This window comes from Octopus bimaculoides, chromosome 1 (genome assembly GCF_046866305.1).
Source record: "Octopus bimaculoides isolate indiv1 chromosome 1, ASM4686630v1, whole genome shotgun sequence".
NCBI classification, from domain to species: Eukaryota; Metazoa; Mollusca; class Cephalopoda; order Octopoda; family Octopodidae; genus Octopus; species Octopus bimaculoides.
Genome location: NC_142928.1, coordinates 145,716,554 through 145,788,642, shown reverse-complemented (window position 1 = coordinate 145,788,642; position 72,089 = coordinate 145,716,554). Strand labels below are relative to the sequence as shown.

The 72,089-nt window shown below is 36.4% G+C and overlaps 3 protein-coding genes across 7 annotated transcripts in view; 1 reads left to right on the top strand and 2 right to left on the bottom strand.

The window, feature by feature from the left end:
• The window catches only part of LOC106868088 (putative ubiquitin carboxyl-terminal hydrolase MINDY-4), a 106,084-nt gene extending 89,529 nt beyond the window's left edge, over nt 1–16,555 (bottom strand). For all 3 annotated transcript variants that reach the window (XR_008265054.2, XM_014913206.3, XM_014913214.3), the window contains exon 1: nt 14,836–16,555. Coding sequence is in view for 2 of the 3 variants with exons in the window: in XM_014913206.3 (XP_014768692.1) it covers nt 14,836–14,901 (66 nt within the window). In the remaining variant the exon portion in view is untranslated. The remainder of the gene's footprint in view (nt 1–14,835) is intronic.
• A 5,888-nt stretch (nt 16,556–22,443) lies between these two features.
• LOC106868108 (10 kDa heat shock protein, mitochondrial) lies at nt 22,444–32,749 on the bottom strand. Its single transcript, XM_014913234.3, has 4 exons — nt 31,489–32,749; nt 26,230–26,391; nt 24,687–24,776; nt 22,444–23,145 (listed from the first exon to the last, which is right to left on the bottom strand). Exons 1-4 carry the CDS (start codon nt 31,489–31,491, stop codon nt 23,095–23,097), a joined length of 306 nt encoding a protein of 101 aa, XP_014768720.1. The 5' UTR covers nt 31,492–32,749; the 3' UTR covers nt 22,444–23,094.
• LOC106868146 (60 kDa heat shock protein, mitochondrial) lies at nt 32,119–54,036 on the top strand. Of its 3 annotated transcripts, none has more exons than XM_014913280.3 (12): nt 32,119–32,164; nt 39,501–39,673; nt 41,901–42,236; nt 43,966–44,061; nt 45,116–45,209; nt 46,394–46,562; nt 49,043–49,142; nt 49,644–49,751; nt 49,864–50,001; nt 50,109–50,283; nt 50,405–50,583; nt 50,863–54,036. In XM_014913280.3, the coding sequence occupies exons 2-12, from the start codon at nt 39,506–39,508 to the stop codon at nt 51,028–51,030; spliced, it is 1,731 nt and encodes a 576-aa protein (XP_014768766.1). In that variant the 5' UTR covers nt 32,119–32,164; nt 39,501–39,505; the 3' UTR covers nt 51,031–54,036. The 3 variants fall into 3 exon arrangements, with proteins under 3 accessions (XP_014768766.1, XP_089215386.1, XP_089215384.1); XM_089359260.1 differs by lacking the exon at nt 32,119–32,164 and adding an exon at nt 32,998–33,502; XM_089359258.1 differs by lacking the exon at nt 32,119–32,164 and adding an exon at nt 33,704–34,167.
• Nucleotides 54,037–72,089: the final 18,053 nt, after the last annotated feature.

The following is a 72,089-nucleotide window of genomic DNA, read 5'->3' as shown; positions in this document are numbered from 1 at the left end:
TTCTTTTAAATATGAAAACGTACATGGAAATGTCTTCTGTGTTCCAATGAGCTTTTAAGGGCTGCTGATGAACTCATGTTTTACGGGTTTAAGTCTATTAGAGATGATTCACGGCATTAATAGGATGGATTGGCACCATACCCAGGGGTAGATTTCTTCACAGCCAGAAACTAATACTTAACAATTCCTTCCGAGGATCCTTCAAGACTTGAGAAATATTTGCATACGGAATGAGTGATGGGAAGATGGCACGTAAGATAAAATCTGCACAAGCGTGGTCCTGTGCTAAGAGACTTCCTTCCCAGCCACATGGGTCTGGGTTCAGTCGCACTGCGTGGCACTTGGCGCAGATGTCTTCTATTATAGACCTTGGCCGACCAAACCCTTGTGAGTGGATTTGGTAGACGTAAACTGAAAGAAGCTCGTCATGTGTGTGTGTGTGTGTGTGTGTGAGTGCGTGTGTGTCTGTGTGTGTGTGCGTGCATGTGTTCACGCACGTACGAGCACGTGTATCTATGTCATTGAGTTTGGGTTTGTCCCCCACCACCGCTTAACAGCCTATGCTGGTTTGTTTACGCTCCCGTAACTTAGCGGTTCGGTAAAAGGATCTAATAGAATAAGTACCAGTTTCAAAAAGTAATAATTGCGGTCAATTTGTTCGACTAAACCCGTCAAGACAGTGCCCCAGCATGGCCGCAATCCAATGACAGTAACAACTAAACGATAACAGAAATGATTAACCAAAGACCAGTAGGACTTCAACCTTTTCAACATAGCCAGTTCTAACTTAATCCGCCTTAATTTGAGCAGTCATGTGCTTAAAGGCGTTCCCACCGTGACCAGTAAATCTTTTCAGACTATACTATCTAATGCAGGGGTGGGGGGAAAAACTCCGCCCGCGGGCACAATTGCGCTCGCGAGTCCATTTTATTGCCCCCGCACGCTGATATACTCGTATATACAAAATATAGAAAATTTTTCAATTATAGAATTTATACAATATTCGTATGCCTATTTGCAACATAGGTCGCGTTTCTACTGCGACTTATAAGGGGTAAGACTCGAACAGAAATCGTCCGGTAATTGCCATTTGATTGGAAATTTTGTTATCACTATAAAACACATATTGCTAGGTTTGTAGCGGCCCCTTGAGACCCAACTACGCTCTAGCTGAATTATATATAGATATATACAAGATTTACACAAATATAAGAGTTAGAACTTGTGACCCGCCTGCGGATCTTTTTCTTTGGAAATTTTTGCCCGCCGCACTAAAAAGTTTCCCCACCCCTTGTATAAAATGGTCTGGGGCAATTTGAGGAAGATTTGGCTGTTATGTTTCACAGGTCCAACAACCAAGTAGAATCCCCCGCCCTTCGTTGATTCACACTTCAAAGAGTTGATCAATGTGCACTCTGCTGTTACTCATTTCCAGCTGAATAGACAGGAGCAACGTGAAATGAAGCGCTTTGCCCAAGGACACAATGCGACGCATGGTACAGGAATCTTCACTGGAATTTCAACATCAACAACAGGGTATTTTTGTATGTACATATGTATGTATGTATGTATGTATGTATGTGTGTATGTATGTATACGTGCAGATTTGTATGTTTTGTTTTATCTATGTATTCTCATGCATATAGTTGCATATCTAGACATGCTCATATATACTTAAATGGATAAACTTCTAGAAAGTTTTACAGATTTTTACAGTTCCAGTGACGTCTCGGAGCTGTTGTCTTCGAATGTATGTATGTATATATGTATATAAAAATAAAAATGGAACAAAAACGCAACAGAGTGCATTAAAACGTTCGGACAGATAGACGATACAAAGGCAGACAAGAGAAACAAGAATTGGAAGGACAGGCAAAAAACGACGGGTCATTCTTGGCTTTCTTTCATCAGTCAAATCCCAGAAGTCACGACCATTTCGGGCAGTTACATTTGAGATAGTTCGATCTGGTTGTCCCCCCAAAAGTCTAAGCTAAGAGGAGTTAGACCCCTTTGTAAGAAAGCTAGCGAATGTGTACGGCAACAAAGGCAAATAAGCCCCCCCCCCAAAAAAAAACGGAGAACATGGTACACAATTACGAATACAAGAAATAACAACATATGTGTAATACTTCGACCGTGCGAACCAAAGGAGATGGCGACGTAGACGGTAAAGGCTCCTTTTTACCATGTCGCACGGTCGAACACAAAAACAAGATATATATAAGATAGAAGGCTCGTCGTAAGAGATACGAGCCATAGTGCCAGTAAAAGAACTCAGGACAAACTCAACCGTTAGATATATAATGAGAATAAATTTATTAACATAGCGAAACTGTTTGTGCCTGTGTGTGCGTGCATGCGACATATATAATTAACACAGTAGATAAGTCAGGCCTTCGTGTACAAGAGAAGGTATACAACAATGTGAAGTGACGGACAGTCGTATAAACAATAGTGTGTGTACAATATGTGAGAGTACAAGTGTGCGTGTGAATGAGAGGAAACACAGAACAATAGAAAGAGTGTCTGTAACATAGACTACAAGTCTCAAACACTGACATAGAGAAATACCAGTTCATATTAGAGTTACACAAGGAGATAGAATGTTCATACGCAGGAAGTTGTGGCCAAGGAGCAGAGCTGTGGAATCACACTATGTGTGTTGAGCATCGAATGCTGCGACCTGTGTTACCTGGTATAGTATATTCTCACTGGTTAGTTCTGACTGTTGTTCGTGAGTGGAAACTCCACTCAAACAGTGAAGATAAAACCGCGCTTGTTGAGGTTGGCGACGACAATGGTAAACAGTACATTGATGGTGAAGACGTCAACGCTGGAACTGGCTGTAGCTGTGTTCTGTATGTGGTCAACGACCAGACCTGTGAGAGATCTGAAATCGAAGACGATTGCCGTCGTTGGATCGGGCTTATTTATAGGCGAAAAAGGGCTAACCGGAAACCCAGTAAAACTCTCTATCACGTGACTTTATCTGAAGCCGTCGATTGGACGTAATGCCCCCTTAGTAAGCAGAACATGGGGACAATTGCCGCGCAAAAATAAGAACCATTCAGGATGATGGACAGAAAGAGTCCATGGCAGCCGAAGGCTAAATGTTAGCAGCTTCGTTATCATTTATGATTGAATGCCCGAGAGAGAGGTTTCACTACATATGTATGTATATATACACACAGAGACAGAGAGGCAGACAAACGCATAGAAAGGGGGAGAGAGCGAAGAGAGAAGAGGGATGAGTACTTGTCTGGAAAGTGATGTGATATTTGAGATCGCGTATAGAAACTTCTTATTAATATCTTGAAAGATATATTTTAGTTATTTAAAACACGAAAAAAGCAGTTGCCGTCATTTTCGTTTGTTTCTTAACAGCATAACGAACTGTTGAGTGTCAAAGAGTTCTAAACGACATTTGTAACCCAATTCCTCGGCATCTCAGTTCATTGACTCTGTTTGCATTTCTAACGTATCAATGACCAAGTAAATCCCAGAAGCTTTTTTAGCTTTCATAGTTGACAGCGTGTTAATAAATAATGTGAATGTAAAAGTTGCTTCTTTTAAACAGATAGAAAACCTCAAACGCTGTGTATGTGTGTGTGTTTGTGTATTTGTGCGCGCGCGTATGAATGTATACAAGTGTATGTATGTATGTATGTATGTATGTATGTATGTATGTATGTATGTGTATTTGTATATGAACGAGTGTGCCGTCCACCCATATATCTCCCTTTCAATTCTACCCTAAACGCATGTGTATATTTGAATACTGCTTTCTACCTTGGGATAGAACTTTCCATATCCATCAACATAAACTTTCTCACTCATGACGCCCGCATGTTCCGTAACTGTAACTTTCCCAAATAAAATGCACTTTGTATTTAAGGCTCTGATGAAGCTATAGGATGTTATCTTGCTACTCAACTAAGAGTTCACCACATCTTAAGGCAGAAGCAGTCGTAAGTGAATGAAGTACATTTAATAACATAATCGACTAGAGAATCTGTGTCAGTTTCTTTTGCTCTTTTTCTGTGAAGCCGAGTATTTCTAGGCTTTTGCGCAAAGTTTTTGGTACATAACCAAATGCACGTATGATGATAAGTACAAATAAGAATCCATAGTCAGGGTACAAGAGCTGTAAGTTTGGCTTTAATGCGCCATAAATGTTCTTTTTTTTTTTTCCTTGACAGTTGACTGAACATTCAATCCGCTGGGCAGCTGACCTCTACAACCACTTTTGTTCCCTGCCCCATAGAACAATGTCAGATTTGTAATGCCTGCACCAAATTGATGTTTTATTGGGATGTTCCACGAGGATCCCTGTGTATGTATGTACGTACGTACGTACGTATGTATGTATGTAGGTATGTATGTATGTACGTATCTGCGTGTGGTGTGTGTGTGATGTATGTACGTATGTATGTATGTATGTATCTGCGTGTGGTGTGTGTGTAATGTATGTATGTATGTGGTGTGTGTGATGTATGTATGTATGTATGTATGTATGCATGTAAGCATGTATTATGTATGTATGTATGTATCTGTGTGTGGCGTGTGTGATGTATGTATGTATGCATGTATGTATGTATGTATGTATGTAGTGTAACGTGCAACACAGTGACCCAATGACGTTAACGTATGTAGACGATTACCTTCTTGTACAAGAATGTGAACCGTATATATAGAATATACGTATATTATATATTCAGTTATATAAATACATTTCTGTTACTCGAAAGACAAATTCTGTTTACCCACTAACCATCACCACACCTTGACACATAACTGCTTGCTTGTCAGAACCTGTAAGCTAGCAAGCAAGTACTCGGGAAGACTGAGTACAGAAGGAAAACAAAGAAAAAGTTCGGAGGTTCAGAAATAGAATTTCGTGAAATCACATACTCTGTCATAGAAGCTTACATTTTCATGTGTCTTCCTTCCTACTGTGTGTGCATGTGTGTGTGCTCGTGCGTGCGTGTGCGTGTCTGTGTGTGTGTGTGTGTGTGTGTGTGTGTGAGAGAGAGAGAGAGAGAGAGAGAGAGAGAGGGAGAGGGAGAGAGAAAGAGAAAAAGAAAGAAACAGAGCACGCGTGTGTATATGTGATATGTATGTATGATGTAATTATATATGTATGTATGTATGTATGTATGTATGTATGTATGTATGTATCAGCAAGCATACCGCGCGTTACGGTTCCCTCAAGTTACGGGATTTCGAGTTTACAGAATTTGTAAAGTAAGACTACTAATTTTGGGATACGGTCTGTAACTTCGCTCTTATTGCCAAAATATGAACACTTGCAACGTCTAGAGCAGTGGCTTTCAACAGGAGTCCCTATGGCCCTTAGCGTTCCATATTAGGCTTTGTACTTAAAATTTATCTGCAACAAACTGGTTGTACTATAATAGGCAAAATATTTTAACAATCTTTTAATACAATTTCTAACAATATTTAATTATAAAAATATAACTGGATTTTTTTAAAGCATCGAAAGACTGTGAGGATCTACCTGAGTAAAGCGGGATTCAAAGAGAAACCCTTAACTTTGAATCGTGATTGGAATCAAGATGATCTATAGGTAAAAAAATTGTTGATAAACATTGGTCTAGAGTGAGAACAATACGGGATAATAGATGGAAAATTATTTTCTAATCTAGGTACAAGGTCCGAAATTTTTGGGGAAGAGGGCCCAGTTGATTAGATCGACCCCAGTACGCAACTGGTACTTAATTTATCAACCCCGAAAGGATGAAACGCAAAGACCTCAGCGGAATTTCAACTCAGAACGTAAAGACGAAATACCGTTAAACACTTCGCCCGGCGTGTTAACGTTTCTTATTTATTTATTGCCCACAAGGGGCTAAACATAGAGGGGACAAACAAGGACAGAGAAAGGGATTAAGTCGATTACATCGACCCCAGTGCGTAACTGGTACTTAATTTATCGACCCCGAAAGGATGAAAGGCAAAGTTGACCTCGGTGGAATTTCAACTCAGAACATAAAGACAGACGAAATACCGTTAAGCACTTCGTCCGCTGTGCTAACGTTTCTACCAGCTCGCTGCCTTATAACAAATGGAAAATTAAATCAAGTGTTCAAAAAGTTCCCCCCTTAACTGTTTGGATATTGATTTTTTTTTATAGTTCTCGGATTTTAGGTTTTCTTAGATGCGTCAAATAAGACAGCTCTTATTCTTTTACTTGTTTCAGTCATGTGACTGCAGTCATGCTGGAGCACCATCTTTTAGTCGAAAAATTAGGCCCAAGGACTTATTTTTTTAAGCCTGGTACTTATTCTATCGGTCTCTTTTGCCGAACCGGTTGTCTAACGGTAATGGGAGGAGGGGGTGCAAATACAGATACAAAGACACACACACACACGTATAAAAATATACGACATGCTTCTTTCAGTTCCCGTCTACCAAAATCCACTTACAAAGCTTTGGTCGGACCGAGGCAATAGTAGAAGGCACTTGCTCAAGGTGCCACGCTTGTTTATGGATCGTGAATCAAACTAGACGTAATGGGCTGAAAAGCACAATGGTAATAGAAAGAAATCACTAAACGTCTATTTTTTGATTTGTATAAATATGAAAATTCTTCTCTTAGAAGCAGGTCCGTCGCAAGACTTCGGTACCTGGGGGTGCTTCAGAAAATTCTGGGTGGGCACTAATTTGTAATAATACTCAAGTGGAACTTCAAAATAAGTGTATTACTGTAAATCCGAGGGTGCACTAATGAATAGTGAGGAGGCAGTGCCGTCCAGTGCGACCCCTTACCGACGCATGTGCTCGCTAGTAAAGGCTGATTCGAAAAGTTTAAGAAGTACTTGAATTTACACAACTTAAAAATGATTAGTGAAACTGACAAAGCTGACAGAAAGGTTTCCACTAAATATATTGACTTGGGTAAGGGTAAAGACCCCTTTCGGTCATGAATGACCATGGGATTACACCTGGAAAGTTTCCCTCCGAGGCACAAGTCCGGGCAAGGTTGTTTATGGAAGACCAGAAATCGCTCATGCATACCAGCCTCTCCTCACCATGCAACCGATGTTATCCACGGGAAAGACAAAGGTCGATACAACTTGGCACCTGTGACGTCGCAACTCATTTCTACATCTGAGTGAACTGGAGCAATGTAAAATAAAGTGTCGTACTCAAGAACACAACACACAGCCCGATCCAGGAATCGAACTCACTACCTCATGATTGTGAGCCCGACACTCTAACCACTGAGTCACGTGCTTTCATATATATATACATACATACATACACACACAAGGTTATTTAAAAAGAATGAACCGATTTCATTACGCAATATTTTAATGAGGAAAAGTAACAGAAAACTCCAGATTACAAGAGTTCAACATGGCCACCACCTGCCGCACGGGCAACATCAATGCAATAAGAGAATCCCTCCCAGATGCGTATCAGCACATCAAAAGCAACTCCATTGACATGGAAGGGAAATAGAAAAACTTCGATAAAGCATTCAACCATACAACCAAAGAAGTACTCAGTGGATACTCAGTGGGTCGTGATATGCTGATACGCGACTGGGAGGAATTCTCTTATCGCATATATGTTGCCACATTGAACACTTGCAAGACAGGAAATAAAAGTTGATTGTAAATACTCGTAATTTAACTGGAGTTTTCTATTGCCTTTCCTTATTAAAATATTGCGTAATGAAATCGGTTCATTCTTTTGAATACACACACACACACACACACACACACATATATATATATACATCTCTCCCACTCTGCTGCACAATGGAGTAGAGATGTGCCAAGTGACGCTCGAGTGTTTTTGACATATAAATCGCATTTTTTTTTTTTTTTTTATCAAATGGTTTTTCTGTATAATTGAATGTATCTGTTAGTGCATTGAAATGCTACATAATACTAATAACAATAATAAGTAACGAAAATTTTTCTTCATAATCGAACGAAAGAGCTGCATCTTTAAATTCTATCTAACATATATACCCTCCACTACTAATTGATCTTAACCAGTGAAGATTCAGGCCTCTTTACCAGTGATCCTTAATTAAATTCCTACTTTAGAATTACCTAAGTACACAACATAGTCTAATCTTTCTTAGACATAACTTTAAAATATTAAAATCTACACGTATACTTTACATTGTATATCCCTAATCACTTATTGCTTTTTCTAGCTTCTTTCAATTAACTAAAATTTTCATTTCGTTATTCTTTCCCCCAATAAATTTATTTCTCTCTATATTCTTATTTTTCTATTTTTTCTTATCTCTCCCTTTTCTTCTCTTTAATTCAGTCTATTTACTTAACGTCTTCACAATATTTTACCCTAATTACATAATGTCCTTCACAACCCCTAACCGTCTATATATTTTCATAAATGATTACATAATGCCCTTCAAAACACAACCATCTTCTTTTTTTTAATCCCTAATAGCTTGTTAGAAAGTTTTGATTAGCTAGTACCTCCCACTAATACTCCCTCGACGTCCTGTCTTACTTTTCTAACAACTTAATGTTTACATTACGTAGATACTTAACATATGAATATGCGGTCCTCATCAATCTTATTTAGTAAGTTTGTTTACCACCAACTTGAATTCCTGTGGAAAAATGTGTAAGCATTAGCCTTTTGCACGAGGCTGCCCTAAAAATACCTCTTTACTCTGTTACTTTTTCAGTCATTTGACTGTGGTCATGCTGGAGCACCGCCTTTAGTCGAGCAAATCGACCCCAGGACTTATTCTTTGGATGCCTAGTACTTATTCTATCGTTCTCTTTTGCCGAACCGCTAAGTTACTGGGACATAAACACACCACCATCGGTTGTCAAGCGATGTTGTGGGGGACAAACACAGACACACAAACACATACACACACACACACGCGCACACACACACATACATATATACATATACGACAGGCTTCTTTCAGTTTCCGTCTACCAAATCCACTCACAAGGCTTTGGTAGAAGACACTTGCCTAAGGTGCCACGCAGTAGGACTGAACCCAGAACCATGTGGTTGGTAAGCAAGCTACTTACCACACAGCCACTCCTGCACCTGATCACATTGTATTATTTTTTTTTTACATCTAAAACTCTTAACATGATCCGAACCCTGTGGATCCGAAGCACTGTTTACATAGTGACCAGACTGAAACAGGCGTAGGCACTTTTTATGCTTATTTTACGTTAACTTATGTTCAATTGAATTTCATTTGTATTAAACTATTTGCTATGTTAATATTGTGATACAAATAGAATAAGTATCCATAATATTTTTTCTCCGTTTTCTTATAGTAATAAATGTATATTAGACTGTTTATCCCTATATATTGAGAGAATTCTCTCAATATATCATTGATAACACCAGTTGATCTCTGGATTTCTGGATTTTATAATCCCTAAGTAGGACATTATATCCTCAAACTGACTATATATATATATATATATATATATATATATATATATATATATATATATATATATATATATATATATATATGTGTGTGTGTGTGTGTGTGTGTGTGTGTGTGTGTGTGTTGTTGTATTTGGGGATGGTCATATTGCCAGTTTAGCCAATAAAAACACACGCACTGTATATTTGGTGTTAATTTGCTTCAGCTTTATATTACATTACATTACATTACATTAATCCTATTTCGGCCAGAGTTCTTTCGTCACGCTTCTGTGACCTCATCAGTGGTCCTTTGCTTTCTTCTTTCTTATGTGTGTCCCACTTTGCTAACTATCAGCCATTTTGTATTTTGTATTCCTATTGTATATATATATATATATATATATATATATATATATATATATATATATATATATATATATATATATCAGATTGAGTAAAAAGTAAGCAATGTTTTGAACCATGAAGAACTTGTACCGGGTTGATGCAGAGTTTTGAATTCTTTTTAAACATATTTTTTGTAATTCTCTGATAATACAGGCATAGACTTGCCCAAATGCATCAATAAATTAACATTGATATTTTCTTCACCGTTGCCATTCAGGTTTACGAGACAGTGGCAGGACCAAAGATTAACCGGGGAAAATCGGTCGGCTTGCAACTCGGCACCTGGAGAGGCAAGTCGATGCCTTCGAATAGCGTCGTGGGACGTTGGACGGAGGGCCCGGTTAAATTGCTAGGAATTTGGTTTGGCCCAGATCTCCAGATAGAAAAGAACTGGTCCGAGGTATCGGGCAAGGTGACCCACATAGTCAGTCAAGACCTGGTCGTGGCGGTAGCAATCCTTGAAAGGGAGGGCGGAGGCAGCCAATGTGTTTATCGCATCGGTCATCGTTTACAACCTAACCGTCGTTCCTTGTCCAGATTCGTGGTTGAGCAAGTTGGAGAGGCTAATATTCCGCTTTTTGTGGAAGAACTCCGCTCCACTTGTTAGACGTTCTATTTGCTGCCAAAAGCCGTTAAAGGGTGGGTTAGGGATGCCTTGGTTGTTGATGCACAAACATGCGCTGAGGTTGAGGCACCTCTGGCTCTACCTGGATGGTGAACGGGTGTGGTCTCCGCTCGCTAGATGGATGTTCCCCAGCTTTACTAGTTTTGGTGGTAGAGAAAACTGGTTTCGTCGAAGATCGAGGTTGGGTACCTGGTATACGGAGTGCCGCAAGGCGCTTCTCCAGTTCTGCAGTTCGGGTAACGCCAGCGGTTTCGGTACCACCGCAGCTTACTATAGTAGGTTGGTAGAGGCTGGAAATGATGATGCCCTGGGGAGGACCCTGGATCTCGATGATAATCAGTTAGATAGCCTGTTCCGAAGAACATTCGGGCTGAAGACACTGGATAACTTCCAAAAGTCTTTGGCCTGGCAATATTACCGAGGAGTCCTACCGTTCGCGATAAGCTCACCAGACACGGCCATCCTGGGCCGTCGGCCTGTCCAAGATGCGAGCAGGACGTGGAAGCCGTCCTGCAAACTATTGTTCAGTGTCTGGGTGTATCAGAAGTGTGGACTTATGCAGAAAAACCTGTTGTCAGATGGAAGAAGAGTACAACTATAGTCTGAGTCAATTCTAAAAATTAACCCACCGGATTTCCTTTCGGAAGAAGGTAAGAATTGTTTTCTCGTAGTAGTGGCAATTGCGAGAGAGGCGATGTGGAAGTCGAGAATGAAAGGTATTGTGACAGACATCTTCCTCTCCGACATCGCACTGGTAAATATCTTCACCTTTCACCTGAAGTGGAAGGTGGGGCTGGAAAAGAGGTGTCTGTCAGTGAGTATGTACAAAAAAAGATGGATGCGTGTATCTTGGGAGTGAAAGGCCCTGCGTGAGCACGCCATAGGGATTATCAAGGTATCAGTGGAGAAGACAGGGCTCGTGCGGTCGGAGCTTACCTGTTTTTAAAACCTCATTTTGTTAAATTATTGTGTGTAATTGTTTTTGTATCTCATTCGTTTATATTATCATTGTCATTTAAAATTTTTGTAAACATACCTTTGTATATGACGCCAAATCATACTATATTGTCCCCGCTGTGTGTCCCCTTGTGGGAAATAAAACAAAAACGCAACGAAACGTTTGGTGAGGAAATGACCAGTGAGTGGTAAGCTCGAAAATGGTTTAAACGATTTCGCAATGGAGACTTTAGCCTTGAAGATCGTGAGCGTAGTAGACGCCCATCTTTCATCGATGACGGTCAATTAAAGACTGTCGTTAAGAAAGATCCACGTAAAACCACTCGAGATCTGGCAAAAGAACTTCGAGTTAGCCAGAAAACTGCCAGCAACCATTTCCATGCGATCGGAAAATCCAAAAAAATCTTGACAAATGTGTACCACAGGATTTGAATGAAAATCAGAAAATGCGCAGCTATGAAATTTGCTCGTCGCTTTTTCTCCTTATAGAGTGAATTTCAGGGTTTATAAATCTAATATTTTCCTATCCTTCCTTAATACCGGTTCCCATATGCTATTTATGCTATTCATATCTGCACTCGGTCTGCTTAGGAGGTTGTTGTGTCCTAGCATATGTGTTACTTCTTTTATTTTTCGTATTTTCCAGTGGCGTTCTCTATCTATTATTTTAACTTCATCCCACAGTGGGAGGTGGTCTCCATTTTTCCATACGTGATCAGCTATACCCAATTTATCAATATCTCCCCGTGTCACAGCTTTGAGGGGGTGACATGCTTCGCCTTTATATAACCTACCACAGCTGCACGGGATAGAGTACATGCAGTTGTTGGTTATATTCTCTTCTATTGGTGGTTTTACCCGAAGGAGATATTTACGAAGTGTTGTATTACTCCTGAATACAACAACAACATCGAAAAACACCTTAGGAGTGAGACCCAGGTTCGAAATTTCCCCAAGACACCTGATGAAGGCTAGAGGGTATATCAACCGAAACGTTGTGTTAACAACAAACAAGATGAGGACAAATATCCGTCAAATGTAAATAATGTACTCTTCTACTTGTTTCAGTCATTAGAGTGCGGCCATGCTGGGGCACCACCTTGAGGAATTTTAGTCGAACTAATCGACCCCAGTGCTTATTTTCTCTTTAAACCTGGACTTAATTTATCGAACACTTTTGACGAACAGCTAAGTTACAGAGACGGAAGCACACCAACATCGGTTGTCAAACGGAGGTGGGCACACACACACACACTCCACAAGCTTCTTTTAATTTCCATTTACAAAATCCACTCACAATGCTTTGGTCAGCCCGACGCTAAAGCAGAAGACACTCACCCAAGGAATCGTGCAGTGGGACTGAACCCAGGGGCATGTGGTTGGGAAGCAAACTTCTTACCACACAGCCACGCCTGAGTCTATACACAAGAATACTTTTTTTTACTCCAGACACTGAATCAAAATTAGCTGACTTCAAGGCATATTATCTGACAAGAACTTCCAAACAACTTACGAAAATAACTGAAAAGGATAAAACCTATAGTTAGAAACTTTTGGGGGAAATTCAACATAATGAATTCTGTGAATAACATAACCGAATCAAAGGATGAAGTGAAACCCTCAACTTTGAAAGGTGACTGCAAAACTATATGGCCACACTCTATCCGTGACAGCAAGCAGAAGATCTACATCAAATTCAGAAAAATATTGTGACACTTGGAAAGGATTTAGAGCCTGAGAAATCATATAGGATGATGTGACGAAGTGGCTAGTATTCTATAAGGTAAGTTTATCTAACGAAGAGCTACTGCTGTTCGAACAGTGTTTCGCAACCATTTTTACCTTTGGTTAGTATTTTACTTTACGGGACCCCTACAATAGTGATTCACTGTTTTTAAACAATCCTATTATATTTTTTTATAATTAAATATTATTAGGAATTGTATTAAAAAATTATTAAAAAAATATTTTATGCATTGTAGAAGTACAAGTGATTCATTGCGCATAAACTTTAACAACGAAATCTTATATGGACTCCCCCCCCCCCCCCCAAAGAGCCATTAGGAGCCCAGTTGAGAAAAACTGAGTTAAAAGAAGAGCAAGCTGAAAATATGGAATTACCACTAACACTTCTTATATTGACAGAAAAAGAACGTTGCTAAAGGGTTAGCATTTATGGAGGGAAGTCTGCAGGTTTTTGTTGATAACAAACCTAATCGCGAACGTAGCATAAAAATGCCAAAAGGAGTTTACAACAAGCTCAGTTCCTAAAATAAGTTGTACAAAGAGACGATGCGCACAAACACCAAATAATTCTGGATAAGTTCTTCAACTCTTAAGTAGATGTTGATGGTGATGATGATGATGATGAGCTATAAGACAGAAGACAGTGTCCCTAAACTTTCCAGTAACTCTCATTCCATCGCCCCCACCCTTCACACAGTAGTCAGCATCATTTGTGATAAGGACGTACCCTTATCGTTTATTCCTAAACGTATTTCTCTTGAAATATTTTTATGTATATACATATTGCAATGTGTATTTTTAGCAGTCGTCTTGTTGCTTGCTCGCTTGCTTGTTTTTCCTTTTGTTGTTGTTGATGTGAAATGAAAAAAAAATTGTTAGAGTACACTGTCACTTTCTAATAGTTATATGTATACACACACACACACTTATATATATATATATTATATATATATATATATATATATATATATATATATATATATATATAGAGAGAGAGAGAGAGAGAGAGAGAGAGAGAGATGACGTCCCGTACCCAGATATGCATCTATATATATATGTAGATGTAGGTATGTACATACATGTACGTATATATGCATATACTCACATATTATTTGTATTATATATATATATATATATATATATATATATATATATATATATATATATATATATATATATATATATATATATATATATATATATAGATAGATAGATAGATAGATAGATAGATAGATAGATAGATAGATAGATATGCGTGTATATATGAATATGTATGTATATGTGTAATGTAAACCGCACACACATATATAATATATATTACCCACGCATTGACACTAGTGTCTGCATGGATATATGTATGTTGTGAATGAGGTGAGAAAAAAAACAAAAAGAGAGAGATGGAGGGAGAGAGAGAAGATAGAAGCGTGTGCTTATCCACATGTATAACTGCTTAGAATGGAATCACGCATCCATAAAACTTGCCGATGAATTATTCCATATATATTGGCATTAAGAAGATTGAAATCTCCATCGAAAAAGGAAACAATAATAACAATCATTTTTGTTTTGTAATTAATAATCTTTCCTTGATGATAATTTCTGAGTGTTGCTAACCAAATGATAATAGCGAAAAGAAAATCAGAAGATGAAAAAATAAAATCCAACACAATTAGAATTTAACTTACCTTCCGACTGAGATATTCCCGAATGAGAGAGGCAGTGACTGCCTCGACAAATTGATTGTCAACCATGATGCAGTTAGTGATGAAACTGTCAAAACAAAGTTTTGTTTACGTTGCCAACTTCATTATGGCTCGGCGACATGATAAGGAACAAATCGATTGCGACACCTTCAGGGAGTTATTTTATAAGTTAACAAGGGAGGTTACTCTAAGGGAAAACTTGCTATTTTAATACATTTTACATTCTGGAATTTTTTGTCCCCTTTTATTATTGTCTCGTACGTTCTCCTGAGTGTGTCTACAGATGCATACATAGGTGTGTGTGTGTGCGTCTGTGTTTGAGTTTTATTTAATTTCATAAGAGAATTCAAGCCGAACGCAAACAATACAAGACTTTATTAGTTAAGAGATTTCCCGGTGTTTGTAAATGTGTTGTTAAGCATGTTGAGCTGTCCATGCACATAACGAAGTGTGTGCTTGTATTCACCTAAAGTCTCAGATGGAGAATCTTTGGAATGTCATACAAATCTTCACTGTGCCACTAACAGATTGGATTTCAGGAATCTGCGTCGGTTGCTTTTGTTTATCTTCAAAATACCTAATATTTCTATGTTTTTGTGTAAACTTATAGGTACATAGCCTAATGCACCTATGTATGATGACAGGTACAAAATAAAATTTATAGTCAGGGTTCCGCATTAATTCACCATAAATGTTGTTGCTTTTTTTCCCTAGACATTTGATTGTACATTCACATCCGCTGGGCAGCTGATGGCTATAACTGTGCATGATATTTGTTCCCTGTCCCATAGAACAATATCAGGTCTGCTATGCTTGTACCGAATTGATGTTTTATTAGGGTGTTCCACCAGTATTCTTTGTTTTTAAATGGTGGATAATTCTGATTGCCAACCTTCAATCTGCGGAAGTGAAAATTGATTGTGAGGTGAACTTTCATTAAAAAATTCTAGCGGCAATTCTGACATACCTTTGTTGTATACATCAGGGCAATCCTTCCTGTGGATTGTATTGTAATTAGTCTTTGCAACTATATTATGCCTCAGAGGCAAATAGTATTTCGTTGATATTTTGGGTAGCTGCTGATGATGTGGGTGATATCTCCCACACTGATATAACTGAGCTGACATATTCTATCACAACTTGGAGGTTTGGTGGTATCTTTGTCCTTCTTGTTTATCAGGTATTTAATAGCTATCTCCTGTTCTTGCGAAAGCATATCCATCTAGGTGGGATGAAATGTATCTATCATATGTCCAGGAAGGTTATTTTTCTTGTCAATGCTGTATGTATGTATGTATGTATGTAGTATGTATGTGTGTATGTACGTACGTACGTATGTATGTATGTACTATGTATGTGCGTACGTATGTATGTATGTACGTATGTATGTATGTACGTGGGTACGTATGTATGTACGTACGTTGCAGGCTCACAGGTTTGTATATTCTACTCCGAAATCGTTTTTTTCTTTGTAGTTACTCATAGTGTCATAGTTCTTACATCTCTTTCTCGTCTTCAAGATCAACCTTGTGTACGCTCTCCAAAGAGAAAGCATCGCAAATTGTGGCTATAGTTATGGGAATTCTTCAAACACTCCTTGTTCTTTATATTTGATGCCTCTTCCTGAAGAATTTGCCATACAACACAACGTTGACAGGCGATGATTCTCTATCTTGGAAACAAGCTCTTTCCTCGCAGTAGTAACGCTAACGGCATGACCTTTATACAGGTAACTAATTTTTCTAAGTTTTTCCATATCAGTAACAGCGTTACTAATACTGAAGTCTGCCGATATTGGATGTTGAGGATGATATGGAGGCAGCACTAGTGGAAGCTCTTAAAGAGTAGTGCTGGGGGTAACTGTTTTTAAGACACAACTGGGAGTCACACAGAAAGGTGATCAGTATAACGGTTCTGCTTACACTGAGTTTTGTGTCTTTGCTCAGATGTTTGCAGTACAGTCTGCGGAGTGTCTTTTGCTAGTCTGTTTTCGATTTCTTTATCGATCTTGGCATCTTATAAGATGATTCACTATTGCTAGCTGCGTTCGTAAAATGTCTCGACGTTGACGATATAAGAAGGGTGGTAATCTTCTTGAGATGTAGGCTGGTGGAGGACTTCAGTGTTCTGCAAGCTTACTTCTATTCTGAAGGGTTCAGAAGCAGGATGTTACACAGTACAGGAAACGCTCTGCGTGGGCAACAAGTGTAGCTCCCAGATGAGATGTAGCATGTCTTGATGTGGAGCTATAATGTCTTTTAGTGTCCTCAAGTCGAATAGACTGGCTGTCATTGATGCAGTATCAGATGTAGTGACCGACCACTTCACCAAAGTTTTCTTTGGCCTTTACAAACATTTGCTGAAGATGATTATGAAGATTATAAGTTTGAGGTTGTATCGCTGCCTTACTTCGTTTCCTACAAGAATAGACTTTAAGAATCTGTCGCAGTGTCTGAGTTAGTTGCCGATTTTTAAGTAGCCCGATGACAAGTCTGAGAAACTTGGAGGGGCATCTCAGTCGTTCTACGATTTTCCACCGCCCCTCCCATCAAGGCTAGAATTCTTAAACGAAAGTTCACTTCACAATCAATTTTCACTTCCGCAGATTGTAGGTTGGCAATCCGAAGCGTCTTCCTTGGAATGTTTGGCTTCAGCTTGGATTTAGGTGGAGTGCAGTGAACGCAGTGTTGGCTAAACAATTTCTACATGGGGTTAATTTGCCCGGGTTAACAAATTAGTGCAGTCCTCAAGTTGCTGATGCTACGTCTAGTTTCCCTTTCCTAGATGGATAACCTGGCAAAGATAGTAGTCTCTATCTGTTCGGTCTCGGAGTCAGAGTTATCTTTCTCTTAGGCTGGTTGCCAAACCAAGGCGGATGATCTTAGTTTTAACTTCAGTTATACTGCAAGTACATAATAGCTCCAAAACTTAGCAAGTTCTATGGAAACGAGGGAGAGGGAGAGTCCATTTATAATGGCCTCCTTACTAGGAGAATATATATATTTCTGCTTGAGTGCGAGTGCATTATGCATGTATTGACAATGTCATTTTATTTTGTATCTTATGGACTTCCATTTTGTGGGGACTTGGTTTAGCAGCATCATTGTAAATCCAGTACTTAGAAAATATCCATGGTACCTCGTCATTTAATATCCCCAAGTATATCTTTAATTTTCTTAATGGTTACGGTTTTAAGTAAACACTAGAGGAATGGGAAAAGTAATGGTAACAATTAAGGTTCGAAACCAGCATGCAAACTTAAATAAGAATTTAACATAACACTCGAGTGTATTGTGAAACAGTTCTGAGATATGTTTGTGATTAAAAAAAAAAAACCTGTAACAATTAAGATTCTGTCCATACAGGTAAATCAAGGAGAGTACAAATAAGCCATTACAAACTCGAAGGAAAAGAAAGGGGACATCAGATTCATAGCTTGTTTCAGACAGAAACAGCTCATCAAGATATCAGATTCCCTTCAGGTCAGGCCTACATCTATGTAGATAGACGACGAGATGACAGATTCTTTCTAGTACAGGATTTACTACTGTGTATCTGAACCAAAAGCTCCAATGCAAAATAATAATAATAATAATAATAATAATAATAATAATAATAAAGCGACCTCATATTGGGTCATCCCATAAATAATGCAGTTTATTCAGTTGCATAAACTAAAAGTCGTAGAAGGGTGGAATAAACTACCTGCATCAACTTGCTATAAAAGCAGGTAGTAATTTTACCCTGTCCTTATTAGTGCAAGTTTTGAAGAATTTGGTTTGTATTGCTGTTGTATTGTGGTTTAAATATTGTTGTATTGTTCGCTGAACACTTTGTTTTTTGCTGCTTTGTGGCCGTCTGGTTGTACTTTCCCTCCTCATAGAAGAAGGTAGGCCAGGCAGAAAAATGGAAGATATCAGATTTTCAGATAGCAGCTACACGGAAGTGTCCGATTTTGAGCAGTCGGACATTCCATGGACCACTAAGAAGGAGAAAAAAAGCAAGGCTAGATAGAAACTTCGCAGAGGTGGCAAAAATATCGGAGTACGAGTAGAAGGACTATTCAAAAATGATGAAAAGGAAGGAACTAATGTGGAAGTGGCAGCCCCAATGGATTTTATCATTAATAGAATGGAATGTACGGTGGTATACAAAACACACTCAGTAGACGCAGGAAGAATCAATGAAATGACAACGAATCAAGTAGAGAAAGCTCTAAGGCCAGTCTGGAGGGAAATCAAATATCTAACCAGAGGGAGTAAATTTGGAATAGTTGAAGTTCAATTTAAGGATGCAACCGTAGCAAGTTTGAACACGGCAACAATCTTAAAAACTGATGAAGTGGTGATGTTACCGATATATCATGGAAGGGTAAACGTAGAGAGAATCCCCCCAGACATCGACGGGGCCTGGATAGCAGCCGATGTCTTGTTCGGCAACGTGGAAGAGATAGCGGTTCTCCAGGCCACTAAGATGGAAACATCCTTTTCGAGTCAGTAAAAGAAGTACTGGTCATACACAGGAGTCGATGTAATTGACTTAGCCCTTCCCACAAAATTTGAAACTATTATACGTCTTATATACATAATCCATTCTATTATAGACAGAAGACCTGAAATTTGCAGGGAGGGAGTAAGTCGATTACATGGACCCCAGCGCATAACTGGTACTTATTTAATCGTCCCCGAAAGGATGAAAGGCAAAGTCAACCTTAGCAGCTGAAATACCACTAAGCATTTCGCCAGGTGTGCTAACGACTCTGCCAGCTTGTTGCCTTATATCTTATATACATAATGCATAAACACATGTACCTATATGACAAACAGAAATACAAGACTATTAATAACAGCAATATTATTGTAATACTAAGGCGGCGAGCTAGCAGAAACGTTGACACTCTGGGCAAAATGCTTAGCAGTATTTCGTCTGTCTTTACGTTCTGAGTTCAAATTCCGCCGAGGTCAGCTTTGCCTTTCATCCTTTCGGGGTTGATAAATTAAGTACCAGTTGCGTACTGAATTCAATCTAATCGACTGGCCCCCGCCATAAAATTTCAGGCCTTTTGCCTAGAGTAGAAAAGAATATTATATTACTCAGAAAATTAGAGGTGCAGGCATGGTAAGAAGTTTGCTTCCAAACCACATAGTTCCGGGTTCAGTCCCACTGTGTGGCACCTTAGCCAAGTATCTTCTACTATATCCATTGCCATTTGACAGCCAATTTTGGTTTGCATCCCTGTAACTTAACAGTTTGGCAAAAGACACCGACAGAATAAGTACCATATATTAAAAGAAAAATAAATACTGTAGTCAGTTAAAAAATATTCAAGGCAGTGCCCCAGAATGGCCACAGTCTAATGACTGAAACAAGATAATAAACGATGCAATTTATAACTTGGAAGCAAGTGTGAAACTCATCAGCTCACTCTGTAGTGAGTCAGTAGCAGTTTGCAGCAGACGTTACCTGTGGATGATGCTACAGAATGTTCCACGCTAATAAGTGCTGAAATCTGCTATTTACATTGCTTCAGCAGAACAACCATGAGTAAATACTGTCATAAAACACCTGAAATATTCAAAATAAACGTTTTTCTTCATTCTTATGTGACTGTTTACTATGTTTTGGTTAGCATTTTAAAGCATGAAATTCATCATCATTATCATTTAATGTCCGCTTTCCATGCTAGCATGGGTTGGACGATTTGACTGAGGACTGGCAAACCAGATGGTTGCACCAGGCTCCAATTTGATCTGGCAGTTTCTACAGCTGGATGCCCTTCCTAATGCCAACCACTCTGAGAGTGTAGTGGTTGCTTTTACGTGCCACTGGCATGAGGGCCAGTCAGGCGGTACTGGCAACGGCAATGCTCAAATAAATGGTGTTTTTTACGTGCCACCTGCACAGGAGCCAGTCCAGCGGAACTGGCAATGACCTCGCTCGAATGTTATTTCACGTGTCAGTAAGGTGACGCTAGTAACGATCACGCTCAAATGGTGTTATTTACGTGCCAGCAGCACGGAAGCCAAACAGCTGCTCTGGCAACGATCACGCTCGGACGGTGTTGCCTCATAACTTCCAGAAAAATGGATACTTTTTAGTGAAATTTTCAACAAATACCACTTATGCTGTGGATTCAGAGTAAATAGAGATTTATGGGAAAACATTTTTTCGAGGAGGTTTGGAAAATTCACATGATCCAACTTTTTTCCTCCTCATAACTTTCAAGAAAATGAATATCTTTTAATGAAATTTTATACAAATACCTTTCAAATGGCATAGATTATGATAAAGAAATTTGTGGGGGAAATTTTTTCCAAGGGGGTAGGGAGAGGAGTTTTGGATTAGGAAGAAATATATTCAGAGGAAAGATCGATTTAAGGGAGATTTGGCAGTTGTTTCTAGCACATCCCAAGATAATCCTCATTTCTTTTCACTCTTGAATGTATTGATGTTTTTAAATATTTTCCTCCCCATAAATACACTTATATGGTATAAAAAAAAAAAAATTTTTTTTGAACTTGCAATTGCTTCTTTTTATAAATTAAAATAATGGAGAGCTGGAGTAAGTCATTGCTGGCATTTATCCACAGTGATATGTAAATGACAATTCATTTTAATAGCATACATTCCTGTTAGAAAATGTTTTTCCTTACATGCACACACGACTTTGCTTGATTGAGGTGGGGGTAAAAATTGAAATTACAATTTTGTTTTTGCTTATATTCCACAAAATGTGTTTAATGGGAGAAAAATATTGGGAAAACATCAATACATGTGAGTGAAAACGGAGTGTGGTTTGGGATGTGCTAGAAACAACAGCCAAATCTCCCTTGAATTGTACTATTTTAACTCTGAAAGTATTTGCAAATTTTTTTTTTTTTTTTTAACCAAAAAGGCTCCTCCCTTGGCCAAAATCAATCCAAAGTGGGATGGTGAGGAATTTAAAAAATTTTCCAAACTTTGTTCTCATAAAAAGACGTCCCCATCATTTTGAAGGCTATGGTGAAATAAGGAGTGGGGGAAAATCTGTGAAAACAGTAGTCTCAACTTATTTGGTCTTCCTAATCCAACTCCCCCACCCCCCACCCCTCAGAAAGTTTCCTTAGGATCGTAATCTATGCGATTGGAAAGGTATTTGTATAAATTTTCACTGAAAGAAATCCATTTACCTGAAAGTAATGAAGGAAAAAAATTGGTTCATGTGAATTTTCAAAAACTCCTCTCCCTACCCACTCATAAATCTCTGAATCCACAGCATCTAAGTGGTATTTGTCGACTGAAGGGCAATAACTCCAAGCTTTACTGCTTAAATTTGTGGAAATAAAACCCCCCACAAAAATGTGTATCTCAGAAACCCGTAGTCAGATTTACATGAAACTCGTCTTATTCTGTTTGTATTCACATTTCAGGGGTACATTACTTTCAGATTATCTTCCATTATGCACCAGTCTGGCTGTATTAAATGACAGACAAGCAAGCAAACAATCAGTTTCAGTAGTAAATAGACAAAACCATTTTCACAGGACAAAGTAGAACAAAAAAGACAAATGACAAAGAGATTTAGAAATTTGAGAAAAAGTGAAACAATAGTGTATTTTGAGATATTTATTTATAACAACCTTCAAAATGATCATATGTACAGAATATTTGGGAGTTTCTGACAATGTGTAAGAAAAAAAAACAAAAAAATAAACTCTACATTACAATTCTTCCACATGCTAGAATGGGCAATAAATCAGTGATAAAATATAGAACATTTTGTTTTCAGGTAGAAATGATTTCAATGATTTGTGGCACATGATGAAGAGGAAGAGACCAAGCACTGACAGTGAGAAGCCTCAAGAGTTTTTGCTTAAATGAACATTTTGTATTAATGTGTAGAAGTTATCTTATAGGTAGCACCCATGATTTTTCCCTAGACATAGATTTATACGTAAGAAAACCAGCAGACAAAGCAATGGAAATTAAAACTAGAGAAACCTAGCTTAAAAAGAAAACTTCTAAATTCAATAACAAGCAAAACACAAAAAGACACTCCCGAATTGCTTCCAGTAAACTCCCAATAAGTTAATTTTGAACACGAGTTATGGTGATGTCAGGACTTTTGAACATGTAGCTTTGCTTAAGTCTTCATGTATCACTGGTCTGCAAGCTCATGAAATTAACAGTGTCTTTCTTCCTCTCAAGTTCTAATTTATACATAATAGTATGCCAGAATCTGCCTTAAACTAACAAACAGCATTAGGATTCAAATTTTCCAAGTATATCAGAATCTCTGAATAGATAAAATTCCTGCAAAAGAAAATAAAAACAGTTGACAATGATTTGATAACATAGTAAGCAGAAAAGAAACGAAATTATTAAAAACATTTAAAAGCCCATCAAAGGTGTCAACATCAATCTGACTAAAAGTCGTGCTGGTGGCACGTTAAAAGTACCTTGTACACACTGTAAAGTGGCTGGCATTAGGAAGGACATGCAGTCAGAGAAACCAAACGAGACTGGAACCTGGTGTAGCTCTCTGGTTTACTGGCTTTGATCAAACCGTCCAAGCCATGCCAGCGTGGAAAACAGATCGTCATAGGAAGATGATGATTGTTTAAAAACGCAAGGGCAAAAATGTTTCAGCTGTGATGCTCTGATCGGTTCAGTACATTTTCTCATGTGTCCCTTTAAAAAAAAATTTTGTACTTTTACTTTTGTCTGCTATTTTAATAGTCACAGGTTCTTAGAGCTAAGTATTTAACCACCAAAAGGTAAAAACCAAGAGGGGTGAATTCCAACAGCTACTCAGTATACCAACTAGATATTTGCATGACAAGAAAAGCTAATATAAATAAGAAAACTAGAGTTTCAACTTCCAGAACAAGGGAAGTAACTCATTCAATGACATTAACTGGAACAGATAATTGCTACAATCTTCGCCGTTTAATCAAATACCTATGCATTTATCGTTCCAAATAGCCTATGAATTCTCCAACGTAGCTAACTACCGTTATGGAGTGAGATGTCTAAACTTTGGCACTTGGCCTTTAAAAAGAGAAGAGAAAGCTAAAGGCCAATGACACTATTTTTCTGTACTTCACACTGAAGACAAAGAATCTGAAATGCCAAACATTCTGCTTTCCATAGCATGTCATTATAGAGAAAACTTATAAACAGCCATAGAAACTTAATTAGACGCTTTCTCCAGTAACTTTTCCACAACTTTACTTTGAATATATCATTGATATTTCAAAACTAGAAGCTGTAAAATAGTGAGTTTTGAGATACTGGAGCTACACAGGTTTTTTAAAAAAAGTTTCTTTCCTTCAGCATTCAGATTGCCCTGTTAATGTATAGCAGTGGTTCTCAACCAGGGACCATGCAACAAAGTAGTAAATTGGGGATCTTATTTTAAGGACCCCTGAAAAATATTTCGCTTTAGATATATATGTATTGCAAGAAGCAGTTAGGTTTCTTTAACATTTTACATAGTTCAACTCACACAAGTTAATGTGTTAAAACCGAAATAATTTTGAAAGAAGTGTCTTGTAAAATTAGTTTTAAACACCAAATGGCTGTGGGGGTCCACCAGAATAAAATAGTAATCAAAGGGGTCCATAGATAAAAAATGGTTGGGAACCCTTGAGGTATAGCTTATTTATTTACATTGTTTTTAGTTAATCATGCATTATCTAGAAGCTTAGAGATTTCAATGATGTGATTGTTTATTTTCAGAATGATATTGTAGGGTAGGTGTGATAGGTTGGATGTGGCCAGTTTGAATAAAATGGATAGAATATTTTGGCGGGTTTAAATGCTAAAGGGTTAACAGTTAAAACACATCTCACCTTTTTGTCTAATTCTACTTTTGTGCCACCATATTCTGGCAATAGGACAACATCACCAAACTTGACAGTAAGTGGAATAGTACTGCCATCCTGTAAAACAATTGCAAAAATAAATGCATAAAATAGCAGATCAATATAGTATTGTTCAAAATGTAAATTATTCATACTATATTGTGCATGTAATCTTCAATAATCCAAACAGAACTGATAAAATTACCTCGTTTCTCAACACTGTAAGTAATAAATGCTTAGAATATCAGTGGCAACATTTTCAGTCTTTGATTTATTAGATTAGTAGTATGACAGCTTTTATTGAGCATACATAATCCATATAAAGTAGTACATGTCCCCATCAACAATGATGATCTCACAGTAAATGTTATTAATTTCCAGCAATTTACTAAACTTATTTGCAACCTTTCATCAACCAACTTTGCAACTCGAATAGACCATGCTAGTTGTCTTTATTTAAATATGACTCTCCATGGATTGGAGAACTGGTTCCTTATCAAAGTTACTATCCTCCTAAGTGGGTTGACAGACCACTTAAACATTGCAAATCTGACTTACTTTCTACGCCCTTCCTAACAACCAACCACTTTTTGTATTGGGAGCATTTTATTGAGGTTGTCATGTTCTCAGCAAGAGAAAGACTTGTAATTACACTTTCTCAATTCTTTCACTAAACTATTTACAGAGTGTACTCGGTACATTTCATCCTGGCACCAGTTGCTTTGTATCCCTTAAGAACACCCTCACCATTCTGTATTCATTCAAGATAACATACTTGAGATTAGTGCAAGAGATAACAAAAGTGGATAAGTGGCAGGGTGCATGTGTACCAAGAAACAGTCACTGGAAAGGGAGGTGATAAAAGGATAGAGTAATAGAAGCACAGATGAATGGATAGAGTGTTGGATGCCATGCCTTCATCAGTCACGCAGCAAATGAATAAATATAGGGAGGCAAGTGGGTACCAAAGACAGGGGAGAGGTATATTGGATCAGAGATGCAAAAGAATGTGTGCATGTGTTTGTGCAAATACACATACTACCCAGCCTTTGCAGTTACCAAATTTAGCATTGATTTTGCTATACTTGAAATCAAGACAATGGTTTTTTTTTTTCTAGCACTGTGTCACTAATTATCTAAGTCCTGTCATCTCCATGAGGTTCAACATTCTGATAGCATTCAAAACTTCATCTTACTTGGGTCACTACTCAATAGATTTCATCTGCTGTGAAGGCCCCACATTTCTTTATACAGCTGACACCTTCCATACATATCACATACCCATAACAGCACAGTCTTCCCTGTTGCACACTACATCTGATTCCCCTTATGCTCAGCTTTTCTTTCAGCTCATTTGCATTGTTCATCCACACTGACATCAAAACATTCATGCTTCATTCAACTCAATTTGACAAACAACAGCTACATTCAAAGCCCACACCTCACCACTAAGCAGTATTGAACTTCCCACATGATGCTGGGGAGTATAAATGCGGTGACACTCCAGATACATAAAATAGAAAGTACATACTTTAGCTCTGCCTCCTGGACCACATGCCACCACTGTTGCTTGGACAACCTTGCCTTGAGACTTCTCTGGGATCATGATACCACTTTTAGTTCTTACTTCAGGCAGAAATCGCTCCACAAGGACACGGTCCAATAACGGTAAAAATTTGTTAAAAGCACGAGCCTATAATACAAAAAAAAAAAAAAAAAAAAAGGCTTATGTATGATTCATAAATTTTTTACAAATGGCAGATTAGTAAATTATATTTTAGAAAATCATAATTGTAATACATAATCATCAACAGGTTTCAACATAATTAACTAGCTCATTGTAGAGGCCAAATTCCAAGATACACCTCCCAGTCTTTCCACTGGGAAGACAATCACAATTTAAAGTAGCTTGCTTACAAGTAGACTCAGTAACTCGATATTTATAATAATGTCAAAAAAAAAAAAAAAAAAAGTTGTTACTATGCATTTATTGCAACAGGTTCAAATTCTTAAAAAAAAAAAAAAAAAAAGACCCAGTTTTTCTTTCTTTTTTTAGAAAAAAAATCTCATCACAAAGAAAGTCGTTATTTATGACCTTTGAAGGCCTGCAGAGACCATGTGAAATTGATAGGTTGATGTTCAATTTGAGCATTATTATGAAGTTAAAGATTGCAGGAAAAGCAAATAGAAAGGCAGATGATCTGTAGAAGTAGGACTGAGCACAGTGATTAGTGGGAGTATCAGATGAATAAAGCAAGCGACTAGACGGTTTAAATAATGCCATTTTACCTATAATTAGAAATATCTATTTTCATTTCAAATATGGATTTATATGCCTTGCTGAAGTACCCACTCCAGTAAGTGATGGAAATAGAATAATGCCTTAGTAATTATTTCATTTTTTATGTGCAACAAATATTGTAATAAATCAGATAATTAGGTGCAGACATGACAGTCTGATAAGAAGTTTGCTTTCCCATCAAAAGGTTCTGGGTTCAATCCCAATGTGTGGCACCTTGGGCAAATGTCTTCTACTATAATGCTGGGCTGACTAAAGCTTTTTGAGTGAATTTGGTAGACAGACAACTGAAAGAAGCCTATCGTGTATCTCCTTGTCTTGACATTGCACGATAGTCATAAATGAGCATCACTGTCACATGAGTCACTCATTTCTAGTATTCTGTGAGAACATATCTGGCCATAGGGAAATATTATCTTGTGCAGAATCAAGTGAGGGTTGGCAACAAGGACACTCAACCATAGAGAAATCTGACTAAGCTCTGTCCAACACATGCAAGCATGGAAAAGTGTGTATTAGAGTGATGATTATGTGACCTGGCTGCCACTTTAAAGCAGAGCTGATAAGAGATAATCAAAAACCTATATATTGCATTGAAAAGTACTACCTATTAAACTAGCTTAACCCTTTTGTATTCAGATTAATTTGTCAAAATATAACGTTTATTCAAATTGCTTTGAATTAATCAAGTATTATCTCATTGCTTTGAGATTTTGATGATGTGATTGCTTATTTTTAGAATGACATTCTAGGGTAGTTGTAGGTCATATCAGGCAGGTTTCAACATAAAGCAGGCCGGATATGGCCGGTTTAAATACTAAATTTTATACCTGTGCTGGTAACACAATAAAGGTATCAGTGCACTTTGCCTAACTGGCACTTATTTTGTTTAATAGTCACAGTATTTTAAGATAGGAATGGTTTTTTTTTTTTTTTACATTGGTTCTCACATGTAGATATATCTGCCAATAACTGACAAGTGATGTAATTTCATTGATGTTTTTATTCTCTTTATTCACATTGAAAAGTGATTACATACACAGGACCTGACCATCTATCTCCAACAAGTTCTCAACACGATTAGCGGAAATAGATGATCAGCTGGATTACAGTTTTCTAGTTCATCTTAGTTTGGCATGCAAAGCAACAGGTCTTGGGTCTAGTATATTGTTCAACCAGGGACATTTGCTTAATCCTTAATCTGACACTTTCCTTGATACCAAAGAAAAGACTGTCATTCCACCTCGCCTGTGCTGTCACTGCAATCAAGGTGCTACTGGTTGCAGAATGCTGGGGTCTCCAACTTTCAGAAACATACTTTAGCAACCCAACACCATTCTGTTTGCAATATAAGCAACAATGTTCAGTTACCTATAAGATTGTAACATTTGCACCCTGCAGTTTCATATAGTTGGGCAGCCAAGTGAACTGCAATATTTGCAATTTGTCAGCATTTAAGAAATTGCCAATGGATCATAATGAAAAAGCACTGATCTACCACCACTGGTCCTAAAAATCTGGCAGCAAACACTGAATTCCTATCGAACTGATCGATATTGATAAGTAAATTGACCTCAGTTTTCTTCACATCTGGTCTATACAGTGAATTGCTAGTCTCATTTTAAATAGGTGGAAAGGTTACGACCATGAGTTTATATAAAAATTGGCGTTGATGTTCAAATTAAGAGATCGAAATATGAACTAGACAGAAGTGAGGTTGATGGGGATAATGCAAAATCGCACCTCTCCTTGAAAAATGCTTTTTTCTGATTTCTACGTTTAAGGTATCGGAGATTACAAATATGCTACAAAAAAATTTCTTATATTCACTCCCTCTCCCCAATTAAAAATTTTGATTTTGTTTACTTTAAAGAAATTGTAGCGAATTGACGAACATATGCAAATCGAAATTAAATATAGACAAAAACATTAAAGTGGAAAGAATTTGCCTTTTACTTGTGTTTGCCTTAAACAATCATAATTAAATTTGCACTATTTTATGAGAAACAAACAATATGTTTAATGATTAATGTTATAAAGTTTAATAAGAGACTCATATTTCACCCCTCCCTTCACTTTTAAATTTTGAACTTTTCCATCTATTCATCCCTATCCGTTTATTCATAAAATGTACTTGCCAACTAAATGCGGCGGCCCAATAGAGGACGGTGTTACTGTTGTTTTTAGCTACAGGAAGACATTCATATCTATCTATCTACTTCTTTATACACATATCTATATGCTTATTGAATGTAAAATTTCGGAAACGTGTTTTCTTGCATATTCGTAATCACCGTCATTGAAAACAGGAAAAAAAAAAAATTTTGGAAAAAGTTTTAAATTTCAAATTGGGTTGTGTGTGTGAAATTTGAAAAAAAAAGTTTTTGCATATTCGTTATCTCCGATATCTAAAACGTAGGAATCTGGAGGAAAAAAAAAAAAAAATGCTTTTTATTATTTCTTTTTTTTTTTTTTAGGAGAGGTGCGATTCAGGTATGATCGAGTAAGCCCTTGAAAGGCGGTGCCCTAGAAAAGCCGCGGTCCAATGTCTGAAATTAAGTAAATGTAAGACATAACCTAGTTTTCGGGAGCGGAGAATTTTTAAGTTGACCTTTAAACTACCCTTATGAGATAAGATTGTATGAGCCTGAATTAACGAGTGATAAAATCATTTAGGGGATCAAACAAACCCTTATCACAAGTAATGCTTCATTATAAAGAGACTTACAATAGTTTCCCCTAACCCAAAGAAAACGTCTGTAGATAAAATAGTTCGCAGATCCACTATTAGATATTAAAAGAAAAAAAAAATCACAGTAACATAACACACATCGTAGCAAATGAAGGGGGAAAAAAGTTAACGCAGTATCAAAGAGAAAAGAAAACGTTAGTTATAATACTTTTAATAAAATCAACTTCACTAAAATTTCATTATCGGACACTACTTTTTAAAGAAGGACTGTGATTTAAAGTTAGCTTTACAGAACTCGACACCAAAATTCGTTTTTTAATATGAAAAACACGAGTCGTTGAAGGTTACTCAATTTCATTTGCTCTATTAGGTTTTCTGTTGATTATCCCCTAAAAGCTGGAAAAACTGAGTAATTCAGATGTGCTTGCGGACAACTTCAATTTATAATTTAATATTCTTTTCTACTCTAGGCACAAGGCCCAAAATTTTGGGGGAGGGGGCCCAGTCGAGAAGATGACTCCAGTAAGCAACTGGTACTTAATTTATCGATTCCGAAAGATGAAAGACAAAGGAGAAGGGGGGATTTAACAATACCGACTTTTGGCAATTTTCCGGAACCTCCGTATCCGAAAACGGGGGTGGGGTGAGCAGAAGTCTTCCCAAGTCAGCTTCGGTGGAATTTGAACTGAGAACGTAACGACAGGCGAAATGCCGCTAAGCATTTCGACCAGCGTGCTAACGTTTCTGCCAGCTCGCCGCCTCAATTTAATATTACAGTGGAACAGAATTCGATCGCACAAACGAGGAATCTTTTTAAAACAAAGCCAATAAAATTAGCATAAAGAAACAAAGTCTCATTATTATTAAAATAATTTTTCAAGGGCATGATGAGTGTAAATGGATAGTTTTGGAGTTCGTTTCACATGGGCGATACAGAAACACGTAATCTAAGAAGAAAAAAAAAGTAAATTTATATAAGATAGCAAACGGAATGGATATTCCTAAACGTAGCCGTGTTTAATACCTCAACTGCTGTAGAGTGTTATACATGTACGAGTAGCTTCAGTAGACCCTTCACGTTAATTTAGGGCGTCCTTTCGAAGAAAGATCTTCAGACCCTAACTTAGTTTTGACAAGGTCAAAAATTCAATGTCATTCATGAAGACAATGCATAGCGATAAAGGTGTGCCCCAAAAGATTAAGGGAGTATTATTAATATGTAATTTAAAATTTAGAAAACGAACGTGTAAAATGATTACAGAATATTATGAAACACTTCAGAGATAGTTGTCTTTATATCAAATAACTAATTAAAAGCACATTTCTTACAAAAAAAAAAAAAAAAAAAAAAATCAGTTTACACACAGGCATATATTTCAAGAATTAATTTTTAATTACCAAATCCAATCAAACATTTTCTTTTTAATGAGACGGATAGAAAAGCAACAGATTTGAGTTACATAAATATAGGAGTATAGATAAAAATGAAATGAAACAGAGTAATAATTTACATTAGCGTAAATTATTTCATGTTGGGTTACAAATTTGTTTATTATTTTTAACTTCGAAACTTCCCATTGAAAAAGCGGATCTAACTGGGGTAATAATAGTAAAAGAACAATTACTTTCAACACCGGTTACCATAATTTAAAGAGAATCAATCTACAGAGAACACGTGGAAATTATAACAAGGTGGGCAGGAAACATTCTTTTACATAACTCATTCATTTAGCAATCGCTGAAACATAAACACATGAACAGACATATCAGATGTTTATATGCATTGATGAAACACATACCATTGTTGTTTTCTAAATTCAAGGTTTGGTTTAAAGCAGACAAAACTTCGGACGACAAGAATGCTCGGACGAGATTCTCTAGTAAATAACTCGAAGGATCAATGACCGGCTTTCGCACGCGCGGCTTAAGTATCAATGCGCAGTCGCAGTGACCTGTCGGTAACTCCAAATTATCCGTATTCCTTCTTAGAAGCTTCTAGAAATGCTTAGTGTAATTAACTTTAAAATGACTTACTGCTATTATTTTGATTTACGATTTTGTTTAATAAACGTAAAACTTCGTAAAAATGGTTTAATATATTGAAATCTAAAAAATCGAGCAGGATTTCTAGAAAGTTCAACATAAAACCTAACCCTGTATAATGTAATTTCCAAACACAAGATTTAGTCTTAAATTTAAATAATTTCGCGATATGCTTAATTTGCTTACAAAAGTTTCATTTAATTGATATTTCTTGCAGAAATTCATGTTGAAGTACTCAAATGAATTGAAAATAATTCTTGTAACGAAGCTAGTTCATTTTAATATGCCGAGTCCCGGGCCGCAGACTTTCTGCGTGTCACCGGATATTCACTACTTCAGCTGATTAACGGCGGAGGAGCGTAGTGGTGTAGCCTCTAAAATCAGTTATTCGCTGTGAGAAACACCTCCGACAGCAGTCTGCTGAATAATTTGGTAAGTTAAAATATCCCGAGCTGCTTTATCCTTTAAACGTGACCTCCCCCTAAATGTCTTTGTTCAGTCTATGATTTATTTTATAATACCGGTCATTTGAGCTGGTTGTAAATAATTTTTTAATTTGTCTTATTACTAAAAAAAATAATCATAAACGTAAATTGGATGTCTTAACATTATTCAAAGAAGCTTGTCTGGCGTAAATTAATCGTGCACCTGTTCCAGCCCATGCCGGCAAGCCGGTGTTGAAGCTAACGAAAAGTGGGGAGGTCTCTTTAACCCCATTGCTTTCAACATAGATACATACAATCTCATAATAGAAATTGAGATGGAAAAGTTTCTGATTTTCTTGTTTTAAATATTACAGAAAATAAAAATTGATAATTAAAAAAAAACATAATAATAGTAATAAATTAATGCAATTGATATATCCCGATTTTTTTTCTTGCCTTAATCAATATAACATATTTCGCCAATTTCATTCATTAAATTTTTTTTTTTTTCAAAGGAAGATAATTGTCTGCTGCTGATTTATAACAGCAATGTCCAAAGACATTTAAATATTTTTAGAATTACTAACGTTTTAGCTTCAATGAACAATGTGATGTTCCTTATATAAACCCAAACCCACGTGGTTATTTACATCCACGTGTTCGTGCACTACAAAGTGAAATCTATTGGTGGCTAACTGTTGCTAGTAATTATTGTGAATAAATTTTATTTAAAATAAGTTCTTCGTTTCTTTTTTAATAAATTCCAACGTAATTCAGTTATCATGTCTGATATAAAGTTACGCCCTGTCCTTACAAATCGCCACCCAGGAATCCCTCCCTGCACAATTTTCCTATAGCCGTCCACATAGGACGGAAGTTATAAATAGTGTTATTCTTATTGGTTTCAGAGGGCCATCAAATATCACGTTCCGCAAGCCCTCTGTTCAGTTTATTGTGTACATTCTATATATATATATATATATATATATATATATATATATATAATGTAGTGTGTGTATGCACATCAATTAAAAAAAAAAAAAACGGAAACGTCTCTAGGTCGTTGACTCGGTCACAATTCCCTTAATCACCTCTTCCATTTACAGATTTTAATTGGGTTCTCGTGATTTTCATTTCTGTGCAAGTCTGTGGGGCTTAATATTAAAACATTTAAAGGACATTGAACTTCTGTTTTCCTTTTTCACTCTATAAAACGAACCTTTGACCTTAAAAAAGGTCATATATTCCTTTTTTCATTTGCCCCCGACCCAAGTTCATCATACCCATTTGATCATTTTCCGTTTCACGTGAGAGGTTTTATTTTAAGGAGGTCACTATATTTAAGGTATTTTCTACAGAATTTGACTCCTTTCACAATGCCCTTGAAATTAGTACACCATACATGTTATATAAATCAGTGGTGTTAATAACTAGAACGAACATTCTAGTCAGCTTTAACGGTGTGGTTCGCAAATTTTTGCCTCCTCTTTTTTCTTTTGAATCGTTTAAAATTTTTTCTCAATTTGACATTATTGCTACATCGTTTACTCCCATTTATTTGCTATTTTATTTTTATAATAGAATAGTTATACGCATGGGAAACATTAAATACAACAGAACGTTTGGAATATATTGTGTTGCTATGTTAAAAAAAACTTACTCGTTTTGTTGTGACAATTTTTGTTGATCATCGTGCGTTTTGTATTGTAGTAGATGGTAACCCCTGAGAGGTCGATGTCCCATTTTTTGACATGGTACTAATGTTCGGTACTACTAAAGCAGCACGGTCCCGAACGCGCAGTCGATCCTAACCCTAACCCTAAACACGTATTCATTTGCACACGCGGGTTAGGATCGACCACGCGCGACTGCGTGTTCGGGACCGTGCTGCTTTAGTAGTACCCTAATGTTCTCGAAAATATAAAGGCGAATGATTGTTTCGCCCCTTTCTTTTAAGCTGCAGGGGCTTTGTGCTCAGTTGGAAGCTGTTTCGGCGAAGGAACATCAGGTGTACGTATTCTTTACTTTTGCCGCTGTTTCTTACCCTACGCATTCTTTTATGAACGGAAAGAAATACGTGAACAAGTAAATAGCATGAATCGTCCGTCTATATTAATTGCTTTATTTACTGACAGTCATGTTTAGAAAGCAAAGAAACTTGATTCTTTATTAGAGCCATGTGTATCTGAATTCTCTTTGATCTCTGGTGATGGGCCTCCCTTAGGCCTGTTGCACTGGTTTTTCATTTGGTAGTGGTCACGTGTGGATAAATCTTTTCAGGTTGCATCACCTTATAGAAGGGCTCTCTTCTAAATATTCACTACTCTCGTAGTGTTTCCTTAGGTTCATTCGCACTTGTTGCTTGTCATGTTTCTTATCGTGTTCCCTTGTATTTTCAAATAACTTTGTCATAGATTCCGCTTATGATCTTCAAAACCTTCAATTTTTCCCTCTTGGTCTTCTGTAGGCAGGGACACGTAAAGCTTAAAGTTGTTTTTGCTGGGCCCTTCGTTGTATATCTTTTGCGTTTATGACATTGGGTTTTTATGTAGGATAAAAATGTTTTGGGGTATAGGGAATTGACCTTGGAAGCAGCAAGGTCATAAAAAACGAAGGGGTTCGTCCGACGTCGGAGGTGGCCCAAAGGTTCCATTTAGAAGTAAAACTTCGAAAAGCTCCAACTTATCTTAAAAATGTTGGATCTAGTTATTTTAAAAATATTTCCTTAATTTTATTGCTAATTAAGAATGGATCTAGTATTTTCCTGTGATGGGAATCTGAAGCAAACTAACGAGAAGTTGTCGAGTAATAATTCATTTTTGTTGCATAGCTAAGAATATATTTAACAGTTATAAACTTTCATTGAATTAGGCAATATTCTGAATAAAGGATCATGTTCCCTTGGAATAGGATTCCTTGTTACAGCTGAAAAACCATAAACTTTTGGGACAGACTTCTTTCTACATATCTTTTCATTGGTTTCAATTTGTACAGAAGTGGATTCTGTGTTCTATCTGGATCTAGAACTATCTTGCTATTATATTTGAGCCCTGTATTTAAATAACGTTGTCAGTAAGAAGGGCTTTTTCTTTTAAAAACAGTTCTTGTTGGCAGCTCCATTATGATTGATAGAAACCAACTAATCTTGTTCCGTTTTATAAAATAAGCTGTACTAAATTACTGAGGTGCATTGATCAACTCTCATGACTTCATAAAAGTTATGCATTGTTAGATATTTATCTACATCAGTGTTTCTCAACCATTTTCTGCCTATGGACCCCTTTGGTTCCTAAAGGAGTTGTATAAAATATGTTTAATTTGTATATTGTAGAACTATAACCAATTTATTGCCCATAAATTTTAACAGCAAAATCTTATATGGATCCTAGTTGAGAACCACTGATCTGTACTGTTCTAACTTGAAAGATATCCTCACTTCAGTTCTGCAATCTTAAGCTTATAAATACATGTATTATTGCAGCTGAATGGCAGTAAGGTTTTAAACCATGTCTAACATATTGAATTAGATTTTGGTTTGAGGACTGGCAGTATTAGTTGTGGTCTGGAAAGATGATTGAAGGTGATTAATCTGGTAACAGATAATGAATCTCTTTTATTTGAGGTTTAGCATCTTCTGTTGATGCTTTCACTCCCATTTATCTGCTATTCTATTTCTATAATTGAATAGTTATACGCATGGGAGACATTGTATACAACAGATTGTATAAAATACATTGTTGCTATATTAAAGATTTTGTTTCCACTCTGTTGTAACACTAATTTCTTAGAATAAAATGAGTGATGTGCTTTTTGTTGCATAGTATATAGTTACTTGTAACAATGTCTGTGACCTGCCTATGTCATTTACTTGTTGATGTCCCCTACTCCCACCAAAAACACTATATTGTATTTGCTTCTTCTTTTTATAAGGACTTCCCTTACTGTACTCATTTTGTGAACGGAACAAAGCTCAGACACAAATCACATGGTTTCTATATTAATCTTATTTTATTTGCTGTGTGTAGAAAGTAGAACTTAATTTCTTTATTATTGAGCTAGATGTATCAGAAAGGTTCATTTTGATCTCCACCATTTCCCACGGTTAATTTATAGTCTGAATAGATAGAACAAGCTGTGGCATTCAACCTTTTCCTCATAAGTTTGTGATGTGAATAATGTGCCTCCACTTCAAAATTTTTTTGTTGGTTTTCTTGTGTTAATTGTATTCATTTAGATATGCTAATGCATACTAATTATCCTGCATTTCAGTAAAGTGACTGGGTCTTGTATGATGCAAAGAACTCTACTTTGTGATTAGTAGACTTGGGTTGCAGTTAAGTCAGGGGTTTTCAAACTGGTTTCGCGGACCACAGGGGGTCTGTGGACAGCAAATGCTTTTTATGGGCAATTTGATTTTATATGTTTTTTAATCGAAATTTTTTAATTGACAATAAACCTTGTTAAATACTGTTAAATAAATAAATGTAAAAATATGTTATTTTAAGCAAATATTTATGTATAAATTTCATAAGCGTTTATAAGGGGGTCCCTAAGGTAAAGCCTGAAATATAAAGGGGTTCCGCAAGTCAAAAAGTTTGAAAACCCCCGAGTTAAGTGATCTCCTGCTCCCTCCTTTGCTTATATTGTCACTTATCCTCTATCTCCCCTGACTAAGTCACAAAGTCAGCATTTTCATCTTCCATTGCACCGATCCAACACTTTTCACATTAATTCTTGCTGGCTCTCCTCACGTTTCTCATGTCAATTCTTAATTAGTTTGTGATATGAATAATAATCATTGACACATGCTTCTTCATGCTGGCACTGGTTAAGCGGGACTGTTTTAGGTAGCTTACAGCTGAATGCACTTCCTGGTACTAACTTCTTTTACTTAGCTTTTATAAGTACACTTATTTTAAAAAGTAAATGAATATTCCTATTGTTATGGCTCGGGGTTAGAGTCCTCTGGCACAATCCATTCATTGAATCTTTCAGCTTTCTTTGGAATGAATAGAGCCTGAAGGTGGAGTCGGAGTGAGATTGGCATGGGCATTTCTCTTCTGACTCAATTTACCCTAAGGGATTGGCTCCCTTAGCTGTCTATCTCTTGGCAGGCACTAACAGGCAATGAGGGCTTGTACTAGTTTGTCTTCTCTTAGTCAATTCGAAGAATGAGTCATTAAAAGAAAAAAGAAAAGCAAATGTGAAGATGTGCACTTGGTGAAAGGAGAGTTGTTAACATTTCAAGCATAGTTCTTTGTTGGAAAGAGGAAAGTTCAAAGAATTAAGGAAAAATCACCAACAATCCACATGTGGTTGCATTTCTGAAGTTCATTTTTGTCTTCCTGAGCTACCAAGCCCAGTTTAACTAACAGCTATATCAGTTTGACTGTACAAAGTAGTGTCTCCTTTTAGAGACATTCTTTGACAAGTGATATGGGTTGCTTCACTTCAGTGGTCTTACATAGCCTGTTGGATCCCAATTCAAAAGTTCTATGTTCTTGTGCCACTGATAGTCATTGACTTTCATGTAACAGTAGTATTTGTAAGTATCATATTTTAACCTCCATGTTCTCAACTGGCATGGTTTGATGGGATCTGGCAGGACCAAGGACTGCATCATGTCTCCTTTGCCATAGCTACTACTTTATTTCATAATCCACTCACTTTATAGAATGATGGCTTTTTTTTTTCTTTTTGTGGTACCAGCACTTGTGAAGTTATAGTGCACTTCACAAGACTTAACCCCTTTAACTGAGCATGGACTACAGCAGAAAAAGGCAAATTTTGTTATGTATATTTGTTTAATTTGAAAATTCTAGTGAATGTGAAGTGAAAAATGGGTTTTGTATATTGTGTTTATATATGTGAATCTAAGCAGGTTTTAATGTATTCAGCTAGTAATTTTTCACCCTCCACCCACTTATTGCAACAGTTTTTTATGTATATTTCTTGAGTTTTTCTCTCTGGAATAATTGTTTGTTGCTACAGAAATACACTATCACTTTCCTTCATTGTTTCTTTGTAACAGTGAAGGCATAAATTTTGTGACATATTTTTCTTTTGTTTTGTTGCCTGCATGCTTTTATGATTTCGGAAAATGTGTGTGTGGATTTATATGTAGGTAGATATTCTCCTTTTCATGACTGAAAACCCATTTGTTGCACACCTTCAAACTGTCTTTGGGGTGGATAGAGTCTGGTGGTGTTGATGGAGGTGCAAAGTTCTGGTTTACTGTCAGTATTGACTCCTCTTTGCAGACACTCACATGCTCAAGAGTTGATCTTCTGGTCTGGCTGCCTTCCAAGGCTGCTGAGCCCAGATCATCTTCCTACCCAGTTATACTGCTCGTGTAGCTGTGAACACAGTGGTGCCTTCTTAACCCTTAAGCATTCATATTATTCTGTTAACTATAATCCTTATGTATTCATGTTAGTTTGAATTATTCATGTACTGTCTTGTAGCTTTCAGATTTCAATGATGTGACAGTTTATGTTTTGTAAAACGATGTTGGGTATGTGTGAGAGGCAAGATCTGGTCATTTTCAGCATAAAACTTGTTGAATATTTGGGCTAGATGTGGTTGGTTTAAATGCTAAAGGGTTTAAAGGCTTTCTTTAATGAAAGCCAAAGGCTGCTCCACTCTTAGTGTTCTTTCGCCATGGCAGACTCCAAACTGGAAGTTTCAAGTAATTGTGTTATTGATGGTCCCCTGCACTAGGTACATCTATTTCTTTTTTAATATATATAGCTTTCGAGTTGATGAATTTCTTGCAACTCTCCTTGCCAGGCAGGTCCTTCTTTGTTGACAACCTGATCATGCAATAAGTAGGTTGTACCAGACTATGTTGCCAGTAGCACTTGTGAGTGACCTGACTGTGTGTGTAAAGACATGTTGTTCTCTTCATACCAAATTAACTCACTGAGCTTTTATACTGTTAAAATTTTAGGGACCGTGAAATCAAGTAAAAATTGTGATTCTTATATTTACTTATACATAGATAAATATATGTATGTGTGAATCTAAACACTTGTATTTGTTAAATTACACAGCTGGGTGATAAGAATAAATGTTCAACTAGTTACATTCTGATTTTTCCTTTATTGCAACATTCTAATGAATACTCCTTGAGTTTTTCTCTCTGGAATAATAGTTTGTTGCTACAGAAATACACTATCACTTTCCTTCATCGTTTCTTTGTAACTGTGAAGGCATAAATTTTGTGACATTTCACATGGTGTGTTTTAAAATGTATAGTTTCGACAGACTTACTCATTTTCCTTTTTTTTGTTTTTGTTTTTCTTTTTACCTTGTTGCTTACATGTTTTTAATTATAATTTCAGTAAATATGTACCGTGTTAGCAGTTTACTGAGATCTGCTGCTCAGACTCTCAGAACTCCTGCCCTTGCTCGATGTTATGCTAAGGACTTGAAATTTGGTCCTGATGCCCGGGTATTGATGCTGCAAGGTGTTGATAAATTGGCTGATGCTGTTGCTGTTACAATGGGACCAAAGGTATGCTTTTCATCCACTGAATAGTTTTTTGGTTTTTTTCCCTCCCTTTATAAGTTGAGCAGTGCAAGTTGCTGCTATTTTTACTACTAGATTAGTTGAATCTGGGAGTTTCTATTTTTCCTGTTTCTAAATTATCCATTTAGCATGTAACCCTGCCAAATCTGGTCCAAATATACTACTTATTGGATGTTCAAACTGATTATAACTAGCCTCTCACACCTACCCTACAACGTTTTTCCAAAAATATATAATCACATAGGCGCAGGAGTGGCTGTGTGGTAAGTCGTTCGGTTACCGACCACGTGGTTCCGGGTTCAGTCCCACTGCATGGCACCTTGGGCAAGTGTCTTCTACTATAGCCTCGGGCTGACCAAAACCTTGTGACTGGATTTGGTAGACGGAAACTGAAAGAAGCCCGTCGTATATATGTATGTATGTATATATATATGTATATATATGTGTGTGTCTGTGTTTGTTCCCCCAACATCGCTTGACAATCGATGCTGGTGTGTTTAAGTCCCCGTAATCTAGCGGTTCGGCAAAAGAGACCGATAGAATAAGTACTAGGCTTACAAAGAATAAGTCCTGGGGGTCAATTTGCTCGTCTAAAAAGGTGGTGCTCCAGCATGGCCGCAGTCAAATGACTGAAACAAGTAAACAGTAACAGTAAACATCATTGAAATTGTGAAGCTATGAGATAATGCAGGATTGGTTCAAAATGATGTGAATAAATAAAACATTAGGTTTGACAGTTTAATCTGAATACTAAAAGGTTAAAGATTGTTTGTAGATTCAAGCTTTGTTGGCTGCTAGTGTGGTTATTTGCATAAGCTTGCTTCACAATCATGTTTGTCCTGGATTCACACTTCCGCTTTCTCATAACATCAGGTGGACTGATTTATCTTGTGAACAGAATTCGGTAGTTGGAAGCTGCAGACGTGTGTGGGTAAACCGTATGCTGATGTTTAACAGCAAATGCAAGCATTGAGATACAGATGCTCTTGAGGTTATTATACAGGGAGCCACTACTTTGACTTACTGTAAATCTGTAAAATGAAATTTTTCACAAGTTGCAATTATAAAGCATTACTTCAACTCTTTAGCATATCTGGCCCAAGTAGTCTACCTGTTTCATGTTCCGACTGGCCAGATCCAACCCCTCACACTATCCCACAATGTGGTTTTTTTTTTATATTACATCTAACAGAATAATCTGAATGTCAAAGGGTTAAGCTCATGAGAAAGCTCTTAAATGTTCTTTCCTGAGCTAATCTAAAAGCAAATGTATATCAATTGACTTGTGGTTATCCTGCAGGTTCCTTGGAACATTTGTATTTTTCTCATTGTTAGTCTCTTTCCCTTTGAGCCCTCTCTTGAGCGTTTTTTAGTGAAAAATGTTATTTTAAGTATTGTCATTCTTTGTGGCTGTGTGGTTAGGTACAGTCATGGCTGTTTGGTAAGAAGCTCATTTCCCAACCACCTAGTTCAGGATTCAGTCCCACTGTGTACCACCTTGGGCAAGTGTCTACTATATCCTTGAGCCAGTGTGTGTGTTTGTTTGTTTCTACTACTTCTTGACAATTGGTGGTGTGTTTGCATCCCCATAACTTAGTGGTTTGGTGAAAGGGACCAATAGAGTAAATGCTAGGCTTTAAAAAACAAGCAAGCCCTTGGATTTGATCTGTTCAATTAAAACTCTTCAAGGCAGTAGTACCCCAGCATGGCTGCTGTCAAATGGCAGGAACTAAAAAGATCTCGAGGTTCAATTGAATCTAAGATGACATTTGTGAAATAAAGTATTTTTAAATCTGATAACTGGTGTTGTTTCTCATTTTGTTTTTTTATGAACTGAAAATGCCACACAAAATTCAAAAGAAAATTATGAAAAATAAAGTAGCCATAAATTCATTTTGACAGGAGTCCACTTTCAGAATTTTTATATTTTATATTATTTCACTTCAAGGAATGATTGTACAGAGTATAGAAATGACCTGCTTTCTAGAAAGATATAAAGGCAAGACAGGTGTAGCTGAATGGATACTAGGGTTTCACTGCTTTGGCTACATTTATTGCCCTAGATTTGTCTGATTTAAAACACACCTCTTTTATGAGTTAAGAATTGTGCAGCAAATAATATTTAACATGTTGGGTTCCCTCAAATAAGTTTAGGTTGGAATGGTTGTTGTGATATTTTATTTTACCTTTTTTTTCTTTTTCTTTTTGTAAGGGACGAAATGTGATCATTGAACAGAGCTGGGGAAGCCCTAAGATAACTAAAGACGGTGTGACTGTTGCCAAAGCTGTTGAGTTGAAGGACAAATTTATGAACATTGGAGCTAAGTTGGTGCAAGATGTTGCCAACAATACAAATGAGGAGGCTGGTGATGGCACTACAACAGCTACAGTGCTTGCTCGATCTATTGCCAAAGAAGGGTTTGACAAGATCAGTCGTGGAGCTAACCCCATAGAGATTAGACATGGTGTTATGAATGCTGTTGATGTTGTCGTAGAGCAACTAAAGAATCAGTCCAGGCAAGTCACAACACCTGAAGAGATTGCCCAGGTATGGAAAATTTATATTGTATCTTTTGTTACTTATAGTTTATATTGTTTCCTAATGTCAAGCTTATATTTTGTCCGAAGCCATGGATAAAGTCTAATAGACCCTTGGTTTTTAAGTGAAATTCCTTTACTGTTAGATAATTGCAGGAATGGCTATGTGGTTGAGAAGTTTGCTTCCTAACCATGTGGTTTCATTTTCAGTCTCAATGCATGGCACATTAGGCGAGTGTCTCCTGTTATTTAGCACCTGGAGGGCCAAGACTTTGTGAGTGGATGTGTTAGATGAAGTGTGAAAGAATGTGATGCATGTATTTGTCTGCTGCGTTTGTTTACATCAGGGGCCACCAAGCTTTTACAACACCCTCCTCATTTAAAATATCTTAATACCCTGCCCCACCATACCATATCTGAAAGGCGTACCAGGTACTGATGCTGGCAAAAACGCTTGTGTTATGTATTTAATATCTTATTTCCCTTAGCAGACTTGGTCATTTCCATAAGCCAACACTTGACAGTCTGTAGTCCCTCAATCACTCCTCTCAATCTTCGATCTCGAATGTCAGCAACGGTAGACTTCTTGTTGCAGTGAAAATTTATGCTTTCTCACGTCTCATGGCGCTGACTAAGTATTTCAAGCAGCTCCTCTGGGTGAGGTGGTCTTTTGTATGCTGACCCCATCGACCCCTTGTAATTCCTCACTGACCCATAGGAAGTCCCTCTGACCCCCTTTGGTGACTCCTGGTTTACATATTTGATTAACATATGAAAATGCAGTAAGCAATGTTGTTTGTCTGGTCAAGATTTCGGAGATAAGATGCATGTCTTATTATATGCAAGCATGAAAGGCGGACGTTAAACAATCATGATATTATATTATATAAATGTTAACCATTTGAAGTTTCGTCCTTATTCATGCCATGATACTTTTTGACAAGATGATTGCTTTAACCCTTCAGTATTTAAACCAGCCATATCCAGCCAAGATAGTCTACCTGTTTTATGCTCAATCTGACCAGATCTGGTTTCTTACACTTACCCTACAATGTCATTCTAAAAGATTAAACATTGTGTCATCAAATTCTCAAAGCTACAAGATAATGCTTGATTAATTCAAAGCAATGTGAATAAATAAGGATTACATTTGATAAAGTAATTTAGATGCTAGAGGTTATATAAGTTGGGCTTTGTTAAAACGGTTAATGCTTATTCTCTCTGGTTTGTTACATGGTTTCTTTTCTTTGAAATCCTATGTATATTTCAATATTAAGCCAATATGTGTTGGCAATCTTGCTATTTTTGTGTATCAAGGGCAAGAAGTGATAAGACAGCAAATTATTGCATACACTAAAAAATGCGATAGTTAATATCCTGCTTATTCTTTCAGTGAGATCTTCCTTCTGAATTTCTCTCTTGTCCTGTCTTCATGACATCTTTTTAAATTGAATTTGTATATTGTTGGTAACTTACCACGACTAGGAAGATATAGCTTTAGTGTGCTATGTTCTTTCCTATATTATAAAATGCACTTACTTCCTACAGTTCTGGACCATTTGTCTCTGAATTTTCGTACTAGTGCTAAAGTAAAACTCCTATTCAGTAAATGGCTGTTGATAACAGTTGTACTTGTTTTTGGAGACAAGTATTCAGTATTTTTCTTTGTTGTTAAGCAAATGAATTGCATTCAATCCATGTTGCTATTTCTGAAATTGAATTTTTGTTACTTTATAAAGGTAGCTACCATTTCTGCTAATGGTGACCGTTCCATTGGGGACATTATCTCCAGTGCTATGAAAAAAGTTGGCCGGGATGGAGTCATTACAGTTAAGGTGAGTTTTTTGGTATGCTTTTCCTTATTTCTCTCTTTATGTAAGATCTGCCAGCAATTCATCCTCTAATGTTCACCTATGTCCAATGTCTTGTGCTCATATTGGCTGGACAGATCACGGTTTGAGTTACTGTCCTAGACAGGTTAAGACTGTCTTGCTAATATGACCCAATTTTAGCCATGAATTCTGCAGCTGAATCTTCTTCCTAACATCAACCACTAGTGGCATTAGCACTAAAATAGGTTATTTATTTTATCCACTGTCAGATTAAAGGTTTCTCTTTTTATGAACTGTAAACTCCATATTTAGGTTGTATTTTCAGTGTCATAAAATTTCAGTTGATATAATCTGCAATTGTCATCTAGTATTTTATTCTTGAATGTATAAAATAGCATTGTTTCCCAATATAATGATAAATAGCATTCTTGGCTACCAAACATAGTCCTTTGGGAATGTGGACACTGCCAAGAATAAGATATTAAATAATCAGGTTTCCAACCATTTTTTATCTCTGGACCACTTTGAATGATTATGGAGGTCCACTAGAATAAAATAGTAATCAGTGTATAAAATCTAGCTTTATAGAGACTTCTTTCAAAATTCCTATTTTGTTTTGCACACATAAACTTGTGTAGGTTGAATTATGTAAGATGTTAGAGAAAGCAATCTGTTTCTTTCAATACATACCAATACAAATATCAAAAGCAAAATTTTTTCAGGGTTCCTCAAAATGCTATTGTGGATCTCCAATTTACTATTTTGCTGCATGAACTGCCAAAAATCTTATGGACAATAGTTGAGAACCACTACAATGGATGATAGTCGCAGGTTACTTGTTGGAAATTTGGTGCAGATGTAAATATTAAAATATTTGCTTCGCAGCCATATTTTGGGTTGTATTTGTTAAAATACTAATGGCAGTCTGTATATTGGCAATAGAGTACAGTACTCAGTTTTGTCATGTTGATGTCAGGACTTGGCTTTTGTAAATTTCTTTCTTGCTTGCTTTGCTTTTTTGCATTTTATATATAATATTTTATTTCACTTATTTTAGGATGGGAAAACTTTGAAAGATGAGTTGGAAACTATTGAAGGAATGAAATTTGATCGTGGCTATATTTCTCCATATTTCATCAACACTTCCAAAGGTTAGCAATTTATTATTTATTTTATCAGGACGGTCTCTTGTGGATTAAATACCTGTTGTAAAATTGTAATTTTATGGATATTGGAAATGGAGATGTCCCATCTTTTCCTGCTTTAGAGAAAGAATTCTGAATTGAGGAATTTTATATTATGTACACTATATTAGTTGAACTGGTGGCTTTATCTTGGTTGATGTACACTCCAACTTTCTTTGACACCAGGCACTTGAAGAAGGCTGGAGCGTACAAAATCGAAACACTGAAAGCAACAATCAAAATGAGGACACCAGTTCAACTAATATAAATAATGTACATAAGAAAATATCTATGCAAATGATATCTCCTGGGTTTTTTATTTTATTTTATTTATTAAGTTTGGGTGGTAAGCTGTTTATGTAATTTCCCTTTTCACTGTGAACTTCAGTAGCTGTTCCCTCTGTTCTCTGTTGTGTTTGTATAAGGTTGTTTCTCTCTTTCACACAATCACCTCATTTAGCAGCTTCTCATAAAACTATTTCCCTGTGTTAATTTTTGGCATCAGTGAGGGTATATTGGCTACTATGCTTCTGTCCACACTTTTCCCAAATGATTTTCTGTTTAGCAATCTAGAACATTAGTAAACCTTATTTTATCTCTTTCTTGTATTTCAACTCCTCTACTTTCCAATTCCTGATTTGTCTTGTTTCTGAACTTGTAATGCTTTTATTCTGAGGTCAACAACTGGATTGGTAAAGACTTGGTTTTAACCTGTTCCCTCTTCAACATCCTATTGTGTATCATTTCATATTAACATGATTTGTTAGCAATCTGATGGTTGGGTGGTTTACTATTACTGTTGCAATTGTCAGGTCTAGTGTCACAGAATTCCAAGAGCTATGATACCATATCCTTAGTTTCTATGAATATAGTAGCAGCTGTCATTTATTGTCCCACATGTCTATTAAAATCACTAGTAATTATATGGTTTCTGTCATTCATTGTAAAAGTCTGCTAGACTTCACAGAAACAGTCCTTTTGCTCACTTCTCAGTCTTGATTTGGTACATGTGGAAAGTTGTCTGTCTAAGCTTAATTATTCTTTTTCCTTACCCTAGGAAATATCTCTGCCAACTATATTACCTATGGACTTCATATTTTTTACCTTTAATTTGTTGGATTGATTTTTATCTGTTCATTATTTATTTTCAGGTGCCAAGTGTGAATTCCAAGATGCCTTAGTACTCTTCTGTGAAAAGAAAATTTCAAATATACAAGCCATCATTCCAGCACTTGAGTTAGCTAATTCCCAACGTAAGCCTCTCTTAATCATCGCAGAAGATGTTGATGGCGAAGCTCTCACCACATTAGTATTAAATAGGTAAGATTAAAGGTTTGGTCAGATAGAAGTTATTTTATTAAAGATACAAGTTTGATATTTTCATACAAAATTGTTTTCACAAATGTATCTCAGAAACATTTTCAAAAGGAATGTAGACGTGGTACAATTAGTATAGCTTCGTGCACTAAGGGGAGGCTGACCAGAATGGCACTGTATTCCAAAGGGTGTTAGCATGTTAAGAGCTATCTTCACCAAAATTTGTTAAATATCTATGGTGTGTTGATAGGGGATCGCATTTGGCCTAAATAGGGGAGGCGACTTCTTGAATTTCTCTTACGTCGTTTCTCTTCTCCAAATTAATTTTAACCTACAGTTTAGCCCCTTCTCTCTCTCTGTATAATTATCGCAATCTCAGCAAAATCATTTTCCTTACATTTTCATTTGAGAATGTTTAGCAACTTGAAGAATTGATAGTCATTACTTAACAACTTAGCATCATCATGCAGTGTTTTAAATCCGGGTTTTGTCCCTGTTGACGTGGGTGGCTGAATCTACTTCAATGTCATGGCAACTAAGGTAGGCAGGTGCACCCCACCTCAACCTTTGGGCTGGCTGGCTGGTGCCCATTTTCCCTTGCTATTATGAGGCTTTTTGGGAGCTGGATTTTCTACAGGGAGCATTCCTTGCTTACCCCCAGCCTTAGTTTCTAGACATGTGTGATCCTGCGAGCAAGGCCTCTATCATGATTTCTAAGAAATGTGGTGGAAAACTAGCTCAGGAAGGCAGGACACTACTACCTGAGATTTTGATTTATGAAATCAGTAATGTGTAGCAATCTGATCTTAGTGCTGCCATTACGTTCTGCCATCAAACCATAATAATGCATATGCTGTATGATGTGTTTCAAATATTACTTCTGTAAGAATCTTAGTAAATGGTATGGGTTCCTGAGTTCAGAGGAATTGATTTGAGCACGAGTTGAAGATAACAGATCTTCCAAAACATTTTGTCTGCTACATTCATTGAGAATAATCTAGTTACCTGATTAGTTTTTCTTGATGGTTAAGGAGCACCGGTATGTATGAAGCTGCATTGAAGTAAAATGAAATCTGAGTTAAAAACTTGATTTTTCACTATAGGAAATTTGCAGGCAAGTCGTGTCCATTTTGCCTTCAGTTTAAAATTTTTTGATATGTACTTAAATAGACTGCCTCCTGTTTTGCTATAGAATGCTACTTGTTATAAAGTGCTAACATAAGATTCTTTTTATCATGTTTAGGATCTCAACTACCAGCTTAGTCTTTTAGGTCTTATGACTTCAATTTTTCCTAGTATAGACAGTAGCTGAATTTAAGTTGAATTTTCTTTGTCTTGAAAAGATTTTTGAAGCATTCATTACTAAGCTTTGTCATTGTAAGTTACACAATCAGCAGTATGGGTTGCCACTGAATAGTACCAAAAGTACCAATATTTCCATTAAGAAAGAGGATCAGAAACTTCAAGGGCCCACAACTCTACTATCCTCCCGCAATACCTGAGAAACCTACGTGGGGTGGATGTCCTGTTGAGTTCCAGATGAGCTTACCTCACAGCAAGAAATGCAGGTGAGGGCAGCAACATCAAACTCCCTCATTCATCAAATACCACGTATCAAATGTGGTTTAGTGAAAGTATAGCTAAGCAAATGGTGGTTTTCCAGCATGGCCACAACTCGTGCTATAACTGTTCACAAAATTGTTTTTTTAACCTACTCAGCATATAGAAGTTCTCAATTTTCTCCAATAAATACAGAGTTCTCCTTTGTAAAGTTCTAATGCACTATGGAATTTCATTTAAAATGTGTGAAGCAATAACCATGACCTTCAGCAATATGCCGTGCTTGAGTAGAAGACCCATCAGGCCAAATGAAATCAGTCATGGCAGATACTGGTGTTGTACAGCTGGCACATAAAAGCACCCATTACACTCTCGGAGTGGGTGGCATTAGGAAGGGCATTCAGCTGTAGAAACCATGCCAAATCAGACTTAGGTATGGTGCAGCCCCTCGGCTTACCAGCTCTGGTCAAGCCTTCCATCTCATGTTAGCATGGACAACAGACATCAAATGATGATGTTGAATGAGAAATCACTCTAGCATGACTAGTGAAATCTTGAAACTGTGGTTAATATATTTCCAGAATTTATGTAGTTTTCTATATTCTGTAGGAAATTGTAATGAAAGGGTTAACGTTAGAAATTGGTATGTCAGTGTAATTGTTTAGAACTTGGTTGTATTCAGATGTTTGTCCTTGAGAACTGGTTATTTTCATGACAAATCGCATATGTTATACGAGATTTCAGTAAGACCAGGTGCATGTTTTATCTACTCTTTTAGAAGGGTGGACATGTTGATTAAAAACAGTACCACCAACAAGGATTTGTTAATAGAAAGAACGTATAGACCATTATCTTGTTTTTTGCTGTTGCAATGTTAAATAATATTTCGTGATTATTGAAATGGTTTACTTATTTCTTTGAAGGCTGAAAGTCGGGCTGCAAGTCTGTGCTGTAAAAGCTCCTGGTTTTGGTGATAACCGGAAGAACACTTTGCAAGACATGGCCATTGCCAGTGGCGGTGTGGTAAGTTTATATTGAAAATAAAGTGTTTGAGAGGGATAAATATCATGGGAGGCAACTTGCGTAGCAGTGACAAGCAGTTATCTTATCCTATGTAGGAGGGGGAATAATCGCTTAATTTTAGAGGCATTTGCAGATTATCAGTTTTGTGGCGAAGCTGCGTGTTTTTTTTAAAGTTTTCCACTTAAGGACCTGCAGGTTTTCATCTGTTTTACTATATGCATTATATAAACACTTTCAGAGAATATTGGTGTTAGTAGCAGGTGAAACTGTAAATATAGCACTTTATAAGTGACTCGTTATAATTAACTTGTCACCTATTTTGGTCTCTGTTAGAAGTGTAGTTTATGATAACTATGTGCATTGTCTTTCTGGAAGGTTTTTCTAATGTTTAGTGGTAGGGCAGGTAGAAGAATGTGATTCATGAAGTGAAGTAGTTCTTAATTGTAATTATGGCTGTGAATGCTTTTGTAAGTGGCACACGTATTATATCTTGTTTTTTAGGTATTTGGAGATGAAGGTAATTTGAGCAAATTGGAAGATATTCAGCTTCATGATTTTGGTGTTATTTCTGAGGTTGTCATTACAAAAGATGATTCCTTATTGATGAAGGTAAATATTGTAATCTTGATTAACACATTAAGGATTTGAAATGTTTTCCATATTGACCTGATATATATGATGTGATGAAACATGAAATTTGTAATTTTGATTCTATTTCCAGGGTAAAGGTGAAAAGAGTGACATTGATAAAAGAATTTCTCTCATTAGAGATGAGATTGAGCTTAGCACATCAGACTATGAAAAAGAAAAACTCAATGAACGTTTAGCTAAGTTATCAAATGGTGTAGCTGTATTGAAGGTATGTAATACTCTATTTTCGCTTGGGGCGTCAGCTATTGTAATTACGCAGCTTTTGTGGGGAGAATTCTTCACGTATATTTTACATTACTTTTCTTTGTTTAAAAGGTTGGTGGTACCAGTGAGGTGGAAGTGAATGAGAAAAAGGATCGGATCAACGATGCATTAAATGCTACTAAAGCTGCTGTCGAGGAGGGAATTGTTGCAGGTGGTGGAACTGCTCTTCTCCGATGTATACATGCTCTTGATAGTCTAAACCCAACGAACTCCGATCATAAAATAGGTAAGCTCTCGCATAAATATTTTAAAAGACGGGGGAAAAAAAATCTAAAGGGACATAACTCTTTTTTTTAAACACATGCATGCAAGGGACATAACTCTGAATTTCTTTTTTTTACTTGTAGGTGTTGACATCGTACGCAAAGCTCTTCGGGTGCCTTGCCTAACTATTGCTCAAAATGCAGGTGTTGACTCGCATGAAGTTCTTGAGAAAGTATGTCAGTTGACTGGAGATATGGGTTATGATGCAGCGGAGGGAGAATATGTTAATTTGATTGAAAAAGGAATTATCGACCCCACTAAGGTATGTTTCCTTTTTTAGGGTTGTCCTTCAATTTTTGCTTTATGATTTGTTTCATTTTATATGCAAATCTTTTATTAAATTGTTTCTAAATTATGTCAGTTAATTTTTAAATCCTTCAAGGTTATTATTTTTAAGATTTATTGTTCGTAGACTGAATTTCATTAGAAATAATGTAGAATCGTCAATAGCTTAAGTACATCTTTATATCTTTTCCTTGGTTTAGGAGTATTTAATGGTAAAATTAATCTTTTTTTTTTTTTTTTTTCTTTATGATTTCAGGTGGTGCGAACGGCTTTGGTTGATGCCTCAGGTGTAGCATCCTTATTAACAACAGCTGAAGCAGTCATTACAGAAATCCCGAAAGAAGACCCACCTATGCCAGGTGGTGGTGGTGGAATGGGTGGTATGGGAGGTATGGGCGGTATGGGTGGAATGGGTGGCTTTTAATAATGCAGTTACTTAGACATTTCATTGATTCATGATGTATAAAACATTTGTCAGGTGTGATTTTTTTTTTTTTCTTTCCCCCATACAATCGTTCCCAACTGTTCATAGTAAGTACAATATATCTTTCTTATACATAAATCTAATGGTAGCAACTGTTAAACTGATTGTTTCTCTTAAGTTGTTTGTATATTTATTTATTCACAATTCTCTGAAACGCTTTCAAGTTAATGATCTATTGAGTTCTCTAACAACTCTCAGTTTATTGCTTCTGTTGAGATAGGATAACTGTTAGGATGGGTGGGCATAAACCAGTTGTATATATGCAATGTCATAATTAAATCATGGAATTCCATTGAAGAAACCCATCATTGCCCAAGAGACACTGGCCCCTTTAGCATCTAGTGTCGAATGCATTTAACAGATTGGTGTTCAAAGTGAAATCTGTTTGGCTTGAGCGAATATTGTTCAGCTTTGACCATCTTATGAAATATGGTCATAACTGACCATTACTTCAGTTGACAATGACTTGTGTATATGGCTCCGGTTGTTATATTTGGGATAGAGGCCATGCTGCTGTCATAGCTAAGATAGAGATACTTGTAGTCCTGAATGTAAAAGGTTGCTCATTTTAAGCTTAATTCTGCTGGGCACGTTAATTTTATCTACTTTTGTAGTTAATTATCTGATGCCATTGAAATGGTATATAGTTTTGGTGGTGTTAATGAACTATTTTCATGGTGCTACAAATTAAAGTTCTTGTTCAGAGTTGTTTATTTTGTTTGTTTCTTTTAATTTGAGCACACATCCAGCTTTGAGAAGTGAGGGTCTTAGTCGATACCATCTTAATCAATAACTCACTATATTTTGACATTCTCAGGTCAACTTTGTCTTTCCTTTTTTTTGTAAGTTGATAAAATAAAGTTCCTGAAGGCATGTACTGGGATCAATAGCATTGACTAACCACCACCTCACAAAAACTGCTGGCTTTGTGCCTACATTAGAAACAGTCCTGGTTTTCATATTCTGTACTGCTCACCTCAGAGATATCCATTATGAATGACCATATGCATAGATTGTATACATGTATGTTTTATGTACTGTTCTAAATTCCAAAAGTTAATGCTGGTATTTTTACAGGGCTGTTTGTTGCATATGTGTTGAGAAACTAAACTGGTTTTGTGGGGGTAACCAGAAATATCTTGGGCTTAAATGGGGTTTTTTTTTTTTTTTTGTTCTTAGCTGTTCTTTTCCATTATGTTTGTGACATTTACTTCACTCTTCAATTTGTTAGAGGAATAACTTCCTTTTCCTGGTCTCTATGGGGGAAAGCAAAATGTTTGATTTAGAAGTTAGTCTTTTTTTTTTTTTTTTTTTTTTTCTGTAATGGCACACATCTCTCCAACATTAGATTCATACTTGACTTCTTAGGGAGGTGCTCTTTAGTTTTCATTTTGTAAACAATACTTTTTTTTTTTTTCGTTTTGGATTTCTAAATATTGTTATAGTTGATTTGTGATCAATAAATATCAAATGAATGTTTTAACTGTATTTATTGTAGTTCAACCAGACTGAGAAATTTAGAACTTGATTGCTTACTTAATACAAAAAATAAGCAATAACTGATTGGTTATTTTACAGCAATGTTGAAGATATGTATTTTACTGCCTTTAATTCAGTATTTATTGGATGTTAAGAAGGGATTATCAAATTATGATAGTGGGGCTGATAGATTGTTTACTGGTGATCTTTTGATCAAAGAAATAAAACTTTGTGGTATAATTACATTAACTCATTGTTGATGTAATGTAACAAAAGCTTTTTCCCTGAGTGTGATGTTTCAAATGCTGCATGTCCAAAGTAATTTACATCCCTCCAAAAATAATATTTTATCTGCTTCCACAACTCTCCTGGACCGTTGCTGTAAATATATTTGAAACAAATCACTATGATTTTCTCTTACTCCTGTTGAAGTACCTGAGTACAGTTTTGAGAACATAAGGTAAACCAATTTGTTGTCAGAGGCTCATCCTACTGTTGCATCATTTACTGTTTAGACTTCAATGAAATTACTTTCCTCTTGCTCAGTTGTGTGTTGGGATAAGCTGTTGAAGTTTATGCATCTTATTTGCAACCTATGAAGGTGTTTTAAGATTTGAGCAGTGACACTCTTGATGAGGCTAGTTTTACTGCTTTTGACAATAAAAGGTTCATCTACCAGTGGTTCCATTATTGTCAGTTGTCATTTTACTAATGATAAATAGTATACGCCTGCCAAGTTTCTTATCAGTGTGATGTATATGGTTATGTCTGAAGAGAGCATTATTTGTATCTCTGCTGAACCAATGAATGATCTTTTTTTGTTCTCTCTCTCTCCTTAAGAGTCTATATATCATTAATGGCCTTCCTGCCTTTCTTCTTACCCAGGATTTATCTGACAGAGTTTCACTTATCCCCAAATAACATTGGCAATATTAAGATGGTGAATCTTCCTATTTTCAATTATTTTTGAAATTGTGTATTGAGATTCTTATCGGCAGGTTATTTCTAATGAAAATTATTCTCTTTCATAAAACTTGTTGCTGCTGGCAAGAACTAGTCTTTGTTTACTGATCTGCTGTTTATCCATATTGCCTTGTTATTAAGACAAGTATTACAAACTGGTTACATTATGGCCTTTTGAACTTGTTATTCCAAAGTTTTATGGAATAAAGTATTAGTTGTTATATATGTCTAGCATATAGATTTTATATCTGTTCCTATCTCCCAGTTGCTTCTATTCTTTTAAAAATAACTTGTTCAATTTAGAAGGCTTTTCAAAAAATTCTGTTCTAATCATACCAGTTTCGGCTGAGCTAAGATTTTTTTTTTTTTTTGTAATTTAATAATTAACTTTCATTGTTTTGAAATTCATTTTGGGGCATCTCTAAGAATGAAGTCAAGTATTGAAAATGCATATCATCAATCATTTAATTCTTTTGTATAAAAAATAAATTGTATATTATCAGAGTAATGTGTTATGTCTTTTTTTAAATGTGAAGATTTGGCTGAGGTTGAACAAGTTCAGTGGAAGAAATTGAGATATATAGGTGTGGCTATGTGGTTCGAAGTTTGCTCCCCAACCACATGATTCTGGATTCAGTCCCTTATGCTATATCCTTGGGCTGATCAAAGTCTTGAGTGGATTTGGTAGATGGAAACTGAAAGAACCCTGTCTTGTGTATCTGTGTTTGTCCTACACCACTGCTTGACAACCAGTGTTAGTGTGTTTACATCCTCGTGACTTAGCAGGTCAGCAAAAGAGATGGATGTTGATTTGTTTGACTAAAATTCTTCAGTGCAGTGCCCCAGCATGGCCTCAGTCTAATGATAAACAGTAACAGATAAGATATGAATATACAGAATTGATATACATTCAAGTACTGGAGCAAATGGCTTTAGTTTACTCCTGCATTTTGGTTTTGGCTTAGCTTTCCAGAGTTGATGAAAGTACTTGTTTCTGCTATAGACACAAGGCCTGTAAAAGAAATGTCTGATGTATGAATGATTCTAGCAATAGTTTGATCCATGAATTCGAGATGCAACACTGAGGGCTTGGCTAAATGTCAAAGTTTACTTTCAAATATGGTATAAACCAGTTACGGGCAAACTTTGCAAGTTCTGTAAATGACATTGCCAACAAATTATTTTCAATGGTCTTGGCTGTGTGGCCTGCCTGATGAGCTCATATCATGCAACTTGCTTCTCAAAATTGGTTACCTATACCTGGTATAGACTGTAATGGGATCTCAGATGTCCTCCATTTTAAAAATATTTATTTATTTTTTATTTATAGGTTAATCATTTACAGTTCTATAATTGAGATGACGAATTATTTACATTCGACGGATATTTTTCCTCATCTTGTTTGATGTTAACACAACGTTTTGGCTGATATACCCTCTAGTCTTCCTTGGGTGTCTTGAGGAAATTTCAAACCTGGGTTCTCATTCCTAAGGTATTTTTCAATGTTATTATTGTTCAGTCACTGCTTGAAATCGAACTCGGAATCTTGGAGTTAGTAGCCCGCTCTCTTAACTACTACGCCATATGGCGTAGGGGTTAAATTTTCCCCAAGACACCTGAAGAAGGCTGGAGGGTATATCAGCCGAAACGTGTTAACAACAAACAAGATGAGAACAAATATCCGTCGAATGTAAATAATGTAGATTAATCATTTATCAAGGCAGTTTATATTTGAGCAGATGTATTATAATTTGGTTCTTGCCTGACACCTTGGGGTTAGTGAGAACTCTGGTACAGGTGTATAATGGACAAAAGATGGGGAACATTTTTATATTTAATTAAATAATCTAGAAAAATGTAATGCTTTTTATTGTGGACATGTATGTATTATCATTATTACTCAACTTCGAAATATAAATTTAAATCGTGTTAATGAACATGGAAGAATTTAATACATAAATGTATTAAACAAAATCCAGGCTTCTTCCAGAAAGGTATTGCACTTTGCAGGTTTCCCATTCACGCTCGAAATGGAGTAGTGACAACCAGAAACTATGCAAATGTAAGCTAAATGACAGAGCCAATGTAGCATGTGTTTACTGCTGAAACAGCATTAGCAGTTGAACAGGTAAGATTAGATGTAAGAGACTTTATGGTTTAGTTACTTAGGAAATTAAAATCAGCATGTCAGCCAGTGTGTACAGGTGTCTCTAAGAAGGGGAAATAAAAAGGGATCACGACGTTTATTAATGTAAACATCAGTTTATTGGACATAGCTGAGCAAGTAAAATATACCTCGTTTTAACCTAAAGATAAAACCATAGATTGGTTTTGATTTTCTCTTTCTATCTTATATCTACTTGATTTTAGATTGAAGAATAAGCTGATCCAACAATGAATGCTAAGTTGAGGAAATGTATCAAAGAGATCCTGCTGTTTCGTAAAACTTAGCGTTAGATTAGACCATTTTGGGGGGGGGGGGGGATCACTCCACTGTTGTGTAGAGATGCGTCCCAGCGATGCAGTGAATGATATAGTAGTGGAATAGGGCTGATAACAAAGGAATGGTCGGGTGACTTTATCCGATTGTCATGTGGATTATCTAACTAATAAAGAAATTGTTAGTTAATTCTGTATTGTGGTGATATTTGAACACAGCTTTACAATATTAACTAGACATAACTGAAGAGTGAGTGGCTGTACGATAGCTTGTTGAACAGAGAATGTTAATAATAAAACTTATGCATGGTAGCTAACTATTGATGTTAGTTTCAGTCGTGTTAAGCTTGTTGTTCTCACTCCGTCGCTTACGACGTCGAAGGTTCCAGCTGATCCGATCATCGGAACAGCCTGCTCGTGAAATTAACGTGCAAGTGTGAGCACTCCACAGTCACGTGTAGCCTTAACGTAGTTCTCGGGGATATTCAGCGTGGCACAGTGTGACAAGGCTGACCCTTTGAATTACAGGCACAACAGAAACAGGAAGTAAGAGTGAGAGAAAGTTGTGGTGGAAGAGTACAGCAGGGTTCGCCACCATCCCCTGCCAGAGCCTCGTGGAGCTTTAGGTGTTTTCGCCCAATAAACACTCACAACGCCCGGTCTGGGAATCGAAATCGCGAGTCCGCTGTCCTAACCACTGGGCCATTGCGCCTCTACCGTGTTGAGCTAATTACCTAGTTATCAGTTTAATCTGGAAGGGGGTTATGAACTACTATAAACTCAATGTCAGGTGAAGTAAAAAGAAAAAAAAAAGACTAAGGGACGAACTTCAGAAAGTATTTGAGACAGGTTTATAATGGAGCTTGTGGGGTTAAACTAATTTTAGTCACAGTGTCTCGAAGTTCATTAGAGTCAATGCTGAAATCATCGATCAGATGGAACTTTTTGTACAAATCCTGCGTTTTGTGAGAAGGCCAGGTGGAGATTCGTTCTGACCATGTACGAAGCCAGTGAAGAGTGATGCACAAGCTGAAATCCTCTCCATGCAACAACTGTTAACGTACTGATTGAATCGATAACGTCGGGAATCTGAAGTAGTTGGACTTGGATACTGGTAATGTGATTCTTTCTTACTGCAGAATTTTTCAAACTTCAGAAATTTTCCAAATCTTCAAGAATGGTCCAGAGTTTTAAAGAATGGTATAGTAAAGATATAAATGCTACTTAATAACGGTTAATGACACCCAATATATCACTTTGGAAGTGATATTTAGGTTTTTATTAAGGTAGAATCAAACAAACAAAAGATAAATAAAAATATGGAGATCATCAAAAGAATTTTCAGAGATCCCGCACTTCTGACGTTAGAAATAGCAGTCGGTGCATCCATGTCACGAAGTACACATACTATGCTCTTCCGACTCACCCGATGTGGTTTAGTTTCTGATGCTTGGACGACAATGTTGGCTGTGGTTGTAATGAGAGTAGTCGTTAGAGTAATGTAAAGGAGTAAAAAATGTGATGGGAGCTGTGAGCTCTGTTGGCAAATATTTCTCTAATTCCGAAAGATAGACCGAATAAGACGTGCATTGAACGTGGTAACTGGTCCTGTGAGTGTTAATTTGTATGGGAAGAGCTGAGGGAGAAGATTGTCATAAAGGAAGCTGCTGTACGTACGGAAATGGTCTTGACTGATACTGATGTCCAGTGGTGAGTGAGACAATTATTGAAATCTGTGCTCGGATTCTTGGTTTCACCGATGAACGGCGATATGTTCTACGGAAACACTTTCCGAGTTTAGGAGCGAAAAACAAGTCAATCATAAGCTATCTCTCTTGCATTTAAAAAGTGTGCTATACCCCTTCGTTGTAAGGTTCAGCCAGAAGAACATGTTCGTATTGGTAAAAAGGTTTTGGCTTCATCTACACCACCCTTGATAGCATCGTTACTACAAAATTTCGGAACCAAATTGCTGGGATGATATGGTTGAACATCGGACAAGAATCCTCTGTATTCAAGTTCAAAGTTCAAATTCCGCGAAAGTTACCAACATCTTCCATCTTTCAAGGTCGATAAAATAGTGCCGGGATCGATATGTTTGACTGTTCCTCTCTCCCACACACAAAATATAAAGAAACGAAATGGTGATGGTACCGGAGCAGTTGCAGAGCCGACGGGTTTAGGAAACTACAGACACCTTCAGAAGTTTCAGCCTGTAGAAACAATCATCTCCTAAACTTATAATCCAACTACCCAGCGGAAACCCAAAGTGATAAAGCAAATGCATGAGTAGCCACTCTTTCGGCGAACAATAGCATACATCTTACCAAATACGAACAATAATAATGATTTCAAAATTTGGCACAAGGCCAGCAATTTCAGGAGAGGGAGTAAGTCGTTTTCATCGATCCCAGTGCTCAACTGGTCTTTATTTAATCGCCCACGAAAGGATGAAAGGCAAAGTCAGCTTCGGAAGCATTTTAACTCAGACTGCAAAGACGGACGAAATGCTACCATGTTAACGATTCAGCCAGATTGCCGCCTTACAAACAATAATAATGATAATGATAATAATCCTTTCCACAAAAGGCACAAGGCCCGAAATTTTGAGGGAGGGAGATAGTCGATTACATGAACCCCCGTACACAACAAGTTAATGCATTTTACGACCTCGAAAGGATGAAAGGCAAAGTCGACCTCGACGGAATTTGAACTCAGAACGTAGCGACGGGCGAAATACCGCTAAGCATCTCGTCCAGTTTGTCGCGTTAATAATAATAATAATAACAATAATAATAATAGATAACATTGGATTATTTGTTTTTTATTTGTATACATTTATATATTTTTGCCTACTTTGTTGTTTATGTTATCGGTTATCCATTAACCAAACATATTAAAGTCATGGCCTTTCAAAACAATAGATGACCAATTACATTACGGGACTGACCATAACCCCCTCCCCATTTCCCGCAGGATTTCAGCAACTCGATAAACAAAATGTAACGGAAAATAATAAAATATCTTGATTAATACTCGGAAATTTATTACTTTTAGTACCGACTAATATCACAGGTATCAATATAAACTCTAACCCACTTATTGTGGACATTTATCTCAAGCCCTCAATAGAAAACATATCGCATGTTTATATATATATATATATATATATATATATATATATGTGTGTGTGTGTTTGTGTATAATTATTATAATTATATAAAAAGAAAAAATACGAACTACTGCAGTAATCCTCTCTTCTCAACACATGAAATATACCTATGGATATGTTTGTACGTATATCTATCTATCTATCTATCTATCTATCTATCTATCTATCTATCTATCTATCTATCTATCTATCTATCTATATATATATGTATTACTCTTTTATATATCTTTTCATTCCTACAAAACTACAATAATCTTAAGATTGATTATTTAAATTCCACTATTATTTCTCTCTTGATAATTTTCTCCTTCCTTTGTTTATACTTAATCTCATAAGAATAATATAATAATTGAATCCTTTGTGTGCATATACATAGATATATATATAAATGTATAGATATGTATTTATGTATATGTATGTATATTTAAAAGTGTGTATATATATGTATGTATTTATATTTATAACTTAACCTTATGAACTTTCTAAACTCTCTGACGAAGCCCAGAGGCACACCCAACTACCTTAACCTTATCTACCAAATACTTCATTTCACCGAAGCAATGGAAATAAAGTGGGGGTACTATGACCTCTTGGCTGAAACAGTTGTAAGAAACTATTCTACGTTCTACGTTATATATTTTAATAATAACTGTTATCAAATAGGTGGTAACCTCTACACTGAATTGCTCTCTGAAACATCACTACACGAGTGACGTTATTGTCTCTCTGGCTACTACTACCGAGAAATAAAACGGCAGTACTGTTTCACCTACCGACCTAGCAAACCATACAGCAAGAGCAAACTAAACCAACATAGGGAGCTTGCAAAAAATCATCACAAGAAATATACCATATCTGTCCCAATGTTGTTCTGCCGAGGAAAGATAAAAGCGAGTTAACTGACGGCACATTCTATTCTTGAAGGAATCACCCCATTCTTTAGCGATAAAACCATTACGACCATTAACGGAAAATATTCATATATTGAAGCACTGCATACTTTTGATGAAGAAATATTCAGATGATCTCTTTGTAGATATTCTGAAATTCATATACTCTCTTATGATGTTACACATCATGCAGCATCTTGTATTTTGCTATCTCCCTCTGAGGAAATTTACCGAAAACCCCTACTTTATTTCTGTACTTTGCAATATTGGATGATATCCGAACACCAGTGTGAAACCATGGTACGAAAGTAACAGCAAGGATTAAACATGTGCCTTCCCACCACGTGCACACACACACACACACACACACACACACACGAGTTATCGGTGCGTTGGCCTTCTTATTTAGAGACTACAAACAGACGGAGTCGATAAAATAAGTACTATCTGAGAACTGCCGGCCTTGTGCCCCAAATGTTAAAACCATTATTATTCACCATTTCACAGGGAAGTTTGTATAACATTTTATTTCGAGGAATAGCAGCCAAATCTCAACCAAACCTCATCCTGCTGTCTGTCAAGTAGAAAGTTAGAGGAAAATAGTAAGTTGAAAAGGAGCCGTAGTAGAAGAAAGACAAAACGCAAAGTTAATTTGGAATTTTAGTGGGAAATCGAAAATCATTTTGAAATACTTTGTCACGGCGCACTTAAATTTGCGTGACGACAAATTCTGTTTTCTTCCTTCTTCAGTTTCTCTTTAATCTTTCTTCTTAGTTAGTTACATGGTTAGCTAGTTAGCTGCTCTCTCTCTCTCTCTCTCTCTCTCTCTCTCTCTCTCTCTCTCTCTCTCTCTCTCTCTCTCTCTCTCTTTCTCTCTTTCTCCCTTTACCATTTATCTCTCCCTTTTTTACTGTTTGTAACTCATCCTCTTTTAATTCCCTCACTCTCTTTTACTCTTCAAAACTCTCTCTCTTTCGGAGAAGGAGGATATGTGGGCATGTAGGAATCACACACACACACACACACACACACACACACACACACACACACACACACACACACACACACACACACACACACACACAGACACACACACATAATGAGAGAGAGAGAGAGAGAAACAGACAGACAGTGCAAGTGATGGAGGTCATGTACATTACAAATCTTAAATATGTATGTGAAAAATATAAACGTAGGGACATAGGACAGTAAGGGAAAGAAAGTTGTCATCCGCGTGAAGTTCGTTGTGTTGCTATGACGTTGTCAACCACAAAAATGACAACGCCGAGTCAAAGTTATCAATAGGAGGGAAGAGCAACATAAATGGAAGTTGTGGTGGTGCCTTACATTCACAATTATCCGCCATATTGCCTATGCTGTTGTAGTTATTTCTTTCAATATAACAAATTGGTGTGATCACAATATCTCATATGTCTTTGTTGTTCTTGCAAAATAACTATGGGTTTCATACCTTACAACAGCCCAATATCTGTCTTCTGCACTACACTTAATACATCTCTGATTTCCTGGGTGATCTCGGTCAAATCGGCAACTTTCCTCATATTCCAATTCCTCCCTGTCGACACCACACCACGCTGCTACACACACACACACACACACACGCACACACACACACACACATAATACATACATACACATACACGAGCGCTAGCGCACATGCGTATACATACATGCATATACATACATGCATATACATACATACACACTACATACACTCACATACACATACACACATACTTTTAAAAAGGATCGTATTTCATCATTATGTTAAACGTTTGCGTTTTAACAAAATGTCAAGCAATATTCGTTGTTGGAGATTTTTCTAGATCTGAGTTTTTTCAGCTGAGGGTGAAAGGAAATTCTCGGAGGAGGAGAAAGTGGAGGAGAATTTGACTGAAGGGCATAAAAATTTATCCAGACAATATTACTTTCAAGTTTTGGGCACAAGGGGAGGGGTAAGTAGATTACATCGACCACGGTGCTCAACTGGTACTTATTTTATAGACCCAGAAAGGATGATGGGCAAAGTCGACCTCGGCGGAATTTGAACTCAGAGCGTAAAAAACGGACGAAATGCTGCTAAGTACTTCGTTCGCCGTGCTAACGACTCTGCCAGCTCACCATCTTTTATCCAGACAACATTGAAATTAAATTATTTTCGAATTGTTTAAGAAAATTTTGAAAGTCTTTTCAAATAATGTCGTAAGCTACTGAGGATAATTTCTTTGAGGCATGATCATCATTCAAAGCATTATATAATGACAGTTCCCGTTTCAGTGCTGAATTATTATATTTCATCTAATAAGTACTGAACGTAAATGATATTTTCGGGCTCTTCTTGTGTTATCTCTGATTTTACTTCACGAGCGCATGGACTTCTTAATTTTTCCCACTTGTCCTTTGATTTCGGTACGGAGACAATAACTTCGTTGTCACTTTTCTAGTCACTTAATTTAATCCCTCAGTGGTTTTGATTCTTAAGGATAAAATGGTTTCAAAGATTTGCTTTCTTAAATAGAAATTCAGAAACAAGGAGTGTTGACATGTCTATAAATATAACTTACCTCTGAAAGCATTGCAAGATTTAAGGTGGAAGATAACAGATAGGTTTACTTCTAGAGGATGGAGCTATTTTAACGTAATAGGCTTGTGTTACTAAAATAATAACGTGGTTATTCTTCATAGTGTGTTTTCAGTGGAATTTATGTTTCAAACTAGAGCTATTAGATGTGTTTAAGATTAAAATGTAGCCTGATGAAGGGATGTCAAGATTCTCTTAATAATTTTTGAAGGTAACTTGTATATCGGGAACTGATGATAACAGTTACAGCAAATCTAGGTAAGCAGATGTTGAAGCTATTGGATTTTCACTTGATGATATTTCAGTTCTAAGTGTTTTGGGTAGTTTTTTTTTATAAAAACATATCAGTCATGCAAGTTGTGGTGTTTCATTTATTTTAGCCTTTCTTGATTGTGTTACAATAACATCGTGTATAACTGACATCATAACAAATCTGAAAAGACAATAACTGCGAACGTTACTCGTAATCTTATAATTCTTTTTGGAAACTGAAGATAAAAATCGTGTATTTGAGGTTGGAGGTTTTGCATTCCAACTCCACAACCCCTCTAATGACGTGTTCAACTCCTTTTTAAATTGTAAATTAAATATATATATATATATATCGTTGTTAATTTTTAACTGTAATTACATGATATACATGACCACTTAGTAATGTTGAATAAAGAGTAAAGAGTAAATGTGAAATAGAGTAAAGAAAACTTGTCGCCAATACTATGTGAAACTTATACAGGTTTTTCATATGACAGTACTATTTCGAATGATACTTCAGAACCTTTAGTTTTTCTTGATCACTGAAAGCGGAGGCAGACAGATAAAACTAGCAAAACTGTTGAGTATTCCAAAACATTGAAAACCAATTTTGAGCTGTAACCTAACTTAAAGATTTTGTTTAAAAAATAGTTGCAAAAGTCAATGAAGCCGATATTCTGTCATAATGGATAGCAAACATTGTTACAAAAATGGCTATTGCCATAGAATTACAGCGAAGATCACATGGCCTATATTAGTAACTGTTATTTCAGTTGTGAGACATGAATATCCGTCAGATTTTCTAAAGATTTTAACATTAAGTAACGATTTAAATTTGCGGTCGAACTGATGAAACGTCTGTGAATATTGGCTTCAAATTTTGGTACATGGCCAGTAATTTTTCAGGTAGTCAGCAATGTTTGAGGTTAAGAGAGTGGCAAGTCGATTATATCGCCCTCAGTGCTCAATTGGTACTTATTTTATCGACCTCGAAAGGGATTAAAATGCAAAGTCGACCCCGATGACATTTGAACACAAAACATAAAGCTGAGGAAAATACTGCTTAGCATTTTGCCCGGCGTGCTAACGATTCAGCCAGCTCACCGCCATACTGTATGTGAATATTGAAGGACAATTAGTTCAAAGTTTGAAAGAACTAATTTCTCAAGTCCACACTTGTTGATAACAAGGACCTTCTTATGGCGTACCTCTGTTATTTTAGAAATGACTATACATTGAAAGTAGATATATATTTATTTATTTCTAGTGTGGGTACAAGGCCTAAAATTTGTGGGGAGGGGGTTAGTCGATTACATTGAGCTCAGTGCTCGTTGTACTTATCTTATCGGCCCCGAAAGCATGAAAGGCGAAGTTGACCTTCGCAAAATTTGAACTTAAAACGCAAAGCCAGAAGACATACCGCTAAACATTTTGTCAGGCGTGCTAACGATTCTGCCAGCTTGCCCTCTTATTCTCTCTAATTTTAGCTCAAGGCCAGTAATTTTGAGGTGGGTGAGTCGATTACCTCGACGCCATTACTCAGCTGGTATTTGTTTTATCGACCTTGAAAGTAAGAAATTGAAAGATGTATAATTTGTAAAATACTAAAAAATACTGACTCTATTAGGAAATCTTTTTTTTTTTTTTTTGAAGAAAATAAAATTCTATCTGAAAACTTTCAATCGGTGGTACTATATCAGTGGTCAAAAGACATAAAGATCTCAGGGCGCATTTGTGAAAAATATGTCTTGACACCTTTGCAAAATATTGTAATATTCACAGATACAAATCATGTAGCAAAAACTGAGTGTATAAGCATATTTATTAAAACTTATATCACATAGTAGGTATGATTTTGGAAATTTTGTTCTGATTTTAATGAATTATATATAAAGACTTCTTTTACATACGAAAGTCAGACAGTTCTGCAAAGGAAATTGCTTTGCAAGATTTATAAGCCCTTTTTGATACCATAGTAAACTTTATAAAAATTGGCGGAGAAAGAAGGCATAAAACATAATCTATCTTAGATATTTCGAAAGCTTAATGAGGTATCACTTCAAACTTCAAGGAAAATTCATTACATTGATTGAAAACATAATTGAAAGCATTTACTGAAAAATTGGAAAAATTTCAAGTAAATTTACTTTAAAAAAATATTTCACCGCATGCCTGAGTTGGCAGTAATTTGTTCCTCACTTAACAAAATGGATCTCGAAACATTCTAGACAACTTATAGTTAAAAACTGACACAAACAGAAGAGATTCTGATATATTTTCCCTTGAAGTTAAATCATGGATGATAGACTCAATTAATTGTGATGTTGGTGCAGCTGAAGAAGAATTTCCAGAAGAATTGAATTGCGATGCAATAATAACTCAAAGTACATATATGATAACGTAGGAAAGATTGTAAAACACTATAATTAAGGTAATAAATCGCATCGATTAGAATAACTGTTTGTTTTGCAACATCGTATATTACTGAAGTAGACGCAAGGTGACTGATTGGTTAAGATGTCTATTTCTTACTTACAAGGTACAGCGTCCACTCCTATTGCATAGTATCTTTATCGAGTGTCTTCTATTATAGCCTTGAACCAATCCTTACTTTGCGAGTGAAATTAGGTTGAAGGAAACTGTGTGGAAGCCTGCCGAATCGAGTGTAGCTCTATTTCGGAGGTCCAACTTTATCACATTGATTTCACATGAGGATATGTGCATCTGTGGAATACACAACCACATACACGCTAATTCAACGAACTTGGTATTGTGTCGACACCCCCAAGCGAAGAAGTAGGATCGCCCAAGACATATAAATAAAGGTAGTCTGGCCGTGGTAGGGAGTTGAGTAGCAGTCGAGTAGAGATCATCCGAAGGTGCTAGATAACAGTAGCTTGAGACATAACACTTGGTAAGCCAGTTAATGAAGCAACTGAAAACACATGATTAGAAATTCCAACGGAGGTCCACTGATATGAATGAAACATGTTCAGTAAATAAATTACTAAATAAATAGATTGGATACGTACAAAATGGAATGGATATAAAAAGTAATCCAAGTGGTATTGAACTTAACATTGCATATTTAGAAAGAGTTGTTCTTTACTTCTAGTTCAGTCTTGACCGAGAAAATTCGTAGCCTAAAGGATTCCAGTTGTGACCATCATGGCTTTTGGTATCTAAGACATTATCTAATACAAACAGACCCGTTTTAACGTTTTAAAGATGGTAGGATGTGATTGGAGGTAAATTTGGTTACCATATTTAGCAAATCAATCGACAACATAGAAATCTCTGTCATTGGATTGTCGCTGAAACACACTGTAAACTATTGGCAATTTGTGAGTTATGTTTTAGGCAAAGAAAGATCATACGTAATTAAACTTGTTTTGCGACACACGTTTCACGTAAATATCGTAATACACTCCAGGGATAAAAGAACCGCAGAAACAGTATAAGCGGTGACGTACCTGTGTAATTGAAATCTTTCTAAGACTAGATATTGGAGTGAAACAATTATCTAAAGGTCGATTAATGCAACTGTACCAATCAGGAGAATAAAGCAATTATCTGAAATAGCTGATATGCTATGAATTTCCTTTGCGAATTCTTATCTAACCCTTTCCTCTTAGTTTCCTGTAGATATTTGTCTTATCAGTAATTATAACATTGAGCCTGTAAGATAGGTTTCCATTTATCTCACTTTTAATAGCGTTGAGAATTTGAAAGACAACAGTAAGTCAACCTGAGTAGACATGAAAATTCATAGCTAAATGATCTATATTCAGATCTCGTTTCTTGGGTCGGAGGTCATCTATTAGGTTTGTATCAGTGCAATGCATGATAATAGTGTTCCCTTTGTTCCTCAGTCTGGTGTACCTCAGTCTGGTGTGCCAATGGAGCTCTCTCTGATCCACCCATTGGTGTGCCACAAATTTCACTAATGTCTTCCTCTCTCTTCCTTTTGCTTCCAGTTGCAACTCGATGTCACTTCTAATATCACACATTTATGTAAATATATGTACTATTATTATTATCATTACCTTACGCGCGTAAGCGAAAGCAGGGCATTGTAGTCGCTCGTCTTTGTCTGTTTGTATGTTTGCAAAATTACTGGAAAACGGCTGAACGGATTTTCACCAAATTTGGCAGAAATATTCATTGTGTGAGTAGCTCGAATTCATTATATTGGTTTGATTATCTTCAAAAGTGGCGCACGGGTGAATCAAAAAGTTTTGTTTTTCTTTGTTACATATGCGTAAACGATAAGCAAGGGAAATAACTCTTGATGTCATTTTGTTGCGATATGAATTCATTTGAGAATACATTTTAAAAATTAAATTTTATTTATCCTTGTGTGCGCGCAGGGTATGCATCACCCCTCTGATACCTGTGTTTTTCATTATTATTATTATTATTATTATCATTATTATAATTATTATTTGAAAGAATTATTGTTGCTGTTGTTTTATCCCCTAAGCTGAACGTATTTTGAAAGATGTGTGAGTTTGTGCCATGTTTTCATCATCAGAAGTCTATTTTTTGTTGATTTTATTATTCAGCCTTGTTTGTTTAGTTGCCCAAAACATAAGAGAATGATCGACCGCTTTTGTTTCTTGCTCTACAATTTTGAAAGAGCGAAAGAAAAAATTTCGAGGCAGAAAGAAATTTTCAAAATAGCGTTGTCTTTGCCGTTCAGTCAGCAAGGCAGGAAGATGAGAGTATATTTTGAAGGTGAGACTGTCTTTTGCAGCCATAATACCACAGACCTATAATACCACAGTCATATTGATAATTACAAATAGTAGCAACAATATCAATAGCAGCAATGGCGTTAACAGAAATAACAATAGCAACAACTATAAATGCAACAAGAACAACCGTAGCAACGGCAAGAACAATGACATGTCAAACAAAGAACCTTGCAAAATGACAGCCCAATAAACTCGTCCATTGGGGCGACGGTATAACAACATACTGTAGCAGCATAAAGAAAACTACTACTACCACCACCACAACTACTACAATAAGAAGCAACCACGACAACGTCGACGATGATACGAGCAACAGCAGCAACAATATTAGTGAAAGCACAGCAAAAATGTTTCTTTTGTCTAGACCAATGGCTCTTTCTATCTCATTAGAAGAGGCGAAGAAACACAACGTAGAACAGAAAAAAATATGCTCAATATACTTGAACACTTTTAATCCCAAACAGAGAAGAAAAATAACTCTGAAGAGATGCTTATCGACAAAAAGACACAAATTAGAGTGTATACCTTTAGAACAAGTTGAACTATGTTTAAGTAACATATGACAAAACATGAATTTTTTGCGGGACTTTCCTAAAGCTTCGGATATATCTAACTTATTTTCGATTTGGAAACACTAGCCTGGAAACATTCAACTTCTTAACCCCAAACTGAAGATTTCACACTGATACCGATTAAACCTGGGATAGAAAATAATCCGAGTAAAAATCTCAAACATACCACCAGAACTAAACTTCTGGTGGATGAGGAAAAGTGAGGTTTTGGAAAACCTTAGCATGCTGCTAATAAGAACTAAAAACACTGAGAAAATTAGAGTTGGATGGAGTCGGAGATTTCGATTCTGGTGAAACCTGATGTACTCGACAAAATCTCCAACCTAACAGAGGTTTTAGGAGGACATCGACTGCAGGTAGCAGTGGAGGGTAGAAGGCGTCGATATTACAACTGTAGAAGCACTAATCGCCTCAAGGCTTTCTGGCCCAATAACAACAAAAATGACTGCTGAAAGAAGGTCACCTCTACTGCCAACACCATAACTTCAATTCCACCAACAGAAGAGCCGCGCTCATTGATCTGTTTTCCGTCGCATATAGTGTGCTTCGGAGTCTTAAATTCACTGAACGCTTTCAACACAGTCTGGAAACAGTCTTTTGGTGTTACGGACTGTTCATAAATGAACTGAAAATTTCAAAACGATTCACACAAGTTCCACGCATCAAAAAAAGAACTGGACACTCAATCACGCCCTGTGCTGATGGCAACATTGAACAAGTATGTGACATGGCTCTGTTGACTAGATGAGTACTTGATGACGAATTAGAAAATAATACGTAAATTAATCATTGTTCTTGGTTCTACCTAAGAAATTATCCAGAAATAACTTAGCTTCTGTAAAGTGTGTTCAAGTTAAGTTACAAAATAATTTAAGGAATTGCATAAATAAAATGGTTTTGAAATTTACCAACAACTTTCGGCTTACTATAGTAATGTGACACTTCGGAATAAAAGTTACCACAGGTCACAAAACATGTGTACCTCACTACTTGTTTCAATCATTTAACTTCAGCTATGCTGGAGCAGCGCTTTGAAGTATTTTAGTCGAACAAATCGACCCCAGGACTCAATTTTTAAAGCCTAGTACTTATTCTAACGGTCTTTTTGCCGAACCACTGAGTTACTACAGAAGCGTAAACACACCAACACCGATTGACAAGCGGGACTGAATCCGGAGCTATATACATATATATACACATATACATAAACATTCAAACACACCATTCTCACAGACACTCACGCACACGCATCTTCATTTAAGGTCACCAGCACTTTATTATCTCCCTTTCTTGCAACCACTTCTTTAAAACTTTTTTCTAATTATTAGCCATGCTTGACCGCTAAATCTACAGGTATTTTTTTCCCATTTTTCTCTGTTTATTTTCTCTTATTATTTCTGTTGAAGAGCGTAGGCTCGAAACCTAAAAGACTTCTTCATTTTTCCGAGCGTCAAACTAATACACCTGTTTGTTGTTCGTACACTTGTTTTCGTCTTTTGTTTTTCTATAAATTTCAACTATATATATATATATGTATATATATATATATAGCTGTGTGTGTGTGTGTGCGTGTGTGTGTGTGTGTGTATGTGTGTGTGCGTGTATACATATATATATATACATACACATACATGCATACATACATCATACATACATACAGACAGACAGACCGACAGACAGATAGATAGATAGATAGATAGATAGATAGATAGATAGATAGATAGATAGATAGATATACGTAAAGTTTGTTATATTATGAAGCTATTAACAGCAACAAATGTTTACTGATGAACATACTGCATACTTTGAGTAGAGTGGAGTTTTATGTCCATTTCAGATTGCTTCACTTCTTGCGTCTTATGAAACCAATGATAGAGGAATATTTAAATATTCATTCATGATAACTTATCCATAAAAAATGCTTAGTTGAACAGACGAGCGTTCAACGCGTGTCATAGAGATTAAATATTTAGATGAAATACATGTATTTCTCAAAGATTCACAGATGTAAAAACACTTCTCATTCTTTAGATGCTGTCGATCTAAATGGTGAAATATCTACAAATTCTTTAGAAGCCTGATTAACAATGGATGATGCATAAAGTTCATTCCTATTTGCAAGTTTGAGCCATGTGATAGAATCAATAATTGGGTAGTTGTTAGGTATTTTAGGGATTGTTTATTAGATGGTGATCCTGAACGCTAAAGTTTAGAATCATCTCACACTTCGTTTCAGAAAATTTTGAAGAATTTCAGTAAAGTTACATTAGAATTATAAACCAGTTCTATCAGCTAATGCTTTAAAATTAGCTAGTAGGGAGTTCTGTTGACGACAGCAGTGTAAAAATTCGGTGTCCTGAGTAAGGGATACAGCGAATCGCTTTAATAAAAGCAATTTCTCAGAGACAAATACGGCACTTATAGGTTCAGGGCATGTTTGAGGTTATGCGGGACAGATAATTTGCCTGGTTCCAAAATAACCATACAAATCAAGACAAAGCGGTAGAGTTTTCCCTGTACGTGAACTTCAAAGAGTATATATATATATTTCTTTTACTGAAGGCCGTTAGTTCCGTGTAATTCTTTAGATATAAGCAGACTACCCTGCCTTAGAAAGGTAGAATTTTCCCAGTGGAGAGAAAAATTGATATTGATTTTAGCAATCACAGATGTGTGTCTATAACAGACGATGTGTTGGTGTAGAATTTCTATTTAGCGTGCGTAGTGGGAAGCGTTGATGTTTGGGCAGGAGTAACTAATTTTAACATTATGCACGTTTAAAATAAAAATCTGGAACATGCATGACATAATCACACTTTATCCGTCCGGTGCGGGTAACCGTTTGCTCTTTATTTCTCTCTCTCTCACGCATGCTCATGCTCACTCTGTCCTTATCTCTGTACACACACACACGCGCACACACACATAAATATATGAACAGATTTTATTCTACAATCCTATACAAATGTTGAACATTGGCTTCCGACAAAATTATGACACAGTAGAACTTTTTCCCTATCATTTCGAAGGAAAGGAACCATTACGTGTACATATCTCTGGACATCAAAGAATCTGCCTTATCCAACTCTACTCCGAGTTGAAACATAAGGGTTACAGTGAACATAGGAATAATAAGCTAATATGTTATATCAATACCAGTTCAATGGAAGTGATTCTTTCAGTTTAATCCTTTAATATTTCATACGTCAGTTATACCAGCATTTTAAAGCTCAATAAAAATTCCAGTTTTGTTGGCCATTTCATAGATGACAAAAGAATTCTATACTTGTCTGTCAAAACGTGCAAATTTCCAGAAGTTACACTAGTGATATTTTAAGTGATGGAATGCCCTCATCCAAAAATTGAATGTTCAAAAGCCAGCTCATTATCATTTACACCCAAGTTAATGAATTGGTCCATCATTTGTCCACTGAAACATGGCTTTGAGAACAAGTGAGATTACTGTTTATGAATGCGCTGAGAACAACTGTATTGATACAACGAGACAACTGTTTATGAATGAATGCAATTCGACGAAACTATCCATATCAACTAAGTCGAATTACCCTTTACACCACATGATTGGAAAACAAATAAGCAAATCAGTGATAGCATACTTAATAGAGTGTCATATATTTTAAATTAATCAAATCAGTGAGAAGGAAAACATTAGCTGAGCACTAAAATCTAATCAACATGTGTAGGAGAGATAATTCTGAAATCTTATTTTATTAAGATTATAATTATGCATGCATTGAAAAACAAACACATGCACAAGAGTTAATATTAATTTAATCTGCTCACAAGCAAGCACGAGGACAACTCCAGATGGTGATTGAGTAAATTAATACTATAATATTGGCTTCAAATTTT

Bases quoted from the DNA above. Each gene is read 5' to 3' on its own strand.
- LOC106868108 (XM_014913234.3), bottom strand. The intron at 24,777-26,229 runs GTATGTACTTTC...ATTGTTTTACAG, and splicing joins GTCCAGGAGGCAGAGCTAAA to GATGGCAGTACTATTCCACT. The intron at 23,146-24,686 runs GTGAGATGTGTT...TTTCTTTTGCAG, and splicing joins AAGTAGAATTAGACAAAAAG to GAATTTTATCTATTCAGAGA.
- LOC106868146 (XM_014913280.3), top strand. From the start codon at position 39,506: ATGTACCGTGTTAGCAGTTTACTGAGATCTGCTGCTCAGACTCTCAGA. The intron at 49,752-49,863 runs GTAAATATTGTA...TTCTATTTCCAG, and splicing joins ATGATTCCTTATTGATGAAG to GGTAAAGGTGAAAAGAGTGA. The intron at 50,284-50,404 runs GTAAGCTCTCGC...TTTTACTTGTAG, and splicing joins GAACTCCGATCATAAAATAG to GTGTTGACATCGTACGCAAA.